Source organism: Apium graveolens, chromosome 5 (assembly GCF_009905375.1).
Source record: "Apium graveolens cultivar Ventura chromosome 5, ASM990537v1, whole genome shotgun sequence".
Taxonomy (NCBI): Eukaryota; Viridiplantae; Streptophyta; class Magnoliopsida; order Apiales; family Apiaceae; genus Apium; species Apium graveolens.
In genome coordinates, this window is record NC_133651.1 from 23,528,111 (window position 1) to 23,600,199 (window position 72,089).

The window sequence follows — 72,089 nt, forward strand, 5'->3', positions numbered from 1 at the left end:
ACAGAGGCACATGGGTTGACAAAGACAAACTGGAATGTGGAAGCCTCTAGGAGGAATCAAGAAAATGCAGCATTTCCATTCTGGTGCAAACAAGGAACTATTCAAAGATTAACAGCTAAGCCTAAATTGCATTGGATAGAGAAATGAAGAAGAAACATGTGAAGAGCCTTTTTAATTATATTTTACAATTTTGTCTTCACTTGTAAACTTGGTGATATATAAACCAAGTAACAGCTAGTAATTAGATGTGAATTTTTCAGAGCTGTTTAGAAAAATCCAGAGAGAAAATCATCTAGTTTGTACTAGGAAGCAACTGTGATTTAATTCTTTGAATCACAGATTTTCTGAAATAACACATCTCTGGTAGAACAACAAATCCACCAGAAAAGTTTTTAAGTTCTCTGTGTTCTTTACATTTGTGTTTGAATATATATCTGTCTGCATTAGCTTCAAGCAATTCAGACACATTTGCTCACAAAAACACTTAGCCTTAGAAACTGCTCAAAACTTGAAAAAGTTTTGAGATTTACATTCAACCCCCCTTCTGTAAATCTCATTGTTAGTCCACTGGGAATAACAACAACATCAGATAGACAAGATGAACAGGACCAAGCTCCCAATTCACGAGCGGATAGGAAACGTTCCGCAGTTTCCTATAGGCGTTGATGTCGCTGTAGCTGAGGTAGGAACTACCAATAGGCTAGGCTTTTAACTTTTGATGTACCAGACTTATGTATCTTTATGAATTGTAATAATGGCAAACAAATGTAAATTTATTCAGAAACCCTTTTAAAATGTAATGGCATATAATTGTGGAATAAAATGACTCGTGTTATTTTTGGATATTCATCTCTGAGACTATAACTTGTGGTGTGTGTGTTTATTGTAGGGTCACAGTACGGAGTAGTTGATTTTTTATTAAGATTGGGTGTTATTAAGGGAAATGGAACTCGTGACAACCCGGATCCCCGACCCCGGATTTGGGGGTATTACAGGAATGCCGCGTTACGAAGCTTTGTATGGACGCAAGTGTAGATCACCGTTGTATTGGGATGAAATAGGAGAGAAGAAAGTGTCAGGTCCTGAGTTGGTTCAGCAAATCAGAGATGCAATAGTATTGATTCGGAAAAGGTTAGAAGCAGCCCAAGATAGACAGAGAAAGAATGCAAATTTGTATATGAAAGATATGAACTTCGAGATAGGATCTCTGGTGTTACTAAAGGTATCACCTTGGAAAGGGTTAGGGCGATTTGGTCAGAAAGGAAAACTTAGCCCCAGATTTATAGAACCCTTTGAGGTTTTGAAGAAAGTGGGAAAGGTTGCTTACGAGATAGCGTTACCATCGCAGTGGCAACACATTCACAATATGTTCCATGTATCAATGTTGAAGCCTTATATCCCTGATTCGAATCAAGTCATAGAATATGAAACGATTGAGCTTCAGCCATATTTTTCCTATGTGGAACAACCGATTCAAATCTTAGACCATAAAGAGCGAGTCCTTAGGAATAAGTCGATCCCCATAGTGAAGGTATTGTGGAGAAATCCTCGAGTAGAAGAGTCTACTTGGGAGTTAGAGTCAGACATGCTTGATAAATATCCTCATTTGTTTAGCTGAGTCAGATTCTGGGGGACATAATCTTTTTAAGGGGGAAAGAATATAACGACTCGTGTACTTTCTATTATTTTAATATTTTAAAAGTGTAATAATTGAATAAATAATTAAATAAAAGGTGTGTATTGATTTTTGTCAGCAGTGTGTTGATTTTTATTATTTATCTGAGATTTATTGATATATGGTATGGATTTTGTGGTTTATTATTGAGATATATGATATGGATTTATTGATATCTGAGAGTGATTTCGTGATATGAATATTAATTACGTACAGGAAATTGTTAATAATTAATCGGCGAAATTTTTGGTTGGAATCCGAGATACCGGGTACCCCGAGAATTTTGCCGTCGTACTGCGATGACTCGTTACGAGCGGACGGTGGACGGTGATGATGTTGTTCTGAGTCCTACATTTTATAAATAAATAAAATGATTTGTATAGAATGTTTTCGAAAAGAAAATTGTATATTGGAATTGTAAGTGATTGTGGAATTGATGTTGGAACGAAACTTGTGGATTATTGCGATTGTTGACGTCGATTGTAATCGACGGGTAGGCTTATAAACAAAGAAGTTGCTGCCAAAATTTTCTAAAAATTTATTTTAAAACGTACTTATTTATATATCATACGTGTTACCCTATTTGTGTTCGGATTATGTGGGTACGTGATTATGTGCATAATAACTATACGAGTCGGGTTATTAGGGTTGAGGATATCAAGCATGTCGATACAACTGATTAGGGTATTCTATATGTGTAGATTCCCGTCGACTTCCACCTGAACCGAAGTCCACGTAAGAGCTACTTAGGGTTTCGAAGGTTGCAAGGAAAGTACCCCTGGCCATTCTTTTATAGTTCAGTACATATGAATAGCTAATGTTTTAATTTTGCAATGGAACTGAAACATTTTAAGTTACGTATCCCCTGTAGTTATAAATCACTATTTTCAATCCGTTTTGCGGAAAAGTAACTTTGAAAGGTACCTATCTCGAATGAAATGATTTGTGAACGAGATTTTCTATGTGTGCTGTTAAAATGAATGGTTTTGGAAATGAGATAGGTACACGTGATTTTGAAAACTGGATAAAACGATCAGATATGGGATATATAGGGGCTAGAGTAGGCCTATTGAGGTGGCGTAAGAGGTTAATTCAGTTGTGCATACTATATAACCGATTAGTCCAGCAGGTCAAAGACCTAGCTAGTTTCTGAGTTCCGGAACAGGTAAATGGGATGACAGTTAGAGCCGTCTGGTGTTGATAGCCTTATCAGTTGTCTTCACATATCCGTTACGTATCTGATTTGGATTTGTGATGCCCGTTAGGGTGTAAGTAGTTGATACAGTGATTTCATAAATGCGAATAGCATGCTAAAATTGAACTCTGGTACTTACACAACACACTACTACGTTGTTTTGTTAAAAGCATGCTAGTCAGTGATATCCAATTATTTCAGCTTTTCATTATATAATGTTATTCACATGATTATAGCTCTGTTCCTATCATTATTAACGTTATTGTTATTATCCTGTTATTCATATGTTGGTACTGTTGAGCGATTATGCTCACCCTTGCAACCTGTTATGTATATATGTCACAGATGCCTTGAAGACCAGTCAGACAGACCCGTGTTCCCACCCCTTCAGGACCCGGCTCCTCCGAGGTAGTGTTTATCAGGCCACGTGTGTTCTGATGAGTTGCTGAATAAAGTTAGAGTGTGTCAGATGTTTAATAAATAGTTTGTAATAATGTGAACCTGAATCATACTTGAACCTGGATCGGATCTTGGTTTGGGGTCACGTTAGTATGTATTAATAATAATCTTGTTGTTATTTCTGGTAATTGTGTTGAGTGACGTCAACTCCTGACCCCGGGGTTGAGGCCGTCACAGTTTGGATCAATTATATAATATTTTTTTTATCTTAGATGACTAATCTATATTATTTTATTTATCCTAATTATATTGTATATTTTTTTTCCGTATTGATAATATTTATTATTTTATCTTAACCGATAATTATATTTAGTTTGCTTAAATTAATTTTTGTCCGAAAGTTTAGTTAGAATAAAATAGAACTAAATATAAATTATAATTTAAAACTGGCAGAAGAAGTTGACTTTAATATTAATTAATAATGATATAGAGTTTGATATGAAATATAATTTATATTGTTAGAGGATGTTGACTATAATATCAGCTAAAATTGAAATTGACTGATCCACTAACTCACTAATTAGAATTAAGATAATTAACTAAGGGTAATTAAGTAATTTCAGCAAGTACCGATTGACCGACTACCAAAATTTTAATATTTCGTCTATTATAAAATAGTATAGATATATATGTGGAATGTATTTTTTAGTATTTGAATCTAACGGTTCTGATTATTTAATGAAGAATATCCGACGGTTGCGATGAAAAGGATAACCAAAATGAGGGTTAACCAAACTACAAATTATACCCCATTTCGATTATTATATTATGCCCGTGCGATGCACAGGTCTTGGTTAATATTTATATATTTTTAATTCTATTTCATATAATTTTATTAAAATTCTATATAAATAATTAAATACTAAATAATGATTATAAAATTATAATTTCAAGTTAGTTTCAAATAGTACAAATAGTATATGATTGATGAGATCTTATTTATAAATAGTAATGTAGATGTTTGTTGTTAGTGATTGATGAGATCTTATTCATTAATAATAATGTAGATGTTTGTTGTTAGTGTGTGAGATTCGAATCTGAAAACTTATATATATTTTTATAAATAATATAAATGTTTGTTGTTAATAGGATTCGAACCTGATAACTTATATGTTTTATAAATAATAATATAAATGTATTTTTATTGACGGGATTCGAACCTGAGAACTTGTGGAGTGTATTTTTTAGTATTTGGATTTAACGGCTCTGATTATTTGATGAAGAAGATCCAACGGTCGTGATGAAAAAGGATAACCAAAATGAGGGGTTAATCAAACTACAAATTATACCTCATTCCGGCTATTATAGTATAGTATATATATATAGTATAGTATAGATTGTATAGATAGATTCATCCGACCATCTAACTAAATAGTAAATAGAGGCCCAAATTGTTCAAGTGGGACATGAGACCTAGGGCAAGCCTGTTATTCCCAAGGAACTAACAATGAGATTTACAGAAGGGGGGTTGAATGTAAATCTCAAAACTTTTTCAAGTTTTGAGCAGTTTCAAAGGCTATGTGTTTTGATGAACAAGTGTGTGTGAATTGCTTTGAGCTAGTGCAGACAGATATATATTGAAACACAAATGTAAAGAACACAAAAGACTTAAAAACTTTTCTGGTGGATTTGTTGTTCCACCAGAGATGTGTTATTTCAGAAAATCTATGATTCAAGAAATTGATCACAGCTGCTTCCTAGTACAAACTAGATGATTTTCTCTCAATGTTTTTCTAAACAGCTCTGGAAAATTCACACTCTAATTACTAGCTGCAACTTGGTTTATATATCACCAAGTTTACAAGTGAAGACAAAAGTACAATTAAAAAGATTCTTCACATATTTCTTCTTCATTTCTCTATCCAATGCAATCTTGGTTGATCTGTGAATCTTTGAATACTTCCTTGTTTGCACCAGAATGGAAATGCTACATTTTCTTGATTCCTCCAAGAGGCTGCCACATTCCAATTGTCTCTGTCAACCCATGTGCCTCTGTTAGCTTATGAATTATCACTGTCAACTGCTATTGAACGTAGCATCCGTTGAGGCTTTCATCCGTTGATGGCTTTATCCATTGATGCATTAGCAGTTGAAGCTTTATCCGTTGATGTACTCATCCGTTGATGGATGTTATACGTTGATGCATTAACAGTTGAAGCTTTATCCGTTGATGCACTCATCCGTTGATGGATGTTATCCGTTGAAGCTTTAGAGACATCCGTTGAAGCTTTATTTCTTATCCGTTGAAGGCCTTTAACTTATCAGTTGATACTACTTCACTTATACAAAATTACAAGGCATGAAATATTTACAGTTAGCCCTCCTATTTGCATATCCACTAGTAGTCAACATGACTTATAATTTCCCACAATATCTAAGAATCATAACTTGAATATAGAAACTGAAATGTGCTACAATACTAAACTTATTTCTAAGTAAAGCTACTCCATCAACGGATAACCAGAATGGTCTTATCCGTTGAAGCTACAGACACTAGATTCCTACTTAAATGTTTTGTTTAACTTATCATCAAACTAATACACATATTCCTAACAATCTCCCCCTATTTATGTCTACTAGAATTTTAGGCATAAATTTGGGTTTAATTTGATGATAACAAAACACTTAACAAATATATGAATTGAAATCAAGTAGAAATTCAAAAGTGCTGCAAAAGTGTATGTACTGAGATAGAATTGAAGGATTACATTGTTTTCAAGGATGCTCCTTTAGGCTGAGCAGATTATTTTCTTTTCCTTTGATCCCTTGTTTTCTTCCCTAGCCTCCTGTCATTTTCCTCTACTTAGAGTTGGAGTTATCTGTAGAATTCAACATCATTTTCTTCACTGATGTCCAACTTAGATTGCATGTCCTTGAGAGTTTCATTACTGGCAATTTTAAGATGGTCTTCAAGTCTGAAGAATCTTCTGACTCCTTTATTATCTCTGAACTCCATCAGCCAATGAGGTGATTTATGAATTGTAATTCCATGCTCAGGGATGAGTAATGTTCTAGGCAAGGAATTGGGCTCCCACCAAGTTTTCCTGATGCTGGAAATCTTTTTGAGAATCTCAGTTTTGGCAGTCCTGGTAAAGCCAGAATCCCTTTTTATAGCTGAGTAGACTCTAATCAAGGTAGAATAGCCTTCATCCAGAATTCTGTAAAGGGGCCAAGTCCTTTCCCCATTTCCTTTGTACTTGAACACTAATCTTTCTGTAGTTGTCTGTAGGCATCTATTCCCCTTACTTCCTCCAGCTCATCCAAGAAGAGTTCAATGTTTGTCTGTACCTTTATGTCACAAATGTGAACATAATCATCCTTTGAGGCTTGTGGCTTAGGCTTAGGTTTCTGAGTGAATTTTCTTGAGGTTAGGGGAGGTGTGATTTGGTTTTTCTTTTCTATTTATTTGGTGGTGGAGAAGTATTTACGAAGGTGGGCAATTTGATGGTGTCCCAATCAATGGGTTCCTCCTTAGGAATGATTGTTTCACCATGGATATTTAAATAGGGATCAGGCACAATGGGTTCAGGAATAGAGGGTAGTGGTTTGGATTTTGATTGGGTTTCCTCAGTGTTATCTACAATCTTCCTTTTTGCATTGGCCTTCCTTCTGTTCCCTTTCTGCCATCCCTTTCTTTCCTCACTTCTTTCTTCCACATCCTCACTAACCATGTTCCCCATACCTTCATCTTCACCTTTATCTTCAATTTCTTTCTTCTCTTCAATTTGACTTGACTTCAGCTGTTTTCAAGCTTTGCTTTTGCTCTTTTGTCAGCCCTTAGCTTTTCAGCTTCTTCCTTCAGCCTTTTGGTCTCTTCCCTCTTGGCTTTTGAGAATTTGGGATGTCCTTGCAGCACACAGATACTTTTTCCCTCTCTATAAATGATAGCCATATTCATTCTTTCCACTACATCATTAGTCTCTTTGTGCTTTATGATGCTGCCACCCAAAACTTTGTCTTCATCAGGCTTTGGAAGAGGAAAGTCCACTTCTTTCAATTGAGCAAAGTTAAGGGGATTCTTTGTAGAGTCCTTGTTAAGTCTAGTGTTGGGCTTGAGTACCACAGGCTTGAAGTTCTTGAAGGAAGTTTCTCCAACTTTATTCCTCCTTTCTGGCTTGTATTCCATAGTGATTCGCTCAACCTTTGTGCTATGTTTCACAGATAAGGATTTTGTTGTTGTAGAGCCAAACACTTGTTGCATCCTTTCATCAATTCTCCTTCTTTTGCTCTTTTACCTGCATCTCAGCTGCTGCTAGCTGGATTAGATCAATTCCATTAAGATTTCCTTTGATTTGAGGTGTTGGAGAAGTAGTGATGGCATGAACTAGCACTTTGGATATTTGAATGTTTATAAATGGCTCTCCTTCCCCTTCCCTTCTATTCTCCCCATTTTGTTATCATCAAGGAGAGGGGTCAAGCCTTGTGCTTTTGCCAGCTGCATAAGTAGACTTGTTTGAGACTGTTGATTTTGAAGAATGGTGACCACAGAATTTTCAATGACTTGAACTCTGTCTTCCAACTTGGCCAGCCTCTTTTCAGCATCTGATTCTCTTCTCAATCTCAGTAACAAGTCCTGCATGGTACCATAGGGCATGACTGAATCCAGCTTCTCAGAATTGTAGGACTTCAAGTCAGCTATATCCTTCTTGAGTTCATCCACACTCAGATTCTATCTTAGTTGCTGGAGTTTTATGAGATGTAGAGAATCTAGGCGGGCTTGAAGAATAGCCTTGGTACCAGCATCTGAAGTTTTCTGTAGGGCCTTTTGAATAGCCATAACTTGTTTGACCAAGGAGACATTGAAATGCCCTGGTGTAGATTCCTTAGTCAAGGCCCATTCAGGTAAATCTGGAATTGAACTAGGGCCTTCATCTCCCCCATAAGTTCATGCTTCCATCAAATGAGACAGAGTCATCATCATTAGAATGTACTCCAAATTCTTCAGATGGCTCACCAGCTTGAGAAGGCATCCTATTGACAGCAGCTTTATCTCTTTGTAGAGATTCTGAAGTGTGTACTAGGTTCAAAGTTTGTTCTGCCTCCACATTGCCCTGAGCAGCCAATAGTTGATAGGCTGACACAGGATGAGTAAAAGTGTCAGCATCCAAGGAAATGTTATCAATTACAGCTTTGTAATGTTGCTGAAATTGTCTTTCCTTGTCAGCATCATCCACAATCATTGACTCATTAGCAATGGCTGGATCGACCCTTATACCTCCTGTACATGCTTTTCTCTCAATTTATCTATATTCTTGCATCAGGGGCTCCCCCTGGCTCACACACCTCACACCCTCACCCTCACCTACTAAGGTGGCACTCCTCTCACTTTCTTTTGCCATGCTGGAAGAAATAGCATGCATATTTAGACTCTCAAGCTCTCCTTTTGCCTGGGAGCAACCCAGCCTCTCACTCAAATTTTCACTCCCTTCCCTCAATCCTAGAAGTGATTGTACAATAATCATATTTTCTACACTTGGAATTGATTCAGTTATTTATGTAGAGACTATCAATGGATAGGGAGTATCCGTTGAAGTAGGAACTGATGATATCAACGGATAACTGCTGTTAAGCTTATCCGTCGAAGAACAACCACTTGTCAACGGATGAGAAATATCCGTTGTAGAAGGAAAAGAAGTAGAAATTGAAAGTGACATGATTGTTGAATCTGTGTGGATTGATTTTAATTTAGGGGACACAGATTCTTCAACCAAATCTGAAAGAATTGGCTGATGACCCAACAAATCATCTAAGAGATGATGATCACCAGTATTTGAGTGGGGCTCCTCCCTGAGTTGTAAAGAGGGAGAATCAGGATTTGATGTGAATATCATGTCCACATCCAGAGATGGTGATGGAGAATTTGGTGATTGATGTGTGTCTATTTTGAGAGAATGGGGTTGTGACTCCATATTTGTTGGAGTCACATCAAGCTAAATTTGAGAAGGCATTGATACAGGTGGGTGTATCTGTGTAGTGTGTGCACCCTGTGTGGAAACTAAGGTTTTAACCTTCTTTCTTCTTGTGAAGGATTTTACAGGTGAGTGTGTGGCTTCAGTGTCCCTCCCTCTTTTGTTCTGTGTCCCTGGTTGGGGACTATTTTCAATAGCTGCACCCTTTTGGAAGGATGCAACTAGGGATGAGTTTGAATCCTGTTCAACCACCACAGTCTTTTGAGAAACTGTGGCTTGGATAGTTGGGGTACCACTCACCTCTCCTACCTTATCCTGGGGGGTTTCTTGATGTTCACCCCTCCCCTCACCACTCACACCCTGTTCACTCCCCTCAGGGTTTATGGTAGTTGTTACAACTGTTGTCTTTTGAGACACAACAGAGGTGGCTTTCTTTGACTTTGTTCTTGAAACTTTAGGTTTGGTGGCTTTGGTAGGAATCTGTTGGGACAAAGACACCGATTCCATGGTCACACTTGAAGGCAAAGAAATAATGGGGTTGGAAGTAGTAGGAGTTGAAGAAGAATTTACCTTACTTACCTGAGGTGCATTCATTATTGGCAAATATACCAATGGCACCTGATTGTTGAGGTTAATTCTCAAAAGGTCTGCAAGAACCCTTTTCTCTTGTGCCCAGCATTTGAGTTTGTTACTCTCATTGGTTATGACCAATCCTTCAGCAACATGGTTAGCCAATAACATAAAGAATCTAGCATAGTAGATGTTATGGGGTCTATTAGCTATGTTACCTAACCTGGTACCTAATTCTAGCATGACATAGTTGCTAAAATTAAAATACCTATCAGAAACTAGCATATAGAGCATATTAACTAGAGATGAAGTTATTGCATCGAAATTACTAATTTTCCCAGAGAAAACCTTGATAAAGGCATCACCAAGAAAACTCCATTCTTTCCTAAGGCCTTTTCTTCTAATGCTCCCTAAACTAGCAGAATCAAAAGAATAGCCTATGGAATCTAACATGCTAGATACATCATTATCAGTGTGTGGTGTCATGGCATTGTTCTCAGGTAGTTTGAAACAAGACTATATATCATCACAGTTAATACAGTAATCTTTACCTTTGAGAGAGAAAGTGATGGTCATATCTTTGGGATTGAACTCTGTAATTGTCCAAATCTCCTCAATTACCTCACAGTAAATAGTTGGGGCTTCCAGCATTGCATAGCTTAGTTTGCAATTTTTGATGAAGTCCATCATCTTGTGATAATCTGAGTGGGCTTCATTCTTTTCCACCAAGGCTACGAAATTGTTCTTCTCATAGACAAATCCAGAATGGGACATTATCTTTACTACTGGTGCCATTGTAGCGAGTAGAGGTTGCAGAGAAAAGTTGGGAGTTTTGGGAGAGAAAGAGAGTAAAAGCTTTTGAAAGATTGCAAGAAAGCGTAAAGTGAAAATAAGAATTCAAAAGGCTTTTATACTTTCTCGAATTAAAACGTAAGAAGAATGATTAAATAATACTTTTAAGTAAATTACAGCCGTTTGAAAATAAAGAAAACTATATGTATTCTAAAAACTGCCTTTAAGTTCTGGAAGATTTTCTATTTTGCATTTACAAATACATACAACTGTGTATATATATCTATATGTATCAACGGTTAAGTAAAAGAATCAACGGTTGTGACTTACTTGAAACAACTGATGTGACACTTCAACGGATGAGGTAAATAGTTATCCATTGAAGATTAACACAGATTTATCCGTTGAAGGATAAAATTACCAGAAATGTATTTGTCTTTCAACGAATAATGAACATCCGTTGATAGAACAGTTTTGGCTTTCAACGGATAGGGAATATCCATTGATAGAATAATCTTTACTAAAAGCCAACTTTGTTCTTGCAGCAAATTCATTTGAGGCTTTAATTCAGATTATAATAAGGACATGAATTTATGAATAATTAAGCATACCTAGCTCACTTACTAATCTTGTGAATGTTGATTCATCAAGTGGCTTGGTAAATATGTCTGCATTCTGCTTTTCACTTGGAACAAAATGAAGTTCCACTGTACCATTCATCACATGTTCCTTTATGAAGTGGTACTTGATGTCAATGTGCTTGGTTCTTGAGTGCTGCACTGGATTTTCAGTAATGGCAATGGCACTTGTATTGTCACAAAATATTAGAATTTTGTCAACAGTTATCCCACAGTCAAATAGTTGATTCCTCATCCACAGTATCTGTGCACAGCAACTACCAGCAGCAATGTACTCAGCTTCAGCTGTTGATGTTGAAACAGAATTTTGCTTCTTGCTAAACCATGACACAAGCTTATTCCCTAGAAACTGACAGGTACCAGTTGTACTTTTCCTGTCTATTTTGCAACCTGCATAATCTGCATCTGAGTAACCAATTAGATCAAAACTAGACTCTCTAGGATACCAAATTCCTAGATTAGGAGTCCCTTTGAGATATCTGAAAATTCTTGTAATAGCCACTAAGTGAGATTCTTTAGGGTTAGCTTGAAATCTAGCACAGAGACATGTACAAAACATTATATCAGGTCTACTAGCAGTTAAATATAGAAGTGAGCCAACCATGCCTCTATAACTTGTAATATCCACAGACTTTTCAGCCTTGTTTAATTCAAGCTTGGTGGCAGTGGCCATGGGAGTTTTTGCAGATGAACAATCCATTAAGTCAAATTTCTTTAATAGATCATAAATATATTTAGTTTGACTAATGAAAATTCCACCACTAACTTGTTTAACTTGTAAACCAAGAAAATAAGTTAGCTCTCCCATCATGCTCATTTCATATTTACTTTGCATTAACTTAGCAAACTTTTTACAAAGCTTATCATCTGTAGAACCAAATATAATATCATCTACATAGATTTGAACAAGTATTGTAGAGCCATTAACATTTCTAAAGAAAAGAGTTTTGTTAATAGTACCTCTTGTGAAGTGATTATCTAGAAGAAATTTTGACAAAGTCTCACACCAGGCTCTAGGTGCTTGCTTTAGTCCATATAGTGCTTTCAACAGATAATACACATAGTCTAGAAAATTTGGATCTTCAAATCCTGGAGGTTGGCTTACATAAACTTCTTCCTCCAATTCTCCATTCAAAAATGCACTCTTGACATCCATTTGATAGACTTTGAAATTGGCATGGGCTGCATAGGCTAGAAAGATTCTGATGGCTTCAAGTCTTGCAACTGGAGCAAATGTCTCATCAAAATCTATTCCTTCTTGTTGAGAGTAACCCTTGGCGACCAATCTGGCTTTATTCCTTATTACAATGCCTTTTTCATCCATCTTGTTTCTGAATACCCATTTTGTATCAATAGAGCTCTTGTTCTTTGGCTTGGGTACCAGCTTCCATACCTTGTTCCTCTCAAATTGGTTTAGCTCCTCTTGCATTGCTAAACTCCAATCTGGATCTAATAGAGCTTCTTCCACTCTCTTAGGTTCCTCCTGTGATAGAAAACTACTATATAGACATTCATCTTGAGTAGCCCTTCTAGTTTGCACTTTAGATGTAGCATCACCAATGATCAATTCAAAAGGATGATTTTTGGTCCATTTCCTTTAAGGTGGTAGATTAGCTCTAGATGAGGTTTCCTCAGTATTGTCATGATGTGAGATAGAGTGTTGATTGGTTGAAACTCCCCCTGAGTTACTGATCCTTTCAAAGGAACTGGGAGTTCTATCAACTGATGAGGTGAATTGATTATTCGTTGATAGACTATGATCAACGGATGCTTCATTATGTACTTCAACGGATGATGCACTTTGTCTTTCAACGGATGCTGAATTATGGCTTTCAACTGATGCAACATTTTTTGCATTATCCAAAGGCAAATTTTGAATTCTTTTCGAGGTGCCTTCTCCATCATTCTCATCTTCACTATCATCACAATATATCTCAATGTTATCAAATTGAGTCCTTCATGATGTCCCTCATCTGTTAGTCCATCAATCTTTTTATCATCAAACACAACATACACAGATTCCATGACAATGTTGGTTCTTAGATTGTAGACCCTATATGATTTTCCAGCAGAATAACCAACAAATATTCCTTCATCAGTCTTTGCATCAAACTTCTCTTTATGATCAGGTTGATTCCTTAGAATGTAGCATTTGCAACCAAAGACATGAAGAAAGTTTAAAGTTGGTTTTCTTCTCTTGAATAATTGATAAGGAGTCATGCCTTTTGCCTGATTGATTAGAGAAATATTCTGAGTGTAACATGCACAGTTAACAGCCTCAGCCCAAAAGTATGTTGGGAGTTTTGATTCTTCAAGCATTGTTCTTGCAGCTTCAATTAGTGATCTGTTCTTCCTTTCCACCACACTATTCTGTTGTGGAGTCCTTGGAGCTGAGAACTCATGCATGATCCCATTTTCTTCACAGAACAACCTCATGGTAGAATTCCTAAACTCAGTTCCATTGTCACTCCTTATATTCCTTACCTTAAAATCTGGATGATTGTTGACTTGCTTGATATGATTGATGATGATTTCACTAGCTTCATCCTTTGATCCAAGAAAGTAGGTCCATGAAAACTTTGAGAAATCATCTACAATCACTAGGCAATATCTTTTTCTTGAAATTGACAAAACATTGACTGGTCCAAAAAGATCCATGTGTAGCAGTTGTAATGGTTCATCAATTGCTGATTCAAGCTTCTTGCTGAATGATGCTCTCTTTTGCTTTCCTTTCTGACAGGCATCACACAGTCCATCCCTTGAGAATTCCACTAGAGGCATTCCTCTAACTAAGTCCTTTTTGACTAGATCATTCATTGTCTTGAAATTCAAATGAGACAGCTTCTTGTGCCTTAGCCAACTTTCATCTGGACTTGCTTTGCTGAGAAGACAAGTAATTGATTCTGCATCTGTAGAGTTGAAGTCAGCCAAGTACACATTCCCTTTTCTAACTCCAGTTAGAACCACTTTGTTGTCCTTCTTACTTGTGACAACACATGCTTCAGAGTTGAAGGAAACAGTATTCCCTCTGTCACATAGTTGACTGATGCTCAATAGATTGTGTTTGAGACCATCAACTAATGCAACTTCATCAATGATGACACTTTCTTTTGAAATCAAGCCATATCCCATAGTGAACCCTTTGCTGTCATCTCCAAAGGTTATGCTAGGGCCAGCTCTCTCCTTGAACTCTGTGAGCAGGGTGAAATCTCCTGTCATGTGCCTTAAACAACCACTGTCCAAGTACCATAGATTCCTTCTTTTTCCCTGCACACAACAAAATCAATCAAGTTGATTTTGGTACCCAAGTTTCCTTGGGTCCAGCCTTGTTAGTCTTTTTCCTAGACTTCATACCTCCAGCATCTTTTGACTTAGGTAACTTTGGATCAACCATGGTCTCAGATGTAGTTGGTTGAAGTGTAGGGTTAGTCACAGAATTATTTAGCACATTTGGTTGAATTTGATAAGGCATAGATTGTGCAAACACATTATTCCACATAGGCATGTTGTATGGCATTTAAGGCATACTGAATGCAGCAAAATAAGGATTATTAACATATGGCATGTTTTCAAAATATGCATGAGGATTCTGTTGAGACATAACAGGCATAGCAATCAGAGGTGACATAGACATGTTAGACATAGAAGGAGTTAAAGGCATGGGAGCATTCTTAACTGGCTTGCAGTTAGCAAATAGATGATTAACATTTTTGTAATGCACACAACTTTTTCTAGGAGCAAATTTATCAGGTGTGTAATTGTTGTGTTTATTAATCCCTACCTTCCCATTTCTATTTGATTTTCTTTTAGTTTCCTTTTTATCCTTAACCATCTTAAGCCTATTTTTCAACTGATCTAGAGTCATGTGTCCTATATTCACCTTACTGGCATCTTTGGATGTGCTAGCTTCTTCTTTGACAAAGTTCTTGGAAGTTGAACCAAACTTCTTATTGAGATTTTTCAAATTGTTCTTTTTAGAGTCATTTGCCTGTTTTAATTGATGAGCCTTCAACGGATGCTCCTTTTCTTCCTTCAACGGATAACTTTCATCATCCGTTGATTCCACATCCGTTGATAATCCATCAATTAATTCTACTTCCTTTTTGTTTTTCTTCCAGGCATTCTCACAGAGTGATTCAATTCCCTGAACCTTGACAATCTGAGCACTAACATCCCTAGATGTTTTCCAGGCCTTGATTACATCTTGTTCACATTCTAATTGTTTAGAAAGAATTTCCACTTTCTTAACAAATTCTTCAAGTTCATTCTCAGCAGTTAAGCATTTAATTTTAATCTTTTCAAGCTCAATTACCTTACCCTCTAACACAACATTCCTATCACTTAAAAACAAATTATTCTCTTTAATTCTTGTGTTTTCTTTAGCTAGTGATTTAAGAGAAACACGCAAATGATATAATTTATTGGACATATTATTTATAGCTTCATTGCATTCAATCTTAGAAAGCTGAGAGAGGTCAGTAGTAATTACCTGGTTGCTTGATGAACTAGTTTGATTTTCATCAGAATTAGCCATCAGGGCTAGGTTGACATATTTCATATCATCATCTTCATTGACTCCATCTGCTACCCAGTCATCCTGAGTCAGAAAAGCTCTTTCCTTTTGTTTGAGCAAATCGAAATATTTCTTTTTATAATCCACCTGCTCAAATTTCTTCTTATCAGAGGTTGGCTTTCTGCACTCATTTGCAAAGTGTCCACTTATGCCACAGTTATAACATTTGAACTTAGATTTGTCCACCATGTTCTTATTTGACTTAGTGAATTTAGCATTTTTCTTGAATTTCATCTTTGCAAACCTCCTGGACAGAAAAGCCAGATGTTCATCAACATCATCAGAGTCATCTTGTCTGGAATTATCTTCAACCTCAGCTACTTGCTCTTCTCCCTTGCTTGATTCTGATTTGCTTGTGCCAATTTTGAGACTTGGCATTGTCTTTTCTTCATTCCTGGCTTCAGTCTTCTCATTGTCAGCTACAAGTGCAACTGATCCACCTTTTCTCTTTCCCTTTTCCAACAGCTCATCTTGCTCCATCTCAAGTTCATAGGTCTTCAAAATTCCATATAATCTTTCAAGTGTGAAGTCCTTATAATCTTGAGAATTCCTTAGTGAAACGTCATAGGCTTCCATTCCTTTGGTAGAGACCTCCGAAATTTTAAGTTGGAGTCCTTGACTTGGTACACTCTGCCATACAACTTCAATCCATTCAACAGTTTCTGAAATCTATTGAAGGTATCATTCAATGATTCTCCTTCTTCAAAGTGAAAGTATTCATACTGTTAAATGAGAAGTTGCATTTTGTTTTCTCTAACTTGTTCAGTACCTTCACAGATAAGTTGCACGGTATCCCAAATTTCCTTAGCAGTTTGGCTGTTAATGACATTATCAAACATATCTTGATCTAAACCATTGAACAGAATGTTCATGGCTTTCTTGTCCTTGTGAACCTCTTCAATATCTTCATCAGTCCATTCTGCTTTTGGCTTGTGAATAAACTGTCCAATAGCAACTGTGGCAGTTGCAGCTGTGGCCACCTTGTGAGGGATGTGAGGACCATTTTTAATGCAGTTGATGTAGCTTTCATCTTGAGAGAGAAGATGTAGATGCATCTTCACTTTTCAGTGATGATAATTATCTCTTTCCAGGATTGGAATCTTTATACCAATATCCTTCTTACTAATGATGTTAGTAGAATAGATCTTTAAACTCTTTGTAAGTTAAGAGCTTGCTCTGATACCAATTGTTATTCCTAAGGAACTAACAATGAGATTTACAGAAGGGGGTTGAATGTAAATCTCAAAACTTTTTCAAGTTTTGAGCAGTTTCAAAGACTATGTGTTTTGATGAACAAGTGTGTGTGAATTGCTTTGAGCTGGTGCAGACATATATATATTCAAACACAAATGTAAAGAACACAAAAGACTTAAAAACTTTTCTGGTGGATTTGTTGTTCCACCAGAGATGTGTTATTTCAGAAAATCTGTGATTCAAGAAATTGATCACAGCTGCTTCCTAGTACAAACTAGATGATTTTCTCTCAATGTTTTCTAAACAGCTCTGGAAAATTCACACTCTAATTACTAGCTGCAACTTGGTTTATATATCACCAAGTTTACAAGTGAAGACAAAAGTACAATTAAAAAGATTCTTCACATATTTCTTCTTCATTTCTCTATCCAATACAATCTAGGTTGATCTGTGAATCTTTGAATACTTCCTTGTTTGCACTAGAATGGAAATGCTGCATTTTCTTGATTCCTCCAAGAGGCTACCATATTCCAATTATCTCTGTCAACCCATGTGCCTCTGTCAGCTTATGAATTGTCACTGTCAACTGCTATTGAACTTAGCATCTGTTGAGGCTTTCATCCGTTGATGGCTTTATCCGTTGATGCTTTAGCAGTTGAAACTTTATCCGTTGATGCACTCATCCGTTGATGGATGTTATCCGTTGATGCATTAGCAGTTGAAGCTTTATCCGTTGATGCACTCATCCGTTGATGGATGTTATCCGTTGAAGCTTTAGAGACATCCGTTGAAGCTTTGTTTCTTATCCGTTGAAGGCCTTTAACTTATCAGTTGATACTACTTCACTTATACAAAATTACAAGGCATGAAATATTTACAGTTAGCCCTCCTATTTGCATATTCACTAGTAGTCAATATGACTTATAATTTCCCACAATATCTAAGAATCATAACTTGAATACAGAAACTGAAATGTGCTACAATACTAAACTTATTTCTAAGTAAACTACTCCATCAACAGATAGCCAGAATGTTCTTATCCGTTGAGGCTACAGACACTGGATTCCTACTTAAGTGTTTTGTTTAACTTATCATCAAACTAATACACATATTCCTAACAAGGCCCTGTACATGTACGTGAAAAGGAACGAAAAATATGGAATCATATTGTCCTTTAAAACCCCTCATTTTTGCTTTTCCATTCCAGCTAACTTAAAAAAAATTAAGTCTCAAACAATGCGGGGAACACAACTTTGGCTATCATCAGCATCTATACTATAAGTAAAACAAAAAATAAGGCCACCTGAGTTGTCGAATGCAAAACTAGGTAGTCAAACCAAGGACATTATCATAATTTTCATGATCAACTGAAGCATGGTCGCTTTGCCAAGGATCCTGATGATGAAAATGCAGGACATATAGTGATAGATCACAAGAAACACCCCACTTAAACAAGTAGAGGCTACACAAGGTAAATCTTATTTATTAATGGAAGTAAAAACAAGCTAAACGTAATTTATTAAACTAACAAAAATTCAAAATATCCAAAATAAAGTTCTCTAACAAGATTCAAAATAATATGGAATAAACATGTCCTTGACTTTATTTTCAACTAGATAAACAAGCTAAAATTTGGGCAGCACTCATCACACCCCCGATTTACCCCTGACTACCTGTGGAAAGAAATAAATACGAGTGAGTCAAATATATCATTAAAAGGTAAAGCAAATGAATATATTTGGTTTTAATAATTAGCCAAGAAGATGAGTAATATGACAATAATTATTTAGAATCAAGGAACAAACTAATCTAAACAAAATTAAAGAAATGACTGAGAACAAGTAAGGTGAGTACTAATAAGGGCATCTTATAAAACATCTGCTCGTTAGTAAACACTAAGCAAGGCATAGTGCAAACAGTTCATTCCCCGGTTATCCACGAGAAGGATAAAATGAAATGTATAAAACATTTCCACAAACAAACAAAATGATCATGATCTTAATCATGCCTCATACCCCAGATACATGCTCGTATACTCACATCACTGATATGAGTTAGTTTCGAGAGCACCAAAGACTGTAAAAACTCCTTGTGTCTCGTCTGTGATTTACCCACACAGATAAGTTTAAGAACCCATAACAAATGGTTACAAAGTGTTGCCAATAATATTGAAAAATAAAAGCTGCATGTGACAAATCAAGTATACTGATAGGCAACATGGATCAAAAGTGGTTAAGCAACAACAGGGATCAAAGATGGCTAAGCAAAAATTAACAAGTGTACATATACAAGATGTACAACTTAACAAAATAAAAATATGATAAGATAAATATTATAGGACAATAAGTACAGAGGAAGAAAAATATTTTAAATGAAGAGAGAATGGAGGATACTTGTACCTAAAATGAGTCTAAAATATTCAATAATGCGCACACACCTACCTAGCTCGAAATCAACCTCCAACTCAGTCTATAATATCAACAGAAATATAACTCATAAATGCCAAACTCTAAAACCCTAAAATCACTAAAAAGTAAGCCAAAAAAATTATAATATTTTATACAGCTATCACAACTAATACAGATGATCACTATCTCATGCTAGGGTAGTATAAATATATAAACTAACAAATAATCTGAATAATATACAAGCTGGTTTATAAAATATAAAAGATATTTTATTAATTTATAAAAGTAATGTAGAAATCTTTAAGTATATAACTTTATAAAAGTAGACAAACTTAAATTATACATTCATTTAACAAATTAAATTATAACAATAATTAAAAAAATGATAAAAATAAATATAACATGTTTACAAGATTTATCAAATCCACCTCTGTACATTAATAATATAACAATACTTACCAAATTTAAATTATTATGGCCAAGCATTAAATACTATAATTAATAACATATTGGTTATAAAAAAATAATGAGACTAAAATAACAAATATGTTATGCATGAGAAAAATATAATAACATAATATGATAAACAAATGTAAACAATTTATAATTTTAGATAAACAAACAACCAATTGTTAATTACTTAACTTAAATAACAAAATATTTTGACTACATATGTCCTAAAATAAAATACTATATATATCATTAGTCTCATAAATACATATTTTGTCAATTTTAATAAATCTCAATAAACTAAATCTTGTGAAAATAGGTTTTATTTTACAAATATTTTTTACATATTAACAAACTAGCACAATATAACATGACACGCATAACTAGTAAATAATAATTAACAAAACTAGCCATACACTAATAATATTAAAATGTACCATCTCATCCAATTAATAATTTGTAAAAACCTGAGAATCATATAATTTTTTAAACCAACTTAATGACATAAAAATTAAAAACAAAAATAGCAGGGAACATGACTAATTAGACCACTACTAACTAAACACCTTCTAGCCAGTACAAATAACAATTAATTAATCAATTAAACATGCATTAAACAATAACCTAACATATTATATAAACACATAAACAAATTATATAATAATTTGATAACACTTACCTGTATTTAGAGTATGTAAAAATGTGTACAAATAGTTATAAACCTGAAAATAAAAATGACTAATATTAGTATACAATATAAATAATAGTCATTGAATTATGTAGTGATTAAATTATTAACTAAACCTCCACAAGGTGTACACTTCTCTCAAAAACTTTTGGTACGGCTTAACCTAACTTCCTTGTGAATATCTTTCTCTTCCTCTAAATTAAATCTTTGACAACCCAGTACTTAACCGTGATACTCCAACCAGTTAGTTCTTTTCTGACCTTGTCAGAATTCTACGCCAAAACTTCCTTTCCTATGAACCACCTCTTCTCTCTTGTCCATAAGTTATATAATTTTACTATTAATAGTTTTCATTTATGTTAGCTATCACTCTAAAATGAGTTTTTATGTGACAGCACTAACAGGGCCACTCTGTTTATATAATAAGCAGCTCAACAATATATGAAACTGTTGTCCATAATTTTCTCCCCATTTTCCCACATCATCTCCCCATAAAAAATATCTTATCACGATCTTAGTAGTTTGACTTCAAATTTTAAACAACTAAAAGATAGCTTACAAATTCAAATTTTTAACAACCATTTATCTAAATAAAACATTATCCATAACTTTGAATTCTAAAAATAATTAATCCAATATTTACTAAATTATTGCACCAACAATGTAACAAATAAAATATGGGGTATTATAAAAGATGTGCAGGCAACAACTGCGATGATAGTGGTAGCACATACGATGATGGATCTTCTTCAAGCTTTTGTGTTGGTTGTACTGATGATGGATCGTCGTTTATCTTTCTCTTGTGCAAAACACTCTCCTTGTCTCCTTCCCCTTTCAAGATGTGATCCTTTAAGTACTTAACATCTGAGAGCTTCACTGGTTTTACCAAATAATCCCCTGCCCCTTCTTCTAAATATCTATATAACAACAGAAAATCAATGTTTTCCTATTAGCTATCATTTGGATTATTCATTATAAGCATCACATAATTACAGACTATCATCCTTACTTTGGCATCTTAGAATGAACTCATAATAAACTATGTTTAAGCTTATCAAATACTTTTTGAAGTAGACATTAATTACATAACAAATGTTCATGGCGATTGAACTATATTTCCAGATGCACAAATTAAGCTCGAACACATGTGTCTTACCATTTAATACAACTTTCGAGCCTTACAGAGTTTTTCGGATTATAAATTACTGCTGACAAGGTCCTTTACCAAATTTAATAGCCATATAAGCATATTAGAAACTTGTGTGCCTATAAATTGTTTGTTTCCACTTACAAATTAATGGGATCGTATTCCACTTAAAACGGGATTGAAGAACAACATATGTATATATTTTTAAATTCTAAATAAAAATTTCGACTTGGATAAGCGAATATTTGCTAATTTTTAACTACTAAAAATTCTCAACATGTCAACACGTTCCCTGATTATTTTTACAATACTTTATACAGTTTCTGACAAGATGCCTAGAGTTTTTGAGCTTGAAAAATAAATATATAATGAGTTGATGTTATATATCATGTTTTAGATAAGTATATTAGCTATCAATTCGAGTCATAATATTCTCAGAAGACATGATCACAACAGGTATTTTCCTCAGTGCCGATGAAGTCTGCTGAAAACGAAACAAGTATATTGTAACACCAATAAATTTCAAATTCTTTTTGTCTAGAAGTACTTGAAAAAGTTGAAAGTTTAACCTAATATTGGGATGTAGAATAGTCGCAACATTAGAAGAACTCACATTATTTGTTTTTTTTTCAGGATCTTAACTTGAATTATTCCTCAAATATTCAATTTCTTGTTAACTTACTTGAAGTACCAACAATTATTTTCTTAATTACCCAGAAATACATTATTACCATTCTCAAAAAAACTTGCAAAACACAAAATTCTTGTAAAAAAAGATAACCATATAAAACAATTAATAAACCTTAAGCTTCTTAAGGAGTTCATATCCAGTCATTCAAGACATAGAATAGTCTGTTATTATCAGATTCACCTTCAAATCCTGATTACATAACCAAAAAAAAAAATCAACACATGATCCAGTATATTTCACATTGAGAAATTCTGCTGTAAACCCTTCACAACAGTAATTTATGCATATATTGAAATGAACAGAGCTTTTCTCTCCATCTAATCCAAGATATTGCAGGGTCCTGCTTCCACTCTCTACAGCTGTCACTGCAATATTAACAAATAAAATAAATAAGAAACTTTAATATATCACCAATGTATTTGTTAATTTTATCGGTCTTCCTAAAGAAATCTACACTATATATCATAAATCAAGAAAATCTTAATAGGGTCGGTCATATATGGAAGTTAAAGGTTTGAGAGAAAATTAGCGGATCAAAGGAATTAGAGGCATGTGTTAAGTTAAAAATAACTAATTCAAACTGCTATTTAACAAACAGTTTCATTCAAAATGGTTAAATTCAATCATTCAAAATGACTAAATTCAATCTGCTATTCATAACAACTTACTTAATTAGCTAGTCGAAACAACTAATTCAATCCGTTACTGTTAATTGCCAACCATCATATATTATATGATATCGTAATGCTCGGTACTAGATTAGGTAAAAGAAGCTGTAGAAATCTAACATTTAAAAGAAGAAATTTTAAGTAAACGTTCAATGACTTTTTGATCAACGAAACTATCATCGACCGCGAGAACATGTAGCTCCAACAACAGTTTATGATCAGAAGAATTTTCCGACATGTTGCATGCAGTGGTGGACAACATTGTACTGGGTGTATGTAAGTATATAATATCGTTATCGTGGTTGGCAGAATAAAGGAACTAAGGCTACTGGGATCGGGCTCTTACCATGAAATGTATCTATCTATACTCTTTATTAATAAGCGAAACCGGAACCATGTATAATTTGGTGCTAAAAGTACCAAAGTACCAAATTTTGGTACTTACCTGACATAAGTTGATTTCTATTCTCTATAAACTTTGTTTTTTACATAAATAAATTTCTATTATTTGTAAATTTTATTTTATTTTTAGTTAGTGTTCATCCAATCATCAATTTACTTCATAAAATAAAAATATTTTTTAAGATTTATAAATTATATTAAAAATTTATTAAGTTACGTTAAATTAATTATATAACTTATATTTATTTTTAATTTTAGAAAAACTACAAACTACTAGGTAAACTACTAACACGAATTAACTTTATAGTCTCGGACCTGTGTTTCGTACGGGTTATCAACTATCTATAATAATTAGCGTCCCAAATCTTGGTACTCACTATAAAATTATACAACTATATTTAAAAATTTTAAGTAATAAAATCTCAACTGACAAAAATTAACTTCTACTTTCTGTAAATTTTATTTTTCCTTCAATTTTTATTTGTTGCTAAACATTCAAGCGTCAGTTTACTTTAAAATAATCGTATTAGTAAGTTAACATGTCAGATTTATATAAGTAAGTAATTAGGTGCATGCATAACTAGAACTATACGGTGAAATTTTAGAGTTATATTTAATTTCAATTTTTTAAATTTATATTTTAATAGCATTTTATATATTATATTCAGATCTACTAGGTAAACTTTTAACACGAATTAACTTTTTAGTCTCGGGCTCGTGTTTCGCACGTGTTATCAACTATCTATACTAATAAGCATCCCAAATCTTGGTACTCACTATAAAATTATTCAAATATTTTTTAAAATTTTATGCAATAAAATCTAAATTGACAAAAATTAACTTCTACTCTCTATAAATTTTATTTTTCCTTCAATTTTTATTTGTTGCTGAACATCCAAGCGTCGGTTTACTTTAAAATAATCGTATCAGTAAGTTAACATGTCAGATTTGTATAAGTAAGTAATTAGGTGCATGCATAACTAGAACTATACGGTGAAATTTTAAAGTTATACTTAATTTCGAATTTTTAACTACATATTTTAATAACATTTTATATATTATATTTAGATCTGTATTTTGCACGGATTATGAATTTCAGTTTTATGTAAATAATAATGTGATACTATTATTTTTTAATTTTTGGCCCATGCTTCGCACGGGTTACCAACTAGTATAAATATAAACAGCAATGGAACGTAGATATGGATACAAATAAGATCTAATATGGGGCCAGTTTCCCTTTTTTTCATGCAAAAATTTAGAGATGCAGACGAACGAGCTGAGCCGAGTCGAGTTTTGTACGAGCCGAGCCGAGCTTAACTTTTTTTTTAAAAACGAGATGAGCCGAAAGTGATGTTCAAGCCCCAGCTCGTTTATAAGAGAGCCGAGCTGTAACAGCCCGCACTTTCGGATTATTAATTCTAAACCGAAACTAAAATACTATACAATTACTAATCCAAAATTCAATTACAAAGATTATAATACGAATGCATAGCTAAAAGCGGAAGTCCAAAAGTCAATCTACTTCGAAACTAAGGTCCTTGAAACTCCATATCCAACTCGAACTCTTAGACGAAACCTGAAATTATAAGTAATGAGCTATACAGCCCAACAAGAAACCAATCGATTCAACTAGTAGGGCAAGTAACACATACACATATAACTCAAAATACGATAATCTATATGATACAATGTATGAAACAAACACTTTCAATACACATTCTTATTCTTATTCGATACATATAATACACATAGCACATATACAACAATTATTCAAAATCCATAATCCATGCCACGACCACTACAACCCGTTGATAACGATCCTAAATTTTCACAAAATTGTCACGACAATCCGGTGACTACGGTCCCAAGTTCTTATTCGATATTTTCACAAACCGTGGCATAAATCAAATATCCAAAATTATTGTCTGGACACAACACATATAAATCGATACATATTCTATAACACATCATACTTCCAAATATATAATCACTTAGCCCAAGTTTTGATAATCAAATATAAACGCATGACATACAATTTTGAAAACACTAGCAAGATCGATCGAAAACTTACCTCAAAACCTGACCATATATTAATATAGCCTTTATACCCTCTAAATGACGTTATCTTGGAAAACACGATACACATAATTTGTAGAGAACAAAAAGACCTTTTCGAAAAGTTCAGAATCAACAAATTCTGACTTACGTTAAATTTCCTATGAATTTTACAAGACTATGAAGAAGAATGAGATGTATTTAGGCCCATTTTCTAATTCAATTTAAAATATCCTAATCTTTATCTAATTATAATCCTTTTTTCTATTATTCCATTATTAATCGAATTCAAAAAATTACGAGATATTACACGAGCCCGAGCCGAGTACGAGTTTGTTCACGAAAAATAGAGCTGAGCCGAACTCGAGCCGAGCCGAGGTGTCCACTTATAGTTCACATATATTTTATAATCGACCAACCTTAAAGTGTAATTTATAATTTTACAAGTGGTATGGAGATAAAATACTACTCTTATCTTATAATTATATACGTAAACTCACACTATACACTTGTTTCTTACTCTATATCAAGTTTAAGAATATCTAATTTTATTTTAAATTACTGAGACATTTATAACTTTAGAAATTGTACATTACAATTAAATTTCCGATGTCGAAATTTTATTATTTTTGGATGTTTTACTTAAATTTGATCTCACCCTTGGTGAAATGCTCGAACTTTAATCTTTGGATTAGGTATTTGATCTCATCCTTGAGTTGTTTACAATCGTCTATATCATGACCAACATCTCTGTGGAACCTATAGTATCGACCCTTTTTTTGGGTCTCCCCTTAGTGGCTTCGGTCATCTAAACTCTTTATCCTTCTCAATTTCCAAAAGAAACTGGATCCTTTGAGCACTCAAGCTTGCATACTTAGTAAATCTTGGTGGTTGATTCTTCTTAAAATTGGAGTCATATTTCTTTCTAGTTTGAGGATATATGTCCTAAACATCATATTATTGATCCGTGTTCCGCTTCTTGTTACCCAAGGGTTCATTATTCACCACCGCCTTCTTCATACTTTCCTCCACCTTGATATACTTATGGCCCTATCCTAAGGCTGCAACATGCTTTTAGGGGGGCGCTTGTCCGGAAATATCTTAAAGAATTCATCCCCAGTCCCTTGCCGTAGGGCTATCATTGCCACTTAATCATCAAGATCGAGGACCTTCAAGGCCTCCTTTGTGAATCGATTCAGGTAGTCTCGAAGGGACTCTTTTGCTCCTTGTACAAAATCCATGAGAGATGCCGAGCTTTTTTCATGTATTTTACCATTGATAAATTTCTTGATGAATGCCTAGCTCAAATCTCTGAAGGATCCAATTGAATTTGGGGGTAGACGGCTATACCATCTTTGAGCCATACCCGACAGGGTTTTAGGAAAGGCCCGACACTTGATAGATCCATTCACGGGATGTAGCAATAGGGCGTTAGAGAAATTCCTAACATGATTAGCTGGGTCGCAAATACCATCATACACCTTGATGGTAGCAATCTTAAACTTTCTCGAGATGTGGGCGTTCATGATCTCTTCAGTTAATGGAGGATTTGGATCATTTGGATCTCTTAGGGGCATCAAGTCATTCAGTTCAGCCCTTGGGATCACCATTCCTTGTTTTAGTGTTGGAACTTCTAGGTCTATGACATGAGGAAAACCAATTGGTCTCGTTGCCAGTTGGGGTCTTGGTGTCTAGTGCATCTCTAGATCACCCTTCAACCTTTGGATCTCAGCTTTATGAGCCATGATCCTCTCTTGTACGTTTTGGGAAATTGTCCCTTGGGTGCTCTTGAGCTGTTGATAGCCCCTTAGCACTGGCTCCTTACCAGGGCGTCTTCTGATTGGAGCGATTTCTTCATCCAATGATTCAGAGTCTCTAGCAGAGTAAGATCCAGAGTATTCTTGATCTTCGGGGATGGATGCTAAGCCATAAATCTATTAGGGAATCCGCTTTTATCCTTTTCCTTGATTAGAAAAGCCACTTCCTCCGACCTCAGGGTATAAAGGCATCCGATAAGGTGTATTGGTAGTTCCTAGATTCGTCCCTTAGAGAGTTGGGGGATTCGTCCGTAGAGGTGAATCTTAGATCTGGGGATTCATCCCATGAGGTTGGGCGTCAGTAGCCTCCGCTGAAACTCCTCCGCCTAGTGTGGCGTAGGTTGAGTGTGTTGGGATCTCAGTGGAGGACGTAAGTGTCCTTATAGGGATTGAATCACTAGTTTCACCATTACTTTTGCTTCGTGTGTTCTCCACAGTTGATGTTATTTTCCCACAGATGGCTCCAAATGTTATGGAATAAAAATTAGGTCTTCGTTAGTATTTAATGCTAGAGTTTGTGATCTTCGAGATTTAATGGGTTTTGTCACATTCATGGACTGGTTGGCTCTGCAAGATGCTTACGTATCTCTGTGTTGTAGAGAATCAAGCCAAAATTTAGTTCTAGTTGAGGGGTAGAGCCCTTTATATAGAGGTGAGTCTAGGGTTAGACTTGGGTTGGGAGACTTTATGGACAAGTCTTCAACTTAGATGGTAATTAGGCCTCTTATAAGGCAGCGAATTCTAGATCCTTCCTTGTAGAAGTTAGTGTCCATGTTGGATGTCGTGTCTCTAGTCTTCCAGCCGTATTGGGTCTTTCCCGCGAACAACTTATGTTCGTGAAGCTTGATGACCTGGGCCATTTTTAGTCCGTGACAGGCCTTGACCATCCTGGTTTATATTGGGCTTTGGACATGAATTCTAAGTGTAATTAATGCGATATTTAATATATTTTTAGGATGTATTTTCTATCCATATCATTGACTTATAGGTTGGGTTGACAAACACTCGTCGATAAGTACTTACGGGCTTATAAGTCTATAAGCAGCTTAAAAGTATTCCACATCCCTAGCTTTTACTTTTCTTTTGTAAGTAATTATTGTGCTGGTCGGACTCACATATAGGCTAGGGTGGGCTATAGTTCAATTAATTTTTTTCTTTTTCTAAAATCATTACCAATGTTGTCTCATAAATTAATTTAGCCCTTATGGACATTATTTTAAAACCAAACAAAACACCTTCTCATAGGTTGAAAGAGAAATTAATATCATGTGTGTGAAGGAATATGATTCATGGTGCACGTTTAGTTCGACTTCCAAGTTATATTTAATTCAAGTATTAATAATTTTATGAAAATTTTCCTACATACAAAGTAGGTTTTCATTTTCAATACTATAAATTTAAAATATTATTTTTTTAATTTACTAAAAGTTAAAGTTCTTTTCTTGAAATTAACTACATATTAGTTAATTATATTTTAATTTCATTTGGCTTTTACCATATATAATTTTATATAAAAATGATATTAAAAAAATATTACAATTCATTTTCTTCTCTAAATCAAATATTTATTTCTTACTTTAGAACCAATTTGATCTTTTGCTACTGTCATTATTCATTTCAATTTTGTACCAATATATAATGAACAAGCTTTATAATTATTTGGTTGAATAAAAATAAACAATAAATGTAAAAATAGGTTTGTTTAGTAAAACAAATATGACACATACATTACATAATAATATTTATGTAAAATATATTTGGTTAAAATCATATTACCAATAATTTTATAATAAAAAATGAGATATAGAACATAAATTTTTCAAAACAAAATAAAAAATGCCAGAGTTACAAAATAAGTTCCCAAAATAGTTATAAAAGACCACGTGTCATACTTTTATTTGCTAAATAAAAATTTATTCTGTATATTTGGTAACATTTTTTTGTAACTATTTTTATATCTTTGGCATTACTCTTATAAAATTAACTTTATAATAGTAAGTCTTAATTTTCTTGTATGTAATCTAACTTCTTACTAAGAACTTATTTTTTAGCCTGAATTATCTCAGGCCCGGGCCATCTCAAAATCCCGGATCCGTCCCTGGTGCTAGGTATAAATTTTTGGTAGTGGTAGAAGTACGCGTACAAAATTTGGTCCCAAATGAGGTAGAATTAATAACTTGAAAATTCGGGAGGATGTTATTCGGGTAATTTGTGTGAATACATGGGATCCACTATTATTAATTGAGTTATAGCCAATTAAACTACGACGAATGGCATTTGAGATTAATTTTGGGTACCAATTTGATATCTTTAGAATTATTCATAAATTACGAGTGATATTTCGAGTAATGTACATACAGTTGCGGCTTTTGTCAGTCTAAAGTCACATCACAAAGCCACAATAGCTCATGCCTTGGATTCTCAAATTAGAAGAACATTAAAGAGTAGCATTTGGACTTGACAGTCGGACATTCAGTTATATACATTATGTTATCTTTTAGTCAAATAATATTCTACTATAAAACAAATGTTGTGTTCATTCACTGTAACTTTTGATTGATAAAATAGACTTTCATTTCTTCTCCTTCAGCTATATAGTTACATATACTTACAGATCTATATATGCAAATCTATTGTGATATCAGAGTCATCATGACTATTTTGATCAATCTTCACACAATGAAAATTATAGATACATTCTCGATCGCTTCATCATCAACTACGTCTTCATGTTTTCGCGTTTTTGATCGCATTTACGATCTCTACAAATCCAAATTATAGGTTCTTCGTGTTTTCGTCAATTTTTAGTGTTATTTCTTCTTTCAGATTGTTGAGATATCTATTGTGTTTCCTTGAGATTGTTATTGTGTTGAGATCTTATCATTTCTATACAAATTTCATTTTCATACAATCACAATTATTTGAAACCCTAGATTTAATGCCTTATAGCTATGCAAATGCCGTACAAGACTGTAAGACTAGTAAAACTGCTCATTCTGTTTATACTAATGAAGATGATAATTCAGATGAAAATCAACAAAATAACACACAAACTTCTCAATTATATAATCATGATGTTATTGATAACAATTTTCATCCCCTGTTCATTCATAATACTAATCATCCTGGCTTATTCTAATTGCAAAGAAGTTGATTAGACTGGATAATTATGCTCCATGGAGTAGATCTATGCAGATTGCTCTTAATGGTAGGAATACGTTTATATTAGTCAATGGCACTTATGCTAAACCAAATGTTACCTCTCCACTTTTTGCATAATGGGAGCGAGTGAATGATTTAGTCATTACTTGGATTCTTAATTCAGTGGCAGAGGAAATCAGTGATGGTTTGAATTATGTAACAACTACTAGTCAAGTATGGCAGGAATTACATGAGAGATTTTCGGGAGTTAATAGACACAAAATTTTTCAAGTATTAAAAGACATGCACAGTCTAGAGCAAGGAAATAAGTCCGTTGATGTGTATTTTTATAAGTTTAAGGGATTGTGGAATGAATCTTCAGTGTTAGAGCCTGCTGTTAGTTGTGTTTGTGGTACACACAAGGTTCAGGTTGAAAGGGATCAAAAGAGGAAGCTACTTTAGTTTTTAATGGGGTTACACGACAACAATGCTACCATTCGAGGACAGATACTCATGATGAGTCCTTTGCCTTCACTTTCTCAAGCTTATGCTTTTTTCAAGCAGGATGAGTTGCTATTAATACTCCTTTTATAATATCTGGGAAATATCGTGTAATTATTTTTATCAATAAATAATTATTATGTGAATTTATGGTGAATTATATGGTAATTGGAATTGATGTTTGGATGTATAAATGTGATAAAAATTGAGTATTTTAATTTTTATATATATCCAGAATAAAGTATAGATAATTTTGGTATTTTTCAGGTAATTTTTAGGTTGTTATATGATTTTATAAAGATTTATGAATTAATAATTATTTTTTGAGTAATTATAAGACTATTTTATAAAACCAGGAATCGTCCAACTTCAACCGTTTTTGTGTTTTTACAACCCGAAAGTCTTCAGAAAACTCCTTCCTAACCCAATCTGATTATTCTGAACATTTTATGTGTTGTGATTTTTCGATCCGGAGTACGGTTAGACCCATACGAGTCCTGACACAAAATTTTCGATACGATAGTCATTTCGGTAGATCAATATAACCCGTATTCTCGAGAGACGGGATATTTTTACATTATTTTCTCGTAAAGTGTTTTATAAGAAACCCAGTTTTTGATAATTATCCAAAACTGGTATCAAATTGGATCACTTTTATAGTTACTTAACGTCTAAGTAATCTATTTTCGGATCCGATATGATCCAACGAGATACTAATATTCCATATAAATAGCCTTTTTCTTATTTTATTTTATACAGATAATCATAAATGAACAGTTAAATTATATAATTTACAGAGAAAAAATCGAATATTCGTTGTGTTCTTCAAAATCAAACCTAAAAGCGAAGGCGTTATCAAAATCGAAATTAAGCGTGTGAGTAACCGAATCGAAGCTCGTGAAAAGTACTTTCGGTATCAACAACTTGTTTTACTGCAGAAATCAAAGGTATTTATATATATATATATTTATTTATTTTCGAATTTAATTATAATTAAAATATGTATTTTTGATTTTGATGTTGTTTGTGTGTTTGATGATTGTATCTCATAGATAATTTTATCCTGATCATTTTGGTATATTATATGTTGAATTTGGAGTTCAATAACATATAGAAATTTGGGTTTGATTCTCTAATTATTAAAATCAGGGTTTATAAGGGATATGAATGTTCTTAATTGAAATTGGGGCTTTTTAATTCAGGGGTTATTGTTTGATTTTGATGATTGATTAAGCTTCCTTGTGTGTTTTAGAGTCGATTTGTATATTCATATGTATCAAACGATCCCCCGAAGTACTTAGTCAACTTCTTGAATTTTATTGTTTTTATTTTCATTATTCTACATTATACAAGTTGTGTTGGTTAATTTTGATCCTATGAATCGATTATAAGTTTAATAAGCTTCGTTTGGATGTTAAAATTGTTGAGATTGGTTTACAATCGGAGCAGATCATTTTTTTGGCCGGAATCGATCGTGATTGGCCGGAAACGATGAACCTTTCTTCGTTTGTATTCATCGTTGGCTTAACTGAATTGCTGGAATCATATGGATTGGTTTGGAATAAAAACCAGAGAAAAACCGAATGGTAGAGAGCAGTTTAGGGATCGCCGGAGTTGGTCGGCGACTCGCCGGATTTTAACCGGCCGAATTCTGGGTAAAGGTCCGGTGACCTTCAAACCCGATTCGTTCCTCGCGACCCGTTGTTCAACCCGGGATTCGACCAGGTTTTGATCTTATTTTCCCCAATTCCAATTTCAAAAACATGTTTCTGATTTTTATTTTACTTTTATTTTTATAACTTCTAAAATTCAGTTTTTTTATTTAATAAATCGATAATTAATTTAATTAATTGATTTATTTTATAAATAAATCTGAATTGTTTTTAATATTTTTAAAAATCCAAAATCTTATTTATTTATTAATTATTTATTATATATTTAAATTGATTAATTATTTTGATTTTTAATCAGTTTATTTAAATAATTTATTTTAAATTCATTTTAATTCCAAAAATTATGGAAAAATCATTTTTAATTCTGATTTTTCCTAAATAATGATTTAAAAAAATATTTTTAAGCTTTTAAATATAATATAAAGGTATTTAAAATTCAATTAATATTATTATTAATTGAATTGTTCTTATTTTGTTCGTAATAAATAGACCGTTCGTCTGTTTAATACGAAATGAACGCGTCGAGACTCATAAAATATTCTGATTCTATTAAAAAATACTTTCTAGACATAAAATCTTCGTTTTGAAAGGCCGTTTGATTTTGTAAACGGTTCTGAGTCATATAATTATCAAAAAGTCGTATTTCCACTCGATTTCAGTTTTAAACATACCGAGTCGAATGTTTTGACGAACTGAATCATATATAACATGAATTAAGTGATATGTGCCTCATATGTTTATGTGTTATAAAAATTGTGAGTCCACGTGTGTTTTAAACGCTATCTGATTGAAATGTGATCATTATCTGTTATTATCGGTGGGTAGACGATAAGGATAAATGTATAGACTTGACAATTATATATTATCAGTTAATTGAAATAATATCTCTTATGATAGATACACATAGTTTGAGGCGTTCAAGGCCAGACAGAGAGATTTAAAAGTAAAGCTTGTTTATATATAATACATGAGACGAGTAGATACAGAGATAAGATAAACATAGAATGGTGATTGACAAGGAAGGTCAGATAACATATCGATGGAAATATATATATATATATATATATATATATATATATATATATATGACAGACCCGAGTTACATGGCAGATAGTTAAAGAGCAGAGGGTTATTAATTGAGGCAAGTATTTCTTCCCTATTCTAAATTCAGAATAGTTAAATGTTTTATATTTGGATGCAATTACTCTTAATTATACAAGTACTTTTTGTTCTTGTTCCTTAGTATGAATTGTGATGTCTTGAGTAAATATCTATTGTTTCGGGTTATTTGCGAACCTTGAATCAGGATGTTTTGAAATCAAAATGATTTGACATCAAAATACTCCATGGACTGGATGGTTATGATGAGGGCCAGGGATGGATTGGACCCTCATTTATGAGGCCAGAATGGGCCTGAGGCAAGAGATGGTTGGACCCTTTATCTACGGAGGCCAGAAATGAGCCTGGGTACCTTGATATACGTGGGTCTATGCAGATGGGCATAGGTCCGTACTATACCTGACTAATCAACAGGTTATAGTACTGTGTTAATTCTAGTGTCCAGTCTAATTTATTGCTGATCGCCTTTAACGACATTCCTTCTTTGAAAGTTTATGATTACAAAACCAAACAAAGATATAATTCAAGAAATGAATTTGAGAATTGTTTGATATTCTTCTCAGAGAAATGTGATTTATGATTAAATGTTAATGAAGGCCGATGTTTTATTCACTCAGTTGTTTTAATAAATAAAGATGTTTTTAAAAGTATTTAAATATTGTTTCCAGAAGTTTCTTTGATATGATACCTGGAAACCTATTATGATACTTGCCGGGAATTTTTGGCTCACTGTTGCTTTGTGAATTCTTATTTCTTTCATTATCAAATGAGGATAAAAGTGAATATCTCTTAATAGGCAGCAAAATTGAAGAGATCCCCGCTGAAAGAAGTAGGAGATGTCAGAGTGAATAAGACGAGGAAGTTAGTAAAGAGGTAATAAAATTTTATTTAGTTATTGTAAATTTTAGAAGGTTAGATTCTTGTTTCATTCCATAACGTGTAAACGATCCGCAATTGAAGGGTTATCTGTATATTTATTTTAATATAAATATTTATATTGTTTAAAGTTTTTTGGTGACACCCAATCCTGCCCCCAGATTCGGGGATGTTACACTTGGTATCAGAGCTACAGGTTATTGGTCCCCGAAATAAGAATAGGTGGAAATAAGATAGGGATATGCCATATAAGATAGGAAAGACCCTAAGTATACTCATTGTGAGTTCGAGTTGAGTGTGAATTAAAATTTGTAAGATAAGATATTGTTAAGATAAGTGGAAAATGAATATATTGACGCTATAGATATATTGAGTTCCCAGATCCTATAGTTGCGAAGAGTCCAAAGCTCTACGGAGACTGGTTAAATTACCCTGTTTTCATGTGGTTTTAAAGAAAAATGAGATTGATTCTTTTGAGAACTTCGTATAAGGAAAGATATATGAGTTTCAGTAAGATCCAACTTAGAATTGTGTAGTAGGACGAGCTCCAGGTTGGAGGTAACGAGTTGATTGAAGTTGACGGAGAGCCAACGTTGCAAGTTTTAAAGGCACCGCCATTGCAAGAAATTTCTTATCACTTTTCGGACATCACGCAAGTAACGACACATCCACCTTATTAGGTACACTTAAAGTTAGTACATAATGAAGATACAACCTTATCTTCGGATAGAATATCGTATTATTCCGATTGATTATAATTATAACATCAAAGACGATGATGCGAGTATTAAGGTAGTACCAGATATCAACATTGAAGATAGAGCTATGAATAAGATAAAATTGCAACGGTAAATGGAATTTTTTATCGATAAGTGAATGCGAAATGAACCCAATAAGGGGTAAAAGATATGCTGAAGTAGGTGGACTTTTATGTGACCATTTCCTTAATCAGGTACCTTGTTGCGGTTGAAGAGAACATCAACCAACTCATATAGTAATGACGACCAAATGTTTGATTTTCAAAATTCTAAAATAAGTTTTTGAAAAAGATTTTTTTAACAAAATTTCTAAAAGATCTTTAAACAAAATGAGTTTTAAAATTTGGTTATCAAATTACTACTTGAGTTTCTTGTTTTTTATAAGCATTAGTATTAGGAATATGTTGTGTACTTGATGATAAGCTAAAAAAAACACCTTAGTAGATTTAACTTGGTAAATTTTGTAGCACCCGACGGATGATCAATTATAGTCCTGACGGATGATTCAATGTAGTCCCGACGGATGACTAATTGATATCCATCGGGTGAGTAGCTTATGTAACAATAAGTCATGTAGCACATTTCCGCAAACAACTTCGTATAGTTTCTGTAGTAGCTTATGAGTCATGGAGACTGCTAGTAGATGTGCAGAATAGGTTGTCTAAATGTAAATATAAGATGTCTTGTAATTCTGCATAAATGAAATGGAGTCAAGTGATAAATGGGTACCCGACGAATGACTAACAAAGCTACCCGACAGATGATCAACAAGGCAACCCGACGGATAACAAGCATGTACCCAACAGATGATAATTCAAACATCTGTTGACAGTGACAACACAGTCACATGCGTTGGGTGTTTGCAAAAGGAATCTGGCAGCCTGTTTAGTAGGAAAATGAGAACAAAGAAGCATTACCATTTTCATGCAAGCTATGAAGGTTTTCAAAGATGCTGAAATAGAGTAATGAAGTAGCATAGAGTTAGACTTGATAGTTTTGTTTTATTATCTTATCTTTTTTGCTATGTAAACTTGGTGATATATACAAACCAAGTGCAGTAAGTAGAACAACAACTAACTAGACTAAGAAAATACATTCTTAGAGAAACATTTGTAAGTTGTATCCTTTAGCACTTCTCTGCAAGTTTTAGTTGTTCATACTTATAAGCAGCTGTGAGCTTATTTGAGCTACATAGAGTTCTCTCGATATATATATATATATATATATATATATATATATATATATATATATATATATCTGGTGGATGCATTCAAATCCACCAGAAAGTTTTAAAGACTTGTGTTTTTATTACTTGTGTCTTGATTTATATAATTCTTTCATTCCGTACTTTGCAAATCAAACACATATATATATTATTGAGTTAGAACCATTTTTCGTAAATCTTAAAAAGAAGCCAGAATTACATTCAACCCCCCTTCTGTAATTCTTGTTGTATTGTTAGGGAATAACAATTGGTATCAGAGCGAGCTCTTGTAGTACAAAGAGTTTAAAGATCACAATAAAACAGCAAGATGAACAAGAGAGATGTTGGAGTCAAAATTCCATTTCTAGATAAAGACAATTATCATCACTGGAAGGTGAAGATGCACCTACATATTCTTTCTCAAGATGAGGCCTATGTTGATTGCATAGAGAGAGGTCCTCACGTTCCAATGAGAGCTGCTACTAGCAATGAGCCTTCAGTCCCCAAGCCTAGACATGAATGGTCAGAACTGATATTGAGCAAGTCAGGAAGGACAAAAAGATCATGAATATTTTATTCAATGGAGTTGATGGTGACATGTTTGACAATATCATCAATTGCAAGATAGCCAAGGAGGTTTGGGACACCATATAAATTATCTGTGATGGTACTGAGCAAGTTAGAGAAAATAAGATGTAGCTGTTAATTCAGCAATATGAGCATTTTCATTGTGAAGATAGTGAGTCTCTCACTGAAATTTTTAGTAGATTTCAAAACTACTAAATGCTCCGAAGTTGCATGAAAGAGTCTATCAGACAAAAGACTCCAATCTGAAGTTCCTTAGATCTCTTCCAAAGGAATGGATACCAATGACAGTCTCACTGAGAAATTCTCAGGATTACAAAGAGTCTACCTTGGAGAGACTGTATGGCATCCTGAAAACTTATGAGCTTGAAATAGAGCAAGATGAAAGGATGGAGAAAGGAAAGAAGAAAGGAGGGTCCATAGCACTGGTTGCTGAGTTGGAGAAAGAGAAAGAGGTGAAGGTAGAAGCTGTTAAGTCTACTTCAAAGGTCTGTGAAAACAAGGGCAAGGGGCTGGTAGCAGAAAATGAAGATTCTTTGAGCCAAGATGATATGGATGATATTGATGAACATCTTGCATTTCTTTCCAGAAGATTTGCCAATCTCAAGTTCAAGAAGAACTTTGGAGCAGCTAAGCCAAATAGAAACATGGTGGATAAATCAAAATTCAAATGTTTTAAATGTGGCTTGGCAGGGCACTTTGCCAGTGAGTGTAGAAAGTCAGATTCTAGCAAGAAGAAATTTGAGCCTGTGGATTATAAACAGAAGTATTTTGAGTTGCTCAAACAAAAAGAAAGTGTTTTTATTACACAAGAAAATGACTGGGCAGCAGATGGTCTGGATGAGGATGAAGATGTCAGCTATGTCAATCTAGCCCTAATGGCCAAGTCTGATGAAACAGAGACAAGTTTTTCAAGTAATTGGGTAATCACCACTAACCTTGCACATTTATCTAAAGCTGAGTGTAATGATGCAATTAATGACATGTCTACAGAATTATATCATTTGCGTGTTACACTTAAGTCCCTCACTAAGGAAAATGCTAAAATCAAAGAAAACAATTTGTTTTTAAGTGAGAGGAATAATGTGCTAGAGTCTCAGTTTATTGAATTTGAAAAATTGAGAATAGAATGTAAGATTGCTAAGGATGAATTAATTGAGTCCTTGAAGAAAGAAGAGATTTTGAAGAAGTAGCTTGAACGAGAGCAGGAGGTGATTAAGGCATGGAAATCATCTAGAGATGTCCATGCTCAAATCACCAAAGTTCAAGGAATTGAGTCCTTCTGTGATGCATCCTGGAAAAAGAGTAAAGAGAAGCTGGAAATGTGATAAACAAGAGGAGCAACAAAGTGGTTCTCACTGGAGTGAGAAATGGAAATGTGTACCTAGCTGACTTCAACTCATCTAATGCAGAATCTGTTACTTGTCTTCTCAGTAAACCAAGTCAAGATGAAAGTTGGCTATGACACAAGAAGCTGTCTCATCTAAACTTCAAGACCATTAATGAGCTTGTCAAGAAAGAACTGGTTAGAGGAATTCCTCAAGTGGAGTTTTCTAAGGATGGACTGTGTGATGCTTGTCAGAAAGGAAAGCAGATCAAAGCATCATTCAGAAAGAAACTTGATTCAACAATTGAAGAACCTCTGTAATTGCTACACATGGATTTGTTTGGACCAGTCAATATGTTGTCCATATCAAGGAAAAGATTTTGCCTAGTAATTGTAGATGATTTCTCAAAATTCTCTTGGACATATTTCCTAAAGTCTAAAGATTAGGCTAGTGAAATCATCATCAATCACATAAGGCAGGTCAACAATCATTCCGATTTCAAAGTTAGAATAATCAGGAGCGACAATGGAACTGAGTTCAAGAATTCTGTTATGAGAGCATTTTGTGAAGAGAATGGGATTATGCATGAATTTTCAGCAGCAAGAACTCCACAACAAAATGGAGTAGTGGAAAGAAAGAACAGATCACTTATTGAAGCTGCAAGGACAATGCTTGAAGAATCAAAATTACCACCATACTTCTGGGCTGAAGCTGTAAATACTGCATGCTACGCTCAAAATATTTCTTTGGTTAATCAAGCAAAGTGTATGACACCCTACCAATTATTCAAGAACAAGAAGCCAACCCTAAATTTTCTTCATGTCTTTGGCTGCAAATGTTATATCTTGAGAAATCAAAGTGATCAAAATGGAAAGTTTGAAGCTAAAGCAGATGAAGGGATTTTTATTGGATATGTTGTTGGTAAAGCATACAGAGTCTATAATCTAAGAACCAACATTGTTATGGAATCAATACATGTTGTGTTTGATGATAAGAAGATTGAAGGACTGCAAGATAGAGATTACCATGAGAGCCTCAAATTTGATAATATGGAGATAGTTAGTGATGATAGTGATGATGAAAGTGATCAGGAAACAATGTCAAAGGATATTGCGGAAAAATCTACTACTAATGAAGCACAAAATTCAACATCTGTCGAGTTACAAAATGCTTCATCTGTCGGGAGACAATCTGCTTTATCCATCGGGAGACAATCAGTTTCATCCGCTGGAACTCAAAATACACCATCCGTGGGGTCATCAAAAGAAGCTGAGAGTCATAATAGATCACTCACAGAAAGTTCTCCTTTCTCAAATCAAAGATCGATAAACTCAGGGGGAGTTTCTAATAATCAAAACTCAATCACACATCAAGATAACAATGAGGCCTCTTCGTATAGAGCTAATCTACCTCAACAAAGAAAATGGACAAAGAATCACCCCTTTGAGCTTATCATTGATGATGTATCTTCTAGAGTTCAAACAAGGAGAGCAACTCAAGAAGAATGTCTATATAGCAGCTTCCTATCTAAGGAAGAACCAAAGAAGGTAGAAGAAGTTTTGTTGGATCCTGACTGGACTTTAGCTATACAGGAGGAGCTAAACCAATTTGAAAGGAATAAAGTATGAAAGCTGGTACCCAAGCCTAAAGGAAAGAATCCAATAGACACCAAATGGGTATTCAGAAACAAGATGAATGAAAATGGCATAGTAGTTAAGAACAAAGCTAGATTGGTTGCCAAGGGCTATTGTCAACAAGAAGGAATAGATTTTGATGAAACTTTTGCTCCTGTTGCAAGACTAGAAGCCATTAGAATTTTCTTAGCCTATGCAGCCCATGCCAATTTCAAGGTCTATCAAATGAATGTCAAGAGTGCTAATCTAAATGGAGATTTGGAGGATGAAGTCTATGTCAGTCAGCCTCCTGGCTTTGAAGATCCAAATTTCCCAAATCATGTCTACAATCTTTTGAAAGCACTCTGTGGACTGAAGCAAGCACCTAGAGCCTGGTATGACACTTTATCAAAGTTTCTTTTGGAAAATCACTTCACAAGAGGTACTGTGGATAAAACTTTATTCTTTAGAAATATTAATGGCTCTAGTATACTTGTTCAAATCTATGTAGATGATATTATATTTGGCTCTACAGATGAAATTTTTTGCAAAAAAGTTTGCCAAATTGATGCAGAGTAAGTATGAAATGAGCATGATGGGAGAACTAACTTACTTTCTTGGTTTACAAGTTAAGCAAGTTAGTGATGGAATATTTATTATTCAAACTAAATATATTCATGATCTTTTAAAGAAGTTTTGATTTAATGAATTGCACATCTAGAAAAACTCCCATGGCCACTGCAACTAATCTTGAATTAAACACTACTAAAAAGTCTGTGGATATTTCAAGTTATAGGGGCATGGTTGGTTCACTTCTGTACTTAATAGCTAGTAGGCCATATATAATATTTGCTACTTGTCTTTGTGCTAGATTTCAGGCTGATCCTAGAGAATCTCATTTAGTAGCTATCAAGAGAATTTTCAGATATCTTAAGGGAACACCAAAACTTGGCATTTGGTACCCTAGAGATTCTGGTCTTGATCTAACTGGTTATTCGGATCCAGATTATGTAGGTTGTAAAATAGACAGAAAAGCACAACAGGAACCTATCAGTTTCTAGGAAACAAGCTTGTGTCCTGGTTCAGTAAAAAGCAAAATTCAGTTTCTACTTCTACAGCTGAAGCTGAATATATTGTTGTTGGTAGTTGCTGTGCATAGATTCTATGGATGTAAAACCAATTGTTAGACTATGGTCTACAAGTGGATAGGATTCCTATTTTCTGTGATAACACAAGTGCAATTGCCATCACTGAAAATCCAGTACAGCATTCAAGAACAAAGCACATAGACATCAAGTACCACTTCATAAGGGAACATGTGATGAATGGTACTATGGAACTGCATTTTTTCCCAAGTGAAAAACAACTTGCAGACATATTTACCAAGCCACTGGATGAAACCACCTTTTAAAGGTTGGTAAGTGAGTTAGGTATGCTTAATTATTCTTGAATCTTTTCAGATATTTTGCAAGTTGTAATGTAGCCAGAAATTTAATTGATTTTTCAGTTTTGGATGAAATTTTGGCTAAGTCAAAATTTATATCCCGACGGATGATCATTGTCCATCGAGTTTGATCATCCGTCGGAATACAATTTGTTAATAAAATCAATTATTTTTCTGAAATATTTTATAACTCGATGGATAACTCATTTATCCTCATCCGTCGAATTGTCTCAATCCTAGCCGTTAAGCATAACATGACGTATAAGTGATGGAATTTATATAGATTAATTTTAAACGGCTATTTTGGGCAATTTTTATTGGTCACTTTATTTTACTTTATTACTTTTGACAGTTATTTTCTGAGAGAGTATAAAAGCAATTTCACTTTTATTCATTTCTTTTATCATTCTCAAGATTCAATTGCTCTAATTTCTTTCTTTTCAAAAGCAAACTCTCTCTCTCTCTGCAAATTCCAAATCTCTAACAATGGCACCTGTAGTGAAAATCATGTCTCAAACCAGTTATATCTATAAGAAAAACAACTTCTCCGCTTTGGTGAACAAGGAGATTCAACAGTCTGGTGACTATCACAAAATGATGGATTTTGTGAAGAACTGCAAACTCAACTATGCCATGCTGGAATCACCCACCATTTATGTAACACCCCCAGATCCGGGGTCGGGGATCCGGGTCGTCACGAGTTCCATTTCCCTTAATAACACCCAATCTTAATAATTACTCAACTACTTTGTACTGTGACCCCACAATAAACACACACACCACACGTTATAGTCTCAGAGATGAACATCCAAAAATAACCACAAGTCATTTTATTCCACAATTATCTGCCAATACACCTTAAAAGGTTTTTCTGAATAAATTTACATTTCTTTGCCATTATTACAATTCATAAATATAAATAAATCTGGTCCATCAAAAGTTGAAAGCCTAGCCTATTGGTAGTTCCTACCTCAGCTACGGCGGCATCAATGCTTCTAGAAATCTGTGGAACGTCTCCTAATCGCTTGCGAATCGGGAGTTTGGTTCTGTTCATCTTTTCTATCTGTTGTTGTGTGATGAAAGAAGAAAGCAAGGGTGAGCAGCAAGCCCACCAAAATAATATGTATAATGATTAACAATATATGAGCCTACTCATAATACTCATGAAAGTCTTGGTCAAAAGAAATGAACCAAGTTTGATATCTTAATGCGATGAAGTCGCAAAATATTCAGTATATACACATATATACTTTTCAAAATATTGGAAGTCCTCTTCCATGCATAATATACACAAAGTCCCAGTGTATAACTGTATAAAAAAAATATCGTTGCAAGGTGATCTCATATATCTAACCTTGTCTCAACGTTTTTCTGAAAATCTTTGTCATTCATAAGACAATTATTAATTAGATATAAGTTTAAAAGATGAGGTTACCAAATACCCCAATATACTTATATCTTTCCCAATACTACTTGAACTACCACCGTTCAAGTTATAATCAGTTTCAAAAGTTCATCACATAGATGAGACTACAAGACAAGATTTGAATAGATTCAATCTTTGAAATATTATTGAATGAAAAAGTTATAATATACTTTATTTAGTCCCGATATATATATATCCACATATATATATCTCTAAAACATTTCCTGGAACCTCTGTTATGTAAAGTATGAACAGAGTTTTAAACATCCAATGAATTTTGGAAAGGAAAAGAATTTTGGCATAAACCAGATATCTTGCTGATCAGGCAAAGATACCAATAAGTAACCTTTTCTACTGTAGATGGATGAATTCCTCACCGGTCATCACCCTGGCCGCATTAGGACCTCGCGCTAGACCGTTACCCGGCCCCTCACGCGTTGATGGACTGCCACCCAGCCACTTACACTTTATAGACCGTACCCCGGCCTGTCGCTTATACCGACTCAATCAAATGGACTTACTTCCCGAACATTGGGCAAGTAATCAAATTATTTTCTCAAAACAGCAACCATGTTGCGAATATAAAACACACCACAGAGCCGGATTCCCCAGGTTTTGAGCGAGTATTTAAATCCCCTTAAAAAGGAAGATCTTAAATATAAAAATGAGTTTTGGGATCCGCTCTAACTTTTTTTTTAAAAAAAAATCATTTTGAAGACTCGAAAACACTTTAAAGAGTGTTTGGAGTAAAGCTGATTTAATGAAGTAAATCAGTCCCCATATATTAGAAAATATCTGAATATTATTATTTAAATAATATTCCCATAAAGAATAATCTTTATAAAAATAATTGAAGTAGAAGTATTAAAACTTATACTTGAAACGAGTATTAAATAACCAAAGATATACTTATATGAAAGTATTATCTTTATTTGAATAATCGAAAATAAGTTTGATTATTAACACCTTATTCTTTAATAAAATAAAGAATATATTTCAGCAAATAATCGGAGTCATAGATCCTCAAATGAATATTCAAATAATATTCATTAAATAATATAAACTGAGTAATAAGCCCTCGAATAATATTCGAAATAATATTCAAATAAATAAATAAAGTTAAAGTTATCGAATAAACCTTATTCGATTAATAGTTTGGAAAACTATAACCATATATATATATATATATATATATATATATATATATATATATATATATATATATATATATATATATATATATCCATATCCATATATACAAGATTACTCGGGATCCTCGACTCCCGGTTTTTAGAAAATATTTTCACCTTTGGGTCCCTATACTAAGGGTATATGCAAGTTACCGCTATTCTCTAGCATAAGTATTATCAACTGAACCAACAGATATAAATTTCAAGAATATGAAACAGGCATGCATATATACCATATCAGCATGCTCCAATATATCGCAAAAATTGCTAATTAACCAACATGCATCTATCACAAGATAATGCATATACATATATTCATCACAACAACAGTTATAACGGGTAGAAAACTTGCCTGAGCGACTTGGGGTGATAAAAGGCTCGGGACGAGTCTGGTAACCTATAAACAACAAGTAAGTTGGAATTAAACCAAAATCACTTGTAAATCTATACTTTAACTAACTTAGACTCTAACGCTTGTTTTGCGCTCACTGATTTGCTTAAGTCACTCGGGTACCCTCGGCTCCACCATTTTTAATAATTTAACCTTTACGGGTTTTAAAGCGATTCCTTCGCGAGTGTCTTACCAACTGCCTAACACACTTACCATAAATGTTTCATACATTAATTAACCCTTTTTGGTCTTTAACCTATGTTTCAAAGTAAGGCGAGGGAAAAAGTTTCGTTCGCGAAACGCCGTTACTTGAAACGGTCGTTTCTCCTAAACCGTGCATCGGAATCGAACGAACTACATATCAAAACGAAGCTCGTAACATGAGCTATCTAAACATGGCAGTGGTCATAATCTAGCAGGGGGTTCTCGGGTCCTAATGCTATGCACAAAAACAGTCCAAAGAAAATCGGACGTTACGACGGCTATGTTTACGCGATTTCCCAATTTTTAACCATTCAAAACCAACCACAAACCAACCTCAAATCCAACATACAACCAACATCCATCCTCATCACATCATAACAACCCCCAACCAATTCAATTTAATCATTTATACTTATGCCTAAGCTTAGTTTAACCATACTTAAGTTCTTTTAATCAAAACCACAACATTTACCATTCCATTTCACTACCATTCCAAATCCCAAACTCTAAATCACAACAACAAGCTACAATATCATCCTACCAATTAAAATCATCTTATAATACATAGGGATCTAGGGTTTGGAGATGGTATACCTTCCTTGAAGTGGTGGGATGAGCTAGGAAGCCTTAAGAAGCTTTGAGAAGTCTTAGGAAAGCTTGGATCTTCAAGAAAAACAAGAAAACTTCAAGTTAAAAAACTTGAAAACACTATTCATAGTCTTCTTCTTTGATTAAATGGAGAAGATTGAGAATTAATTGATGGCTTAAACTCATGGTATAGCCCTAACTAAGCATGAAGATGATTAGGGAATTTACTCACCAATTTAGGAAGCTTGGATCTTGAATTTTTGAAAATTCTTGCCTAATGAATAGTAAAAAGCCGAGAGCTTCAAGAACAAAGCCTTGGTTGCTTTTTGATTTTTGATGAAAATGATTTTTGCTTGGCTTGGTTGCTTGGTTTTTGTGCTTGCTTTAGTCAATTACCTTCTTGCCCTTGAATTTGTGTGGTTACAAAGCCACCACACCTCCTTCCTTCCCATGTCATGCTTATGTCACCTTGCACATGTCATAATGCTCCCACTTGTCCACACCTTGTGGTTTGATGATGTCACAGTCCCTGGCTTCTTGTACAAGCTTGTCTCTTGGTCACTTATTTGTTTTACGGTTCGCTTATCTTTCGTTCTCGTTTATCGTTTGAGGGATCATACCCGGGATCTTATTACTTAGGTTCCCTTAACCTTTCTCAATATATTGTATTCCTTCTATGATCCTCTCCTATAATCCTTTAATTTAAATCCTTTTTATCCTGTTACCTTATACTCAATTCTCTCCGTATCTTGTGAATTTCCGGGAAAAATCAAAGTGTTCGGAATTGGATTCTGACGATCTTTACATACACTTATATACCACATAGAGTACTAATAATATCCCATAAGATCAATAACAGAACCCCTACATAGCGTGGCATGAAAAGTTTTCTCGTTCAGCAAAAACACTATTCATAAGGGTTTCAAAATTTCTCAAAAATTGGGGTTATTACAGTCTCCCCTCCTTGAAAGGATTCCGTCCCGGAATCAGATAGAAAACAAATGGGGATACTTTCTTAGCATTACACTTTCTAACTCTCGAGTCAATTTTCTACATTGTGGTTCTACCACCAAACTCTGCCTAGTTTGATAATCCTTCTCCTAAGCACTTGTTCCTTTTCACTCTATAACCCTTCCTGGTTGCTCCATATAGGTTACGTCGGGTTGCATATCTATGCGCTCATATGCCTCTATTTATCTGGCATCTGAATTACACTTCCTTAACATTGATACGTGAAATGCGTTATGACTCGCTACATGTTCTGGGTTAGGGCTAGCTCATGTGCTAACTTCCCAAACGTCTTAATATATCCAAGGGTCCAACAAATTGTAGACTTAGCTTTCCTTTCTTTCCGAACCTCATCAATCCTTCCCAAGGGATACCTATAACATTACTAGGTCCCCTATTTCATACTCTTTATCCTTTCGTGTCAAATCAACATATTTATCATGTCCATCTTGGGCTACTACCAGCCGTCCTCTGATTAGATCTATCATATCCTTGGTCCTTTGGACTACTGCGGGTCCGAGCATCTTGCGCTCTACAACTTCATCCTAACATAAGGGAGATCGACATTATCTTCCCTCAAGGATCTCATAAGGCGACATCTCGATAATGACATATGATCTATTGTAGTAAGATAACTCAATCCGAATTAAGTGATCATTCCAAATTCTTTCAAGTCTATTGCACAGACTCTCATTATAGCTTTTATCATTAGAACTTTTGCTTCTCAATACCCATTCTTTTCCAGTTCGTAATCGCTACTACCTTCCGTTCCTAATATTATACGGGTTATACTTTTGCTCGTTAGCGTTCTATAACCTTTTAATAACCACGTCAACCTTAGTATCACGAATGTGTTTCCATTCCGCATACTACCACCACTTTATTACTCCTTTTTCAGTTATTTCTATTTTCCAAAGTTTGATTAATCATATAGAAGTAAAGGAATTTGTTGAGAGATCACTATGATCATGAACACTTGTTATCTCGCATAGTTAGTACAGAAGGTGGCCAGCCTTTAATACTTGACAAGCAATTAAACAATAGCTGGTATCCTACTCGGCTTCTATCACACAGATAGATAGTCATTCGGCAATACCTCCCCTTCTGGAAGGGTTGTTCTTCTCAGCTTACATGAAATGAAAAGAAGAGAAAAGAACGAACTGAAGAGAATTGTATATTCATAAAAAAATTTTATTGCCATAAAATATCTGGCTTGGAATCTACCTCTGAACTATAGAGGTTTGTCATAGAAGAACAAAACATATATGTATTTATATCAACATCAAGTATTATAGCATCGCATTTCACGTGCCTAAGTATTTTCGCTATCCCGTCCATCATTCTATGGACCCATGCTCTTCCTCGAGCTTATACACAATCACCTTTGAAACTCCCTCGACATCGAAAATCGAATTTGGGATCTCATTCTATATATCACCGTTACTAGGATTCTATGCTCGCACCGCAACCTTCCTCGTATAATAATACGACTCTCTATTGATAAGAAAGAATAATAATTCACTAGGCAGACACTCTACTTAATTAGTCTATCAATGATGACTTATACACTACCACAACCCGATTAGTGGTACTCAATCTCAACACCCATTCCAATACAACTCTCACGGTTGTAATGAGCTCATTACTCGCAGAATCATTGCTACCTTACTATGGTCCACCACTGACCTACTGTAGTCATTCATTTTCCATGAAGTCTTAATAGCTAACCATACGGAGTCCATACATCTCGTATCAAATCCTTCTAAGGAGGTAACATAATCACCATTCCTGATTCATGAAGAACACTCCTGATCCTGACATACATATATGAGATGAAGCAGATAAAAGTGCAGAAGAGTTTCAATCAAAGCAACGATAGCAGGTTAATACCATTCTTAATCATACGCCCTAAATAGAAGAATTAACTCAAGGGTTCATCTAGTCCTTTTTGAAACATGGTTCTGGCTTATCTCAAGATAGGACCTTCTAAGATAGATAGCCCGTTCATGGCGATTACACGAATTAAACCTTTACCAACTACTATTACGGTTGGGTATTGCACAGTCATCAGAAGGAATGTCAATCTTCCAAACCATAATACAACCTTCACAGCTTTAACCATCATCACTGTATTCCTCTCGCACGAGCGCCTATAATTATCCTCTTACCTTTAAAGTGTCGGCCACCTCTTTGGCCTTTCCTGATAGTAAAATTTCCTTACAGTCAATGTCACATTAACCACCTCCAATAAATTTCTACCTTATTTCAATCACAGCTTATGTGAAAATGCTTTCCTTAAAATCTGATGAGAAAAAAAAAATCACCATTTTTCCATAAGTTATTGACTCAGTCTTTAGAGGTTAATCACTGTCATGACTGACTCTCAATCATAATTACAACATCTCTTTTTTTTTTTAAGTCCTAATTGCCCTGAACAATTTCGACCTTTACTGGTTCGATCCATACTTTCTCGTGGTTTAACACGTGCCCCACTTGGCATCATTATAATTACGTCATATTTCCTTTATCAACATTTTTATTCTTGAGAATTTCGAATATTTCCTTTCTCCTTGTAAAACCTCTAAGGTTATCCTTCAATCGTTCCTCCTGTATTCCCTAGATACAGGGCATATCAAAATACCATTCACTATTACTAGAACCATTGTCTATATACATCTGAAAAATTTCTCCACTAATTCTTAAAGGTTATTGTTACCTTAATCCTTTCCAATTCATACTGTCAAAACTCATACTATCCCTATTAAGGGTGAAATGCCAACCTTTATGCATTCCCCTAGGATTCGTTTTAAGTTACCGATGTTCTATCCTTAATTCCACCTCTAAAAAGGTACAAGAATCCTTCCATGGATAAATAAAGTCATATATCCCTGATAAGGGTATCTTGTTCAATCATTTCCACCTCGATAGTCTATACCTCACTTCATAATAGCATCCTTATTCAAATTGAGGTCAATCCATATGGCCTCCAAAAGATAATAATGGTCATCCGCTTTTCTTTCCTGATTTGGTAATGATAACATGGATGTTCTGGAAGATATTGGTCATGTTCAACGTGAACTTCTTCTTAATAATTCCTTATTTACTTTTGTTGTTTATCTCAACAGTCACCTCAATGTTGGGATATCTTTCATACCTGGCGTCTCCCTTCCTGGGTATCAAGCCACCGGTCTTACACTTCACATTCTTGAAGGTCACTTCCTTCATCCAATTTTCCTAGTTTCTTACTTCCTTGTCTCCTCAGTCTATCCGCGTCTCACTATTTATCCTTCGAACTATCTCAATGTTTCCTCGAATCCTCCCAACTTAAAGGGGATAAAATATATGCATCTCTTATGCCTTCACCCATCAATTTTAACTCATGGTGAATCACCCTCATCCTGACGATTACATACTTTTCTATTTCTATTACTACGAGTCTTTAGGGTTTCCTCATACCCAACTCCCTTATCATTCCTCAAACTCTGTTGCCTTTATATTCCTTTCTCTTATCATTATTTCATGAACTAACACAACATAAGCATTGATTTCAAACACCCCCCCTGATTATCACGTTCCAGGTTTGCGCTTAATCTTTTTCCTTGTGGGGGCATATTACTTGGAATTTTTTTTTTTTTTTTTTTTTTTGAGAATCTCCGGATATTTGTCTTACTTACTTTGCTTAAGTCTTCCCCTCGTTTAGTCCTTGTACGATTGCAAAATATGAATTCTTAAGTTTGATAAACTTCATGACATTCTCTTAAGTGTTAATAGAGCAATTAACAATGTGATTTATCATAATCAAACTGATCTGAACTGAAATTAACGAATATATACATAACCATTTGTTCGAGGGTACAACAACTGAACATATTAAAGAGGATTACATCACATGAACTTATCGCTCCTATCCCAAAAGTACTACCATAGATAGTCATCTCGTCATTAAAACTAATCATTCATAACTTAGGCTAATCCTCCAAAAGCGGTGCTACATGAGACCCTTGTTTGATTGCTCTGGCTCTACACACTACCATGGATTAAGAGAGGCGAGCACGCACGACATCCCTAACCTGCTCTATCACAGAGGTGATGAGGTCTAAGATAGTCGCAAGTAGAGCTGGATCAACCTGACCCTCAAGATGGCCCCTAGCTGTAACACGGGTGGTAGCCTCAATCCTTTCCATGCTATACGCTAATCCTGCCGGAAGTATCCCACCCTCAATCCTTGGTGCAGTAAGTCGATCCAACAGATCACTCCTAACATTCCGGGCCTCTGACAGGCCACCCAAAGTCATATGATAATCAGCGATAAGAGAAGCCTGAGTGGTAGCATCTAGCAGTCCATGGGGGGCAGGTGGTGCAGACCCAGGAGATCCAAATGGATAACCAAGCACGGTATCAGGTGACAATGGTGCAGGGGATAAATGTGGCATTTCCTCAGTATGTGTTGGGCTCTGTATAGGGGAGGGAACAGGAATTGGTGGAACCTCATGGATGTCTACAGGAGCCTCTGGAAGAGGGTCTGATACTGGTATAATTGGGGTCGTGGAAGGCCCCACTCCTTCTGCCCTCATTAACCTTTGTGCCCTTGGTAACTCTTCATCCTCTAGTGCCACCCTCGCGGCCATTCTTGCTCTGGTAGTCGCCCTGACTATGGTCATCTGTTCCTCAATGGTCCTCTCTTCATTCTCATCAGGATCCTCCATGAGATCCTCCTCAGCCACAATCCTTTCCGGAATAACATCCTCAACCGCAGCATTCTCTATCTGAACCTCATCCGGTCCCTCATTAGGGTACTCCATCGGATTCACAATTTGATCTCCAACTTGTAATAAAACATCCTCATGCTGATGCTCCTGAACCTCAAGGTTTGGTGCCCCGCTGCCCTATACGAGAACGAACTATGTTACCATCACGATACTTATAAGGGTTCCCGTAAGGGTTTTATCTGTCAGTGCTACGTTAGGTAGCCCGACTATGAACTTGGCAAGAGTTCTTATTATCTTAGTGAACTTATTATCTTAACGTCCCATCATCTCTGAGGTTTATAACGCTTAGCTCTGATACCATTTCTGTAACACCCCCAGATCCGGGGTCGGGGATCCGGGTCGTCACGAGTTCCATTTCCCTTAATAACACCCAATCTTAATAATTACTCAACTACTTTGTACTGTGACCCCACAATAAACACACACACCACACGTTATAGTCTCAGAGATGAACATCCAAAAATAACCACAAGTCATTTTATTCCACAATTATCTGCCAATACACCTTAAAAGGTTTTTCCTGAATAAATTTACATTTCTTTGCCATTATTACAATTCATAAATATAAATAAATCTGGTCCATCAAAAGTTGAAAGCCTAGCCTATTGGTAGTTCCTACCTCAGCTACGGCGGCATCAATGCTTCTAGAAATCTGCGGAACGTCTCCTAATCGCTTGCGAATCGGGAGTTTGGTTCTGTTCATCTTTTCTATCTGTTGTTGTGTGATGAAAGAAGAAAGCAAGGGTGAGCAGCAAGCCCACCAAAATAATATGTATAATGATTAACAATATATGAGCCTACTCATAATACTCATGAAAGTCTTGGTCAAAAGAAATGAACCAAGTTTGATATCTTAATGCGATGAAGTCGCAAAATATTCAGTATATATACATATATACTTTTCAAAATATTGGAAGTCCTCTTCCATGCATAATATACACAAAGTCCCAGTGTATAACTGTATAAAAAAAATATCGTTGTAAGGTGATCTCATATATCTAACCTTGTCTCAACGTTTTTCTGAAAATCTTTATCATTCATAAGACAATTATTAATTAGATATAAGTTTAAAAGATGAGGTTACCAAATACCCCAATATACTTATATCTTTCCCAATACTACTTGAACTACCACCGTTCAAGTTATAATCAGTTTCAAAAGTTCATCACATAGATGAGACTACAAGACAAGATTTGAATAGATTCAATCTTTGAAATATTATTGAATGAAAAAGTTATGAGATACTTTATTTAGTCCCGATATATATATATCCACATATATATATCTCTAAAACATTTCCTGGAACCACTGTTATGTAAAGTATGAACAGAGTTTTAAACATCCAATGAATTTTGGAAAGGAAAAGAATTTTGGCATAAACCAGATATCTTGCTGATCAGGCAAAGATACCAATAAGTAACCTTTTCTACTGTAGATGGATGAATTCCTCACCGGTCATCACCCTGGCCGCATTAGGACCTCACGCTAGACCGTTACCCGGCCCCTCACGCGTTGATGGACTGCCACCCAGCCACTTACACTTTATAGACCGTACCCCGGCCTGTCGCTTATGCCGACTCAATCAAATGGACTTACTTCCCGAACATTGGGCAAGTAATCAAATTATTTTCTCAAAACAGCAACCATGTTGCGAATATAAAACACACCACAGAGCCGGATTCCCCAGGTTTTGAGCGAGTATTTAAATCCCCTTAAAAAGGAAGATCTTAAATATAAAAATGAGTTTTGGGATCCGCTCTAACTTTTTTTTTTAAAAAAATCATTTTGAAGACTCGAAAACACTTTAAAGAGTGTTTGGAGTAAAGCTGATTTAATGAAGTAAATCAGTCCCCATATATTAGAAAATATCTGAATATTATTATTTAAATAATATTCCCATAAAGAATAATCTTTATAAAAATAATTGAAGTAGAAGTATTAAAACTTATACTTGAAACGAGTATTAAATAACCAAAGATATACTTATATGAAAGTATTATCTTTATTTGAATAATCGAAAATAAGTTTGATTATTAACACCTTATTCTTTAATAAAATAAAGAATATATTTCAGCAAATAATCGGAGTCATAGATCCTCAAATGAATATTCAAATAATATTCATTAAATAATATAAACTGAGTCATAAGCCCTCGAATAATATTCGAAATAATATTCAAATAAATAAATAAAGTTAAAGTTATCGAATAAACCTTATTCGATTAATAGTTTGGAAAACTATAACCATATATATATATATATAAATATATATATATATATATATATATCCATATCCATATATACAAGATTACTCGGGATCCTCGACTCCCGGTTTTTAGAAAATATTTTCACCTTTGGGTCCCTATACTAAGGGTATATGCAAGTTACCGCTATTCTCTAGCATAAGTATTATCAACTGAACCAACAGATATAAATTTCAAGAATATGAAACAGGCATGCATATATATACCATATCAGCATGCTCCAATATATCGCAAAAATTGCTAATTAACCAACATGCATCTATCACAAGATAATGCATATACATATATTCATCACAACAACAGTTATAACGGGTAGAAAACTTGCCTGAGCGACTTGGGGTGATAAAAGGCTCGAGACGAGTCTGGTAACCTATAAATAACAAGTAAGTTGGAATTAAACCAAAATCACTTGTAAATCTATACTTTAACTAACTTAGACTCTAACGCTTGTTTTGCGCTCACTGATTTGCTTAAGTCACTCGGGTACCCTCGGCTCCACCATTTTTAATAATTTAACCTTTACGGGTTTTAAAGCGATTCCTTCGCGAGTGTCTTACCAACTGCCTAACACACTTACCATAAATGTTTCATACATTAATTAACCCTTTTTGGTCTTTAACCTATGTTTCAAAGTAAGGCGAGGGAAAAAGTTTCGTTCGCGAAACGCCGTTACTTGAAACGGTCGTTTCTCCTAAACCGTGCATCGGAATCGAACGAACTACATATCAAAACGAAGCTCGTAACATGAGCTATCTAAACATGGCAGTGGTCATAATCTAGCAGGGGGTTCTCGGGTCCTAATGCTATGAACAAAAACAGTCCAAAGAAAATCGGACGTTACGACGGCTATGTTTACGCGATTTCCCAATTTTTAACCATTCAAAACCAACCACAAACCAACCTCAAATCCAACATACAACCAACATCCATCCTCATCACATCATAACAACCCCCAACCAATTCAATTTAATCATTTATACTTATGCCTAAGCTTAGTTTAACCATACTTAAGTTCTTTTAATCAAAACCACAACATTTACCATTCCATTTCACTACCATTCCAAATCCCAAACTCTAAATCACAACAACAAGCTACAATATCATCCTACCAATTAAAATCATCTTATAATACATAGGGATCTAGGGTTTGGAGATGGTATACCTTCCTTGAAGTGGTGGGATGAGCTAGGAAGCCTTAAGAAGCTTTGAGAAGTCTTAGGAAAGCTTGGATCTTCAAGAAAAACAAGAAAACTTCAAGTTAAAAAACTTGAAAACACTATTCATAGTCTTCTTCTTTGATTAAATGGAGAAGATTGAGAAGGAATTGATGGCTTAAACTCATGGTATAGCCCTAACTAAGCATGAAGATGATTAGGGAATTTACTCACCAATTTAGGAAGCTTGGATCTTGAATTTTTGAAAATTCTTGCCTAATGAATAGTAAAAAGCCGAGAGCTTCAAGAACAAAGCCTTGGTTGCTTTTTGATTTTTGATGAAAATGATTTTTGCTTGGCTTGGTTGCTTGGTTTTTGTGCTTGCTTTAGTCAATTACCTTCTTGCCCTTGAATTTGTGTGGTTACAAAGCCACCACACCTCCTTCCTTCCCATGTCATGCTTATGTCACCTTGCACATGTCATAATGCTCCCACTTGTCCACACCTTGTGGTTTGATGATGTCACAGTCCCTGGCTTCTTGTACAAGCTTGTCTCTTGGTCACTTATTTGTTTTACGGTTCGCTTATCTTTCGTTCTCGTTTATCGTTTGAGGGATCATACCCGGGATCTTATTACTTAGGTTCCCTTAACCTTTCTCAATATATTGTATTCCTTCTATGATCCTCTCCTATAATCCTTTAATTTAAATCCTTTTTATCCTGTTACCTTATACTCAATTCTCTCCGTATCTTGTGAATTTCCGGGAAAAATCAAAGTGTTCGGAATTGGATTCTGACGATCTTTACATACACTTATATACCACATAGAGTACTAATAATATCCCATAAGATCAATAACAGAACCCCTACATAGCGTGGCATGAAAAGTTTTCTCGTTCAGCAAAAACACTATTCATAAGGGTTTCAAAATTTCTCAAAAATTGGGGTTATTACAATTTACAGTGAGGTTGTTGAAGAGATATGGACAACTGCAGTGTACAACTCAATAGACAAAACCATCACATTCACTTTGAAAGGTAAGCAGTTTTACATAAATAGTGATGTTATAAAAGAATGCTTCAAGATTCTTGATAACACTGTAACTGCCTCATGCACAAACTCTGATATTGTTGATATGCTTAATTTCGTGGGCTATGCACTCACTACTTCTAAATTAAGTGAAATTAGGAGGTTGGGTCTTAAGAAAGAATGGAGTTATTTGTGTGATGTAGTCACTAAGATATTTTCTAGTAAAGTTAGTAACTTTGATTCCATAAACATTTCTATGCTTAACATGCTTTACATGCTAGTTAATGATAAATACTTTAATTTCAGTGATTTAATTTTGTTTGAGTTAGGCTTTAAGTTAGAAGAGGTCAATAAGAGAGGTAGAAGTGTCTATTATGCTAGCTTTTTCATGATGTATGCTAACCATCTTGTTGAGGAAATTGTAATTGAGAACCCAACCAACAAGCTGAATTGTTGGGTTCAAGAAAGAAGGATAATTGCATATTTAAACAGAGCAAACCATCACAAGGAAGTACCCTTATTCTACTTTCCAACCATGGAGGGACCTCAGGTAAGTGAGGTAATTTCTTCTGTCTCCACTCTTCCAACCTCACAAACTTCTTTGCTTTCTAGTGTAGTTATGGCAACTGTGTCAATGACCCAACAGTTGCCTACCCAAACTACCAAACCAACAAAAGTTTCAACATCCAAAAATAAGAAATCCCCCTCTGATTTCTTTCAAAATAAATCAGTTGTAAAATCCACCAAACCTAAAGAGGGGAGTGTGAAGGTAGGTAAGAAAGGTGAGGGACAGGGTGAAAATCAAAGAAGCCCTAAGAATAAAGATGGAGAGGTGAGAGATTCCTAGCCTAGCCACACTGCAGTTTCTCAACAAACTGCAGTGCTTAACAAGAATTCTAGCTCAATTCTGGTTTCATCCTCCCAAAAGGATGTTACCATTGAAACAAGCTCTCAACCAAGAGCACATGCCAAAAGGGTAAGGGACACAAGCTCATCCCAAACTTATACGAGAAAGAAGAAACCAAAAACCCTTGGGGATGCAAAGGGTTCACACATTGTGCAAACTGGTGCTAAAGACATAATCACTGCACCTTCTCAAAGTCAGGTTGATGTGGCTCTAATAAATGTGGAGTCACAGCCAAAATCTCTAACAATTGAAGCACCTGATACACCAAACTCTCCCACACACTCTTTGGATGTTGACATGATAAACACATCAATTCCAAATTCTCCATCTTTAACTCTCTCGGAGAAGCCAAAAATCCAAGCAAGTGAGCATCATCTTCTAAATGATTTGTTGGCTCACTTGCCATTTCTTTCTGAGACCGTTGAGACATATGTGCCAAAATTTTCATCAATATGCACAGAGTCCACAATAGTCTCCACTCCAAACTCAAATATTTCTTCTATCCCGATGGATATCTTTCATCCGTCGAGTAGTGATTGTATCCCGATGGATAAGCTTAACAGCACTCATCCGTCGGATAGTCAAACTGCTAACCCAGTGAATATTCCTCATCCGTCGGGTGTCTTTGCACAACTTCAAATTTCATCAATTATTACAAGTACAGAAGACTTAGTAGTCGTGCAATCACTCCTAGGACTGAGGGAAGGGAGTGATTTGAGTGAGAGTCTGGGTTGCTCCCAGGAAAAAGGAGAGGAAAAGAGTGAACCAATGCAGTCCATTTCTTCAGGACTGACAAAAGTGAGTGAGAGGAGTCCCACCTTAGATGGTGAAGGTGAGGGTGTGAGGGTGGGGAACCAAGGTGAGACCTTGATGCAAGAAAAGAGAGATAATGAGAGAAATATAGGTACAGGAGATATAAGGGTGGATGTCATTGCAAGTGAGTTAGTGAATGTCCAGGATGCAAACATGGAGGGATTATTTCAGCAAAGTCAAGCTGTTATAGATTCTACCTCCCAGGATGCTGAGATATTTACTCACCCTGTTCCAGCATATCAACTTCTAGCTGGACAGGGCAATGACAATACAGAAAGGATGCTAAATTTGGTGCACACCACACAGTGTATGCAAAGAGCAAATGATGCAATCACAACTCTGCCCTCTACAGCTGGTGATATTGACTATGAGACTGGTGGTTCAGAAGATTTCTTTGGTGGTGAGGATGCAAAAAGTGAAGAAGGGCCATTGGACACAGGGGGAGAATTAGGCCCTAGTTCAAGATCAGGCATGCCATCATGGACCTTCTCAAAAAAATGTGATGAACACCATTTAAAGATAACACTCATCCAACTTATCAGTCAAACACACTCTGCTCTTTAATCAACAACAAATGCCAGCACCAAGAAGCTTCTGCAAGCACATCTCGCTTCTCTTCAATCACAACAAATCCAAGGTTTTCAACATACTCAGGATGTCACCTCTATCAAAGGTGAAATTGATCAAATGAAGAGGGACATTTCTGACAGATTGGATTCTAAACTTTCAGAAGCTACAATGCTTGACATTAAGAGACAACTCAGGAAGAATTATGATCTTGCTTCAAAGATAAATTCCTTGGATACTAGAATGACAGCAATGGAAGCCTCTCTAACAGCAATTCATCTCCACCAAGCACAACAAACAGACTTGCTTTAAAGGCTAGTGGCAGCACAAACCTCCTCTTCTACTCAACTTGCTGATAACAAAAAGGGGGAGAAAGAAACCTCTTCTAAGGGAGAAAGCTCAATTGTCTTATTCAGTCAAGGGGAATCAAGAAGTGAGGGGGAGCAAAAAGTGCTCAATGTTCAAGTAAGTAAAGCAATTGTGCCCATAATTGTTTTCACAAAACCACCTGCTAAAGATAGCATAGATCTAATCAAAGAAGCAGCAACCAATTTGAGAGCAGCTGAGAAGAAGCAATTGAGTCCAATCAATTGGAAGAAAATTGATGAGAACATCCAGAAGATATTTGGCCCAACACAGAAGCCAGACAAAGTCTTCAATCATCACTCTAAAGTAATGAAAATCTATGTGAATGATATAAGTATGAACTATCTGGAAAGGGGTCAAACTTCCTGTGTCAAGTCTCCAAAGAGAGATCTCATCATGAAGGCCAAATAGAACTATACTAAGGGTTCAGAAAAGAATCCTATGGATACAGTGTTTGAGACACCAAAGCCAGATGAAAAGAAACTGTTGTCAAGATCTATTGCATTCTATAAGGATCCAGTTGAATCAGCATTAAAAAGAAGAATTGCCAAATTTTACAGAAATGGTAAGGAGATTTGTGTGGTGGTTGGACACCCACTGTTTGTGGAAGCTAAGAAGGAAGAGAAAGAAAGAATCAGGCTAGAGAAGAAGCAAGCTACTTTGGATGCTAAGAAGCAAAAGCAAAAGAAAGAACAAGCTGCTATCTTGGCCAAGCTTCAAGCTGTAAAAACCACAACATAACCTCCTATACAACCAACTGTAATCAATGAACCTAAGGATCTGAAAATGCAAGAAGAATTATAGTAGAAAAGAAGGTTTAGATCTAAACTTCATTCCAAGAGGAAAGTGAACTTTTATGAAGAGGAATTGGAAGATCGGTTTCCCAAAAAGCCTACAACTACAACTCAGACATCAAAACCCTCAGTGGTATTTGAAGAATTCAAAGTGGTTGATCCAACAAGATCATGGTGAACCAATTATTCCCAAGGATGAGCCAGTAGACTGGGATAGTTTACCAATTCCTGAGCTAAATTTGCCCATCTTCAAGACAAAGAAGACAAAGACTAGAGCCAGTAAGAAAGTGAAGCCTGTATCTCTCAAATCCAAAGCTCTAACCAAATCCTAACCCACAGTCAACAAGAGAGATCTCATGTACATTTGTGATATCAAGGAATTTTCAGACTTGAATCTCTACTTGAATGAATTGGAAGAAGTGAGAGGAATTGATGCTTACAGACATCTTCCTGAAATACTGGTATTCAAATACAAGGGAGGAAAATAGATGACATGGTCTCTTCACAGGATTCTCCAAGAAAGCCAATATGTTCTGATCGAAGTCTTCTCATCCTTCAAGAAGAACTTTGGATATAATGTGACTGCAAGAAGAACATTTCTAAAGAGGATTGAGGAACTAAGAAGTATTAGAGCCAAAGATGCACTTCCAAAAATTCTATCCATTCCCTTTACAGGAAAGAGAGTGCATCTAAGGCCCTATTGGCTGATGGAGTTCATGGATGACAAAGGTGTTAGAAGATTCTTCAGAATGGAGGATCAACTGAGTATCTCTAGCAATGAGACTCTTTTGGAAATGCAGGAAATGCTAAATCTCTCAGAGATGATGAAATAGAATTCCACAGACAACTTCAGAATTAAATTGAAGAAAACAACAGAAGGCTTGGGAAGAAATCTAGAAAATCAAGGAAATAGATCTATCTGCTCAGACTAGAGGAGCATCTTGATGACAAATGTGAGCAATTTCTTTGTGTACTTCGCATTGTTCAACTTTCAGCAATATTGTAGCACTTATTAGTTTTATCTACTATTTTTCAATCTGTATTTTCCTTTTGGGTGTTTTGTTATCATCAAGTTTCTCTTAATTTATTGCTATAATTCCAGTAGACATAATTGGGGGAGATTGTTAGGAATATGTTGTGTACTTGATGATAAGCTAAACAAAATACCTTAGTAGATTTAACTTGGTAAATTTTGTAGCACCCGACGGATGATCAATTATAGTCCCGACAGATGATTCAATATAGTCCCGACGGATGACTAATTGATATCCATCGGGTGAGTAGCTTGTGTAACAATAAGTCATGTAGCACATTTCTGCAAACAACTTCGTATAGATTCTGTAGTAGCTTATGAGTCATGGAGACTGCTAGTAGATGTGTAGAATAGGTTGATTAAATGTAAATATAAGATGTCTTATAATTCTGCATAAATGAAATGGAGTCAAGTGATAAATGGCTACCCGACGGATGACTAACAAAGCTACCCGACGGATGATCAACAAGGCAACCTGATGGATAACAAGCATGTACCTGACGGATGATCAATTCAAACATCTATTAACAGTGATAACATATTCACATGCATTGGGTGTTTGTAAAAGGAATGTGGCAGCCTGTTTAGCAGGAAAATGAGAACAAAGAAGCATTACCATTTTCATGCAAGCTATGAAGGTTTTCAAAGATGCTGAAATAGAGTAATGAAGTAGCATAGAGTTAGACTTGATAGTTTTGTTTTATTATCTTGTCTTTTTGCTATGTAAACTTGGTGATATATATAAACCAAGTGCAGCAAGTAGAACAACAACTAACTAGACTAAGAAAATACATTCTCAGAGAAACATTTGTAAGCTGTATCCTTTAGCATTTCTCTGAAAGTTTTAGTTGTTCATACTTGTAAGCATCTGTGAGCTTATTTGAGCTACGCAGAGTTCTCTCGATATATATATATATATATTTATATATATATATATATATTTGGTGGATACATTCAAATCCACCAGAAAATTTTAAAGACTTGTGTTTTTATTACTTGAGTCTTGATTTATATAATTCTTTCATTCCACACTTTGCAAATCAAACACACACACACACATATATATATATATATATTATTGAGTTAAAACCATTTTTCGTAAATCTTAAAAAGAAGCCAGAATTACATTCAACCCCCCTTTTGTAATTCTTGTTGTATTGTTAGGGAATAACAATTACATTACCTGAAAGAACGGTTGATCTAGACTCAGTATGGTTAGTTCAGACGGCCAAGTGGACCGCTATTACGAATGAGTCTAAAATTTTCCTGACGGAAGATTGCAAATCTTGTTTGATAGTATCGACGATAGAGTCAATCTGTGGGGACATTATATATATCCAATTTATGAAATTATTAAAGTTAAAAGGAACCGATGTGTTGCGGGTCTAATGATAGACTTACGTGGCATGGACGGAACGAGAAGTTATGATTGTGAATCCCGTATGTTAGATATATTTGATAATGTCATGTGTAATATGATTTGTGTTTAGTTTTCAGATCTTACCTAACAGGACAAATCAGTACTTAACTGGAAATCAACACTTATACTGAAGACAGAACTTAAGATATCAGAACTTAAGTTATCAGAACTTAAGTTATCAGAGGATATTTATCAGAAGATAATATCAGGACTTAAGATGACTTTCAGATAAGGCAAGCGGCTGATTGAAAGGAAAGAAGATCGAGACTAAGACAGAAAGAAATATGCATGAAGAAAGAATTCTATGAAGAATATAATACTTGTTAGAAAAGATAACTAGTTGATATATTTTAGGAAGCAGAATTATATTCCATATCAATTAGAACATTATCTTGTAACTGTGTAGTATATAAACACAGACATAGGGTTTACACTATAAGTGTTATCATTATCGAAGTTATTATTTTTGTAACCCTAGCAGCTCTCGTGATAATTTATTCATCGCTGAGAGAGGACAGTTCCATATTGTAACAGAGTTTATTGTGTTGAATAAATTCTGTTTTCTGTTACTTGAGTTCTTATATTCGATTTGATTATAGTAAACACTGTATTCAACCCCCTTCTACAGTGTGTGTGACCTAACAAGTGGTATCAGAGCAGATCTGTTAACACACATACAATTTAAGATCCATAAACAATCATGTTTGAAGAAGAAACTCCAACCAAGCCCACCAAAACTGAAGAACCTCCAAAAACTATAACCCATAGTCGATATGAGACTATAAGAGTTCCCATGTTGAAACCTTCTGAGTATTCCATATGGAAAGTGAAGATGGCTATGTTTCTGGAAGCTACAGATTAAGAATATCTCGACAGGATTAATGAAGGACCACATATGCCAACCAAACTCTCTGTTGAAGTTGCAGGTCAGCCAGCAAAGTCTGTACCAAAGGAGAAAAGTGATTACACTGCTGAAGATATCTCATCGATTGCAAAGGATGCAAAGGTAAGACACTTGCTGCATAGTGCCATTGATAATGTCATGTCAAACAAGGTAATTCAATGCAAGACTGCAAAAGAGATATGGGATGCTTTGGAAATAAGGTGTCAGGGAACTGATTCAATCAAGATGAACAGTACTGACTCAAGAGTATGAGCACTTTTACTCAAATCCTGATGAGTCGTTAACTGATTTATATGACAGATTTGTCAAACTCTTAAATGATTTATCATAGTTGACAAAGAGTATGATATTGAAGCTTCAAATCTTAAATTCATGTTAGCTCTTCCTGAAAGATGGGATTTGAAGGCCACAATAATAAGAGACAACTATAATCTTGATGAAACAACTCTTGATGAGATTTATGGGATGCTCAAGACTCATGAACTTGAGATGGAACAAAGAAGCAAGAGGAATGGAAGAAAGTCAAGGACAGTTGCCTTTGTGGCTGAGGAGGAAAGTCCCAAAGTTGCTGCCTCAAAGAAAGGCAAGGGAAAAGCTCCCATCACAAAGTCTGATACTGAGTCATCAACTTCAGATAGTGATGATGACTCAGAAACTGAAAGTATACCTGAGATAGACCCTAATGAAGAGATGATAAAGCTGTGTGCTCTTATGGTGAAAGGAATCATAAAGATTGCATACAGGAAATTCAGGAGAGGAAAGAAGTTTTCCAGGAAAGGTGCAAGTTCTGATAAGAAAGGTTCTCAAGGCAAAGGAGGAAAGTCTGACAGAGGAGATTACTCGAATGTTAAATGCTACAATTGTGGTGAGAAAGGCCACATATCTCCTGATTGCAGAAAAGGGAAGAGTGACAAAGGTAAGGCTCTTGTCACAAAGAAGAAAAGCTGGTCAGATGCTTCAGATTTTGAGGATGAGAAAAACTATGTCTTGATGGCAAATGCTGATAGCAGTTCTAATACTGCTGACTTAAAGGTACCTCAAACTACTTATGCCTTTCATACTGATGATATTACTGAGTTAAGAAGATATCTTAAAACCATGTTCATTAGTTATAAAGATCAAACTTTAACATGTGAAAGATTAACTTCTTAAAATCTTGCTTATAAAAGAGAAATGATTATTTAGAAAAAGAGTTAGTCATGTTCCATCAAACTCAGAAAGATAGAGATGATGCCTTTTATGTTAGGGATGAAGTGCTAAAAATGAATGAGTCTCTAAAAACTGAGTTAGAAAAGGAAAGAGAGATTATCAGGACTTGGACTAACTCTGGTAAAGCAACTCAGGATATTCTTAGTGGTGGAAACTGGAAAGAGGGCTTAGGTTATGGAGATGATAAGAACAGTAAGAGAACTGTAGAAACTGAGCCTATAGTTGTTAAACAAAAACCAAAGGTAAATCCTGTTAAGTTTGTAACTGCAAAGTCTGATATTGAGAAATCATAAGTTAAGGAGAAAGTAACTTCTGACAAACCTAAACAGGATAAGCCAACTGAAGTTAACATAGGCTTAAATACTAAGAAGCAGCTTAAACATAAGCTGAAAGATGTTAAGAATGTAAACAAGGTAAAGCCACCAAGGAAAAATAGGAATGAAAAGGAAGGTGTGAACAAAAGTAACAATTATAAGCCCGTTCCTAATGCTCCTAGAAAAATATGTCATAACTGTGGAAACTCTAACCATCTGGCTTCTTTTTGCAGGAAGAATAAGAACATAAACTCCTTACTTTCAAAGTAAGGAGTTAAGAGTCAGTCTGTTAGATATAAGCCACAAAATCCTTATTTTCATTGTGGTAGTTTATGGCATTCCATTTATACTTGTAAGGAATATCATAGTTTGTACTATGATTATTATCAAATAAAACCTTCTGTAAAGAAAGTTAGCATTATTCCTTCTAGTGTAAGTTCTGATGCAAAGTCTGATATTGCAAATTCTGATAAGAAAATTGTTAACATAAACTCTGATGTTAAATCTACTGCAAATGTTAACAAACTTAAAAAGGCCAAAGGATCCAAGCAAGTCTGGGTCCTTAAAACTAATCATTAGTGGTCTTTGTGATTGTAGGGCAACATGAAAAATATCCTAGTTCTGGACAGTGGATGTTCAGGACATATGACTGGAAATAAAGCCTTGTTATCAGACTTTGTGGAGAAAGCTGGCCCAGGTGTTTCTTATGGAGATGACAACATTGGAAAAACTCTCGGATATGGTAATATCAATCTTGGAAATGTCATCATTGAAAAAGTAGCTCTGGTCTCAGGACTTAAACACAATCTGCTGAGTGTTAGTCAAATCTGTGAAAGAGGTTGTCATGTGGATTTCTTTGAAGAACACTGTGTAGTTGTAAGCAAATCTACAAGAAAAGTTGTTCTGAAAGGGTACAGGCATGGTAACATTTATGAAGCCAAGCTTTCAACAAGTACTGATGGTTCTGCAATCTGTCTGTTAAGTAGAGCATCAATTGAAGAAAGCCGGAATTGGCACAAGAAACTCTCTCATTTAAATTTTAACAGTATAAATGAACTAGTCAAGAAAGATCTTGTGAGAGGACTACCAAAATCAGTATTTGCTCCTGATGACCTTTGTGATTCATGTCAGAAGGCAAAACAAAGAAAATCTTCATTCAAGAGCAAGACTGAATAATCAATTCTTGAGCCTTATCACCTACTACATGTTGATCTATTTGTTCCAATGAATGTCATGTCTATTGCAAAGAAGAAATATGCTATGGTCATAGTGGATGAGTTCACCAGATACACATGGGTGTATTTCTTACACACAAAAAGTGAAACTGCATCTATCTTGATTGATTATGTCAAGCAACTGGATAAATTGGTCAAAGATTTTGTGAAGATCATAAGAAGTGATAATGGCACTGAGTTCAAGAATTTGATTATGGAAGAGTTCTGCAAAAACCATGGAATAAAGCAGGAATTTTCTGCTCCTGGAACTCCACAACAAAATGGAGTTGTTGAAAGAAAGAATATAACTCTTATTGAAGTTGCATGAACTATGCTTGATGAAGCAAAGTTGCCAGCCTACTTTTGGGTTGAAGCTGTGCAGAGTGCTTATTTTACTCAGAATGCTACACTCATTAACAAGCATGGAAGACACCATATGAGATGGTGAAGAAAAAGAAGCCAAATCTGAAGTATTTTCATGTATTTGGATTCAAGTGTTTTGTTCTTAAGACTCATCCCGAACAGCTATCCAAATTTGATCTAAAAGCTGATGAAGGAATTTTTGTTGGATATCCACTTCCCACAAAAGCCTTTAGAGTCTACAATTTAAGAACAAGGGTTGTCATGGAATCGATCGATGTCTCTTTTGATGATAAAAAGATTACCGGACTTGAAGATTTCAATGATCATGATCAACTGAGATTTGAAAATAAAGTTTTAAATTCTGATTCTGTAACTCCTGACAGTCTAAATCCTGATACTGCAAACTCTGATGGATTAAACTCTGATGTTATTGAAACTGTGGTGACTACGACAAAGTAAAATGCACCTGTGCAGGGGGAGCATACTGAAGATCCAATCATATCTCAAGAAGCATCAGAACCTACAATAGGCTCTTCAAGTTCTGATGGGCCAAGTTCTGAAAATCCTGGAAACTCATGTTGTGATATTTCTGGAAACTCAAATTCTAAAGGATCCAACCTAGAGAGCATAATTTCAGGGGGAGCATCACAAAATGTTGATGGAGACAGCATGGATCATAGGGGAGCATCCAGTTCTAGAGAGAACCTTCCATCTGCAAGGAAGTGGACTAAAGCACATACACCTGATTTAATTATTGGAAATCCTGATGCAGGTATCAGAACTAGAACAACTACATCAAATGAATGTCTCTATCATTCTTTTTTATCTCAGACTGAAACAAAGAAAGTGGAAGAAGCTCTTCAAGATGCTGATTGGGTGCAAGCAATGCAGGAAGAGTTAAATGAATTTGAAAGAAATAAAGTCCGGACCCTAGTGCCAAGACCAAAGAACAGGTCTGTTGTTGGTACAAAGTGGGTGTTCAGAAATAAAACTGACAGTGATGGCATAATTACAAGGAACAAAGCAAGGCTGGTTGCAAAAGGATACTCTCAATATGAGGGAATTGATTATGATGAAACATTTGCACCAGTTGCTAGATTGGAAGCCATAAGGATATTTTTGGCTTATGCTGCTCACAAGAAGTTTAAAGTCTTTCAAATATATGTGAAAGTGCTTTTCTCAATGGAGAATTGGAAGAAGAGGTATATGTTGAGCAACCTCCAGGCTTTGTAGATCCCAAATTTCCCAATCATGTCTACAGGCTTGATAAAGCACTTTATGGCCTTAAGCAAGCTCCAAGAGCATGGTATGAGACTTTAGCTCGGTTTCTTCTAGAAAGTGGATTTAACAGAGGGACTATTAAAAAACACTGTTCTACCTCAACCATGGAAAGGACTTACTTTTGGTGCAAATATATGTTGATGATATCATTTTTGTATCTACAAATGACAGACTTTGTAAGAAGTTTGCCAAGCTGATGCAGTCAAGATACCAAATGAGTATGATGGGAGAACTTAACTATTTTCTGGGCCTTCAAGTCAAGCAAAATGAAGAAGGAACTTTTATTTGTCAATTTAAGTACACCAAAAATTTGTTGTATAAGTTTGGAATGCAAGATTGTTCAAGTGCATCCACTCCTATGGCCACTGCAACTAAGTTGGATAAGGATACTGGTAAATCAGTAGATATTACTGATTACAGAGGTATGATTGTCTCTCTACTCTATCTAACTGCAAGTAGACCTGATATCATGTATGCTACCTGTCTTTGTGCAAGATTTCAAGCAGATCCAAAAGAACCTCACTTAATAGCTGTGAAAAGAATTTTCAAGTACCTTAACCGTACAGCTGATCTGGGATTATGGTATCCTAGAGAATCATACTTTAAGCTAATAGGTTACTCAGATGCAGATTTTGCAGGATGCAAAATTGACAGGAAAAGCACAAGTAAAGTTGCCAATTTCTTGGAGGCAGATTGGTTTCTTGGTTTAGCAAGAAATAAAAGTCAATTTCCATATCAACTGTAGAAGCAGAATATATTGCTGCAGGAAGCTGTTATGTACAGATTCTTTGGATGAAGAATCAGTTACTGGATTATGGTTTAGAATTTTCTAAAATCCCTATTTACTGTGATAATCAAAGTGCTATTGCTATGACAGGTAATCCAGTTCAACACTCAATGACAAAGCACATCAGCATTAGGTACCACTTCATATGGGAACGTGTGGATGAAGGTACAGTGGAATTGCATTTTATTTCTACAGATCAACAACTAGTGGATATCTTTCCAAAACCACTGTATGAAGCTACTTTTACAAGATTGGTAAATGAACTTGGAATAGTTTCAGGTTCTTTCTCTAAATCTGCTTAGTTTATGTCCTGATACATCAGATTTTATGATCAGTATTTATAGATATTACTATCTTTGTGTATTCTGTGCTTAAATTGAAATTTGCTTAAGTGCTGATTGTTGTCTGATGTGAATTTTTAAACTCTGATAGTCATATGAATGTTGTTATGACTATTCAATCCAATGAGTATAACTGTGATAGATGCTGACCTAGTAGTCTTTAATATACTAAAGATCCCATGTTTGAATTAATTGTTTATGTGGAAATCTTTTAACACAAGCAAATTCTGATATTGAGCTTAGTTAAGTTTACTTTGTGTATCTTATTACTAAGTCAAAAACTAGAATATTGCTTCTTATCTGTTAAGTTCTGATATTAGTAAATCTGATGGATGTACTAAGTGTTGATAAGCCTCACTTATCAAAAGAAAAAGAAAAGAAATAAAAATTAGGTACTCCTTTGAGATCTAGAGTAAAAATGTGGAAGGGAAGACCCAAGTGCATTGCTGGTATTAGGTAATATGCATTAGAAAAGGAAAATAAAAATTTTCTTGGTGACTTTTCACACTCTATGATTACTAGAGAAACACTCTCATAACAGCATAAATTCTGATAAGCAATCGTGACTCACTTACATTGAGAAGCCACTGTAAAATGGAATTACAAAAGATGCATAAAATGAGCACAAAACAGTTGAGGTGGACTCATGCATGAACTCATTCTAAAGTAGACTTAAGAATAATGACAGATTTTGAGCAAAGTTCTTAGTTATGCCTTATTTCCAAGATGTACTGAAGTGAATCAGACTTTACTCTTTATCTGATATTTAACTTAATGCACACACTTACACTCTATATGAATGATGAAAATTACTGTGGTGATAAATGTTGTTTTAGATGAACAGTTTATTTGTCAGATTGCATAAATTCTGAGGACAAGTTCTAATTGAAGTTATGATGATTAAGTTCTGATGAAACCATATCAGTATTTGTGTGAAGAATTACAGGGATAAACATTCAATTTTCGAGTTAAGGAGCCATATTTTGATGACTTTTAAATCCTGATAATAATCAAGTTCTGATGCTGACGTGGCAGTATTTATTTACTTGGTTAATTTTTGGTCATTACTTGAATGCTAATATTTTTTACAGAATATTGGTTAATGTGAGATAAAACAGTCATAATCATTATGGGTTAGTGGTTAGCGTGTATGTCTTGAAAAACTGTATGCGTACAGTAATTATTATTATATCCCGCCCCATTAACTCTGACTTTAGATCTTTTACTGACTGTTATTATTACACATCAGTCTATGGAGTCGAGGGGTCATTATTTTTACTTGTAATTTTTAACCAGTCCTCGCGTCCCTTGGTATTCTATTGGCTATTTAAACCGACCATTCATTCCAGCCAAAACATCTTTAATTTTCTCACAAACTCACTCTCTTTTTATTCATATCAACAAAAATGGTCCGTTTCAACATATTCCTGAACTATGAAACCTTTAACATCGAGTTCAGTTGTGATGAATGGCAACAGGAGTGGCATGTCACCGCCATTCCTGACGAGCTTTGGAACTCAGTTCCACAAGAGGTTCACACAAAACTCTTGTTCTTATCAATGGAGTATCACCTCCATCTTGATAGGTTGGAAGAGGAAAGGAGAGAAGCTCTCCGTCAGCAAGAACGGATAATCCGTCTTGCAGTGCTCTTCGTCAGCAGCAGAAGAAGTAGTCGTTAGGTCTTCTTAGCTTAGGACTAAGGCTGTTGATGTTAAGAATCGTAGAATAGGACTATCTTGTAATTTTTGCATGTAATTGATAATTTTTATGAAATGTAATCATCTGTTATATCAATGAAATTTTCTTTAATTGCAAGATTTGTTCTTTGTTTCTCAAATTATGTGACTGTGCATGTTTAATTGCAATTTATTAATCTTTACTTCATCGACTTTTAATTTTATTTTATGATGAATGTTTTGATTAAATTCTGTTGATTTGAGGAAACAACTGAGGAACAGGTTCCCATATAAGAACCTATTGTTGTAGAAGCTAAGAAGGTTTCTTCTCAAAAAGATACTATAACTGGGAGTTCTAGGCCCCTCAAAAGGCTTAGAAAGTTAAATTTTAATGATAAAGCTCCTACAGTGTCTCCACCATTGAAGAAATTAAAGAAACAGAGAGCTCACAGGGACATAGTTGAGTCAGATTCAGAGGATGTAGTGGAAGCAGCTAAGGAAGGGGATCAGGAATCTCTGATCTCAACAGAACCAATTGTTATTGAATCACTTCCTTCTGTACAACCGAAAAACTGCTCAAGACAGAATGCCTATACCTCCTATGTCACCTATAGTTGATCTAGTACATACTGAAGAACCAGGTACAAGTACTGAAATTGATATTCATAACTTGATTGTGCCTGAGGTTTTGTACTTGGAAGCTCCACCAATTCAACTCACTCCACCAACAACATTGTTAGGCCACACATACACTGTAGAGGGGGGTGAATACAGTATATAGCACAATCAAATCGAACTCTAATAACTTAAGTAACAGAAAACAAACTTTATTCAAAAAAATAAACTCTGTTACAGTATGGAACTGTCCTCTCTCAGTGATGAACAAATATCACGAGAGCTGCTAGGGTTACAATGAATAATCTTCTCGATAATGATAACACTTTTAATGTAAACCCTATGTCTGTGTTTATATACTACACAGTTACAAGATAATCGCTAATTGATATGGAATATAGTTCTGCTTCCTAAAATATATCAATCAGATATCTTTTCTTCCAAGTATTCTATTCTTCATAGAATTCCTTCTTCATGCATATCTCTTCTTACGTTTGTCTTGATCTTCTTTTCCTTTAATCAGCTACCTTCCTTATCTGAATATTTCCTTTAAGTCCCGGTATTATCTTCTGATAAATATTTCCTGAACCTTAAGTACTGATGACTTAAGTTCTGACTTCAGTATAAGTGCTGATTTCAGTTAAGTACTGATTTGTCCTGTTTAAGTAAGATCTGAAAACTAAACATAAATCATATTAGACATGACATTATCAAATATATCTAACAATCTCCCCAACTTGTAAATTAGCATAATATACAAGTTTAACAGATATTTGATGATGTCAAAAACATTAAGTACAAATGCATAAGAATTTGACTAGATAACTACAACTTACAGTCCTTAAAGCTTTACCAACTTTAACTTCTGATAACAACTTCAGTCTGTAAACATATTAGAATTTGAGCAGTTGTAGATCTTGACTTGGCTTCACTTTCTGATCTCTCTGATGTCAGGAGTTGTTCTGAGATAATTCTTTAACAAACATCTCTCAGCATATCTGAGTTCATCAATCATCCTCCTTTTAGCATCTTGAAGTTCTGCAGAATCTTCACCAGTTTGAAAGATTGCAGCCCTGAGATCATTAATTTTAGCTTTCCTTATGTCCTGATCCAGTCTAATCAAATATGCCTTGTCAGACTCAAGATTGAATTCCACAGCCTTGTAACCCAGAAAGGTAGTTATAATCTTAGCAGAGTTAGGCTTCATCTCAACAATATCACCCTTGTGATCTCTGTACTTTGGAAGATATATGCTGTCAGACTTAACAGAATAAAGTCTTTTCTGTTTTTGAATTTGACTCTTCAAATAGTTTGCAGCACTTTCTGTTATTTTGTCATTCACTTGAAGTAAGAATAATACATGTTCCAATTCTTCAAAATACTTCAGTGGAATGGCATTTTACCTTATATGATAAACCCTACCATTTGTCATGAAGTACAACAAGATGTGTTCTCTCATGTAGGTATGGTAAACCATCTATACAGATTCTAGTTGATTCAATCTTTCAGGAGTTGCTCCAATACCTGGTTCACTTAAGGAAGTTGGATCATTGGTTGTGTTCTGTATTCTTCTTTCATCAGCACTACCCAATCCAGATTTATCTCTTGCTTCCTTTCCAGTAACCACTCTTGCTTCAAAACAACTTACATCAGTCTTCAAAGGTTGAGTCTGTTTGGCTTTGGTGAATCCTGGTAGGAGTAACTTTGAAGGTTTAACATGAGCAATGTCAGAGGTTTCCTTTGATTTATCTTCTGATATCAAGTTAACTTGATCTATGTCAGAGGTTACTTGCTTCTTTGAGATATCAAAACTAACTATATCTTTACTCTGAACAACTTGAGCCATGTCAGAGGTTGTCTTAGAAATTTTTCTTGAAGTCAGAGCAA